The sequence below is a fragment of the Triticum aestivum genome, chromosome 2B (assembly GCF_018294505.1).
Source record: "Triticum aestivum cultivar Chinese Spring chromosome 2B, IWGSC CS RefSeq v2.1, whole genome shotgun sequence".
NCBI lineage: Eukaryota > Viridiplantae > Streptophyta > Magnoliopsida > Poales > Poaceae > Triticum > Triticum aestivum.
This window is the reverse complement of record NC_057798.1, coordinates 534765052-534835670: the sequence shown is the minus strand read 5'-3', so window position 1 is coordinate 534835670 and position 70619 is coordinate 534765052. Positions and strand designations below refer to the sequence as shown.

The 70619-nt window shown below is 44.8% G+C and overlaps 5 protein-coding genes across 7 annotated transcripts; 1 reads left to right on the top strand and 4 right to left on the bottom strand.

The window, feature by feature from the left end:
• Nucleotides 1-37449: 37449 nt before the first annotated feature.
• Nucleotides 37450-40485, top strand: LOC123045886 (haloacid dehalogenase-like hydrolase domain-containing protein At4g39970). Its single transcript, XM_044469116.1, has 11 exons — nt 37450-37901; nt 38251-38344; nt 38471-38515; nt 38586-38636; nt 38833-38907; nt 39008-39041; nt 39448-39503; nt 39595-39654; nt 39810-39869; nt 39943-39989; nt 40059-40485. Exons 1-11 carry the CDS (start codon nt 37519-37521, stop codon nt 40105-40107), a joined length of 954 nt encoding a protein of 317 aa, XP_044325051.1. The 5' UTR covers nt 37450-37518; the 3' UTR covers nt 40108-40485.
• Nucleotides 40433-42208, bottom strand: LOC123045885 (uncharacterized). Its single transcript, XM_044469115.1, has 3 exons — nt 42028-42208; nt 41335-41844; nt 40433-41238 (listed from the first exon to the last, which is right to left on the bottom strand). Exons 1-3 carry the CDS (start codon nt 42095-42097, stop codon nt 40685-40687), a joined length of 1134 nt encoding a protein of 377 aa, XP_044325050.1. The 5' UTR covers nt 42098-42208; the 3' UTR covers nt 40433-40684.
• A 3407-nt stretch (nt 42209-45615) lies between these two features.
• Nucleotides 45616-52230, bottom strand: LOC123045884 (F-box protein At1g78280). The gene is made up of 16 exons (XM_044469114.1): nt 51942-52230; nt 51122-51229; nt 50964-51019; nt 50749-50891; nt 50437-50634; nt 50160-50359; nt 49448-49547; nt 48790-49371; nt 48535-48657; nt 48133-48213; nt 47750-48057; nt 47446-47658; nt 46956-47040; nt 46697-46880; nt 46245-46419; nt 45616-46077 (listed from the first exon to the last, which is right to left on the bottom strand). Exons 1-16 carry the CDS (start codon nt 52070-52072, stop codon nt 45924-45926), a joined length of 2841 nt encoding a protein of 946 aa, XP_044325049.1. The 5' UTR covers nt 52073-52230; the 3' UTR covers nt 45616-45923.
• Nucleotides 52231-53326: 1096 nt separating this feature from the next.
• LOC123041579 (uncharacterized) lies at nt 53327-55552 on the bottom strand. Its single transcript, XM_044464174.1, has 3 exons — nt 55377-55552; nt 54224-54727; nt 53327-54132 (listed from the first exon to the last, which is right to left on the bottom strand). Exons 1-3 carry the CDS (start codon nt 55444-55446, stop codon nt 53567-53569), a joined length of 1140 nt encoding a protein of 379 aa, XP_044320109.1. The 5' UTR covers nt 55447-55552; the 3' UTR covers nt 53327-53566.
• Nucleotides 55553-60979: 5427 nt separating this feature from the next.
• LOC123045883 (COX assembly mitochondrial protein 2 homolog) lies at nt 60980-65492 on the bottom strand. Of its 3 annotated transcripts, none has more exons than XM_044469112.1 (4): nt 65142-65492; nt 62462-62530; nt 62252-62356; nt 60980-61379 (listed from the first exon to the last, which is right to left on the bottom strand). In XM_044469112.1, exons 2-4 carry the CDS (start codon nt 62504-62506, stop codon nt 61320-61322), a joined length of 210 nt encoding a protein of 69 aa, XP_044325047.1. In that variant the 5' UTR covers nt 62507-62530; nt 65142-65492; the 3' UTR covers nt 60980-61319. The 3 variants fall into 3 exon arrangements, with proteins under 3 accessions (XP_044325047.1, XP_044325048.1, XP_044325045.1); XM_044469113.1 differs by lacking the exon at nt 60980-61379 and adding an exon at nt 61786-62178; XM_044469110.1 differs by lacking the exon at nt 60980-61379 and adding an exon at nt 61786-62136.
• Between the last annotated feature and the right edge of the window lie 5127 nt (nt 65493-70619).

Genomic DNA, 70619 nt, shown 5'->3' with positions numbered 1-70619 from the left:
AGAATTTTTCTGCAAAGCATAAAGGAGTGTTTGAAAAGAGTTTTTCAAAGAAAGACCTCAGTAAAGCTACTTACATATTGAGCATCAAGATCTATTGGGATAGATCAAGATGCTTGATAAGATTTTCAATAAGTACATACCTTGATAAGATTTTGAAGTAGTTCAAAATGGAACAGTCAAAGAAAGAGTTCTTGCCTGTGTTGCAAAGGTGTGAAATTGAGTAAGACTCAAAACCCGACCACGGCAGAAGATAGAAAGAGAATGAAAAGTCATTCCCTATGCCTCAGTCATAGGTTCTATAAAGTATGCTATGCTATGAACCAGACCTATTGTATACCTTGCTCTGTGTTTGGCAAAGGAATACAATTTTGATCTAATAGTAGATCACTAGACAGCGGTCAAAATTATCCTTAGTAGAATAAGGATATGTTTCTCGATTATGGAGGTGATAAAAGAGTTCGTCATAAAGAGTTACATCGATGCACGCTTTTACACCGATCCAGATGACCCTAAGTCTTAATCTGGATACATATTGAAAGTGGGAGCAATTAGCTAGAGTAGCTCTGTGTAGCTCTGTGTAAAGCATTGTAGACATAGAATATTTGCCAAATACATACGACTCTGTAATATGACAGACCCGTTGACTAAACTTCTCTCACGAGCAAAACATGATCATACCTTAGTACTCTTTGGGTGTTAATCACATAGCAATGTGAACTAGATTATTGACTCTAGTAAACCCTTTGGGTGTTGATCACATGACGATGTGAACTATGGATACTAATCACATACAGATGTGAATATTGGTGTTGAATCACATGCTGATGTGAACTAGATTATTCACTCTAGTGCAAGTGGGAGACTGAAGGAAATATGCCCTAGAAGCAATAATAAAGTTATTATTTATTTCCTTATATCATGATAAATGTTTAGTATTCATGCTAGAATTGTATTAACCTGAAACATAATACATGTGTGAATACATAGACAAACATAGTGTCACTAGTATGCCTCTACTTGACTAGCTCGTTTATCAAAGATGGTTATGTTTCCTAGCCATGGACAAAAGAGTTGTCATTTGATTAATGGGATCACATCATTAGCAGAATGATGTGATTGACTTGACCCATTCCGTTAGCTTAGCACTTGATCGTTTAGTATGTTGCTATTGCTTTCTTCATGACTTATACATGTTCCTATGACTATGAGATTATGCAACTCCCGTTTACCGGAGGAACACTTTGTGTGCTACCAAACGTCACAACGTAACTGGGTGATTATAAAGGAGCTCTACAGGTGTCTCCAAAGGTACATGTTGGGTTGGCGTATTTCGAGATTAGGATTTGTCACTCCGATTGTTGGAGAGGTATCTCTGTGCCCTCTCGATAATGCACATCACTATAAGCCTTGCAAGGAATGTGACTAATGAGTTAGTTACGGGATGATGCATTACGTAACGAGTAAAGAGACTTGCCGGTAACGAGATTGAACTAGGTATTGGATGCCGACGATCGAATCTCGGGCAAGTAACATACCGATGACAAAGGGAACAGCGTATGTTGTTATGCGGTTTGACCGATAAAGATCTTCGTAGAATATGTGGCAGCCAATATGAGCATCCAGGTTCCGCTATTGGTTATTGACCGTAAACGTGTTTCGGTCATGTCTACATTGTTCTCGAACCCGTAGGGTCCGCACGCTTAAGGTTTCGATGACAGTTATATTATGAGTTTATGAGTTTTGATGTACCGAAGGAGTTCGGAGTCCCAGATGAGATCGGGGGCATGTTGAGGAGTCTCGAAATGGTCGAGACGTAAAGATCGATATATTGGACGACTATATTAGGACTTCGGAAAGGTTCCGAGTGATTCGGATATTTTTCGGAGAACCGGAGAGTTACGGGAATTCGTCGGGGAGTATATGGGCCTTATTGGGCCATACGGGAATAGAGGAGAGAGGCCAAAAGGAAGGAGGCCTGCGTCCCCCCTCTGGTCCGAATTGGACTAGAGGGGGCAGCCCCCTTTCCTTCTCCCTCTCCTCCTCTTTCCTTCTCCAACAAGGAAAGGAGGAGTCCTACTCCCGGTGGGAGTAGGACTCCCCCCTTGGCGCGCCTCCTCCCTAGGCCGGCCGCCTCCCCCCCCCCTTGCTCCTTTATATACGGGGGCAGGGGGGCACCCCATAGACACAACAACAATTGATCCTTGAGATCTATTAGCCGTGTGCGGTGCCCCCCTCCACCATAGTCCTGCTCGATAATATTGTAGCGGTGCTTAGGCGAAGCCCTGCGACGATAGAACATCAAGATTGTCACCACGCCGTCATGCTGACGGAACTCTCCCTCGACACTCGGCTGGATCGGACTTCGAGGGACGTCATCGAGATGAACGTGTGCTAGAACTCGGAGGTGCTATAGTTTCGGTGCTTGATCGGTCGGGCCGTGAAGACGTACGACTACATCAACCGCGTTGTGCTAACGCTTCCGCTTACGGTCTACAAGGGTATGTAGACAACACTCTTCCCTCCCGTTGCTATGCATCACCATGATCTTGCGTGTGCGTAGGATTTTTTTTGAAATTACTATGTTCCCCAACACTTTATGTGGTGTCACTCAGACACCCGACTGAGGCATTTTTATCACTACTACGTTATTGCATATCCATAAATAACTTGCTTGCATGCATCAGAGATTTTACTATTTTTGTGATTGACGTCATGATCATAAAATATTTCAGTACAGAATTATCATTGTTATATTATACCCGTGTTCATAATGTTTGCGAGTACATTCAAAAGTACTCACTGGCTTGTCCCTGGCTATTGTCTTGGCCAGATTTCTTGCGCGAGAGGAGCGACCGTGATGACAGCCCTGGAACCTAAGCAATGGTGATAGCAGCCTCGCGAAGATAGGAGTTATCCTGGTCAGTTGTTCCTGTGGGAAATGGAGTCCCCTAGACGTTGATGATCCACAAACCGCTTCCGCCATCAACCACTAGAAACCAAATTGTTGTACTCACAGGCCAGAATGGTCTTGTACTACATATTTCGCATTTTGCTTGAATTTTTGTATCAAGTTGGTGCCTCATCAGCTAACAGTAATCCTGGGGCTGGTGAGCACAAGGACCATTTTCTGGAAATTAATACCCGGAAAACAGGTCGCCACAAACTTGGTATCACAGCCAGGCTAACCATTGGCTAATCCTATCTTAGCCAGGTCAAAAAACCTAGGTAAACCAACCCATCAGACCTTAACCAAACCCCGACCAAACTTCCCGTGCAAGATAGCCACACAGTGAGCCTGACACCTTTTTACAATCGGTGCCCAACCTATCATCTTAGCCTGTCGATCACGCGCCAGTGACCGACGCCCAATATGTCCCATCCGCAAACGTGCGAAGGAAGACTCCGTCCCCTTTTCTATAAAAAGGGCACGCTAGCCTCAACCCAGCACAGCACAACCTCTTCCCCGAACCAAGCCATAATGCCTGGCCCCGTAGTGCACAATGAGACCACAGCAACCAACCTTGGAGGTTTTGTGACCATACTCGCAAACCTCACCCGTCGTGCCTATGCGTTAGAAGAGCCCCTAGAATATGTTGTGTACCAAGGGACCATGAGCGGTGAGAGCCGTCAATTCTGGGCCACTGTACACGTCTACGGTAGGGGTCTGTCGCCAGAACGCCCCTACAGGTTCACCAGAAGGACAACTTCCTTCGAGCCACAAGCCATCCAGCTAGCTGCCCGGAGGCTATAGTTCAACTCCGACAGTTGTCGCCCAGAGTTAAATGTCGCTCGTTCTACTACTACCCCAGGCGTGAAGGGTATGGTAGACCACCCCAAGTTGCCAACGGAGATCACGAGACGGATCCTGCATTATTGCACCTAGTGCGCTATGTAGGTGCACTAGAGGCACTGTTCGATCAAATCACCATTGATCTGATCGCAGCTCGTGGAGAGCTGGTTCGCCGAGCCCCGGCAAGCAGGGAAGACGAGCCCGACGCCGACAACCCAATCGTGCTGTTCGGACACCCGATCGAGACCCTGAGGTCAGCCCCAGCCTTCAACCAAGGTACTTTGATGACCCCAGAAGTGCTTCGTCGCCTTTTGGGAGCACACTCCAACGGGATTGTGGCCAACAATCCCCGCGATGGTCATCATCGCCACCCCGACCATGCAGCCCCTCCACCATCTCCGGCAAATTCCAACGGTGAGACCCGTGGAGAAACCTCAACATCCACAAGGCACGCCCGTTTGGATATAAACGAGGTAGACTAAGTCACCCGAGTGGTGCCAAGTCTCAGTGTATCCTCGCTTTGTAATTGTTTGACCTTGTAAATAAACGCAGTCTGTTGTTGTGCCTCTGTTTTAATAGTAGCCCTTGCATAATTGTGTCAGCCTGCAGTTGCATTTTTATTTCAGGCACAACTACCAAAACCAACCCCGACAACACCCACAGTAACACGTCCCTTTTTTGAGATATGTGTATATGTGGTTTTGACCCCGACCCTTGGAGATGATCTGGAAAATTTATTACCTTTCACCACGCTAAATAAACCAGCCTGGATGCTATATAAGAAGGCCACCTCGTGACCTTACCCAGCACCCCTCACCTCGTGCACCACCCTCACAACCATTTCTTGCCATGCCGAGCCCTAGTATTTATCTGAGAACCCCAGATGCAACCCCGGGTAGCTTTGTCAAAATATTGTGGGACTTTACCTGCAGTACCATGGGTTCTACCCAGCCACCCCAGTACGAGCTGTTCAAATCAAGAATCACCCCTTCCACCTCGAAATATTGGGCAGCAGTACACATCCCTCCCGTAGACTCCAACCAAGACCCAACGGAGGTCTCCTTCGCGGGGAGATCTATGCCAACACCACACATGGCCATAGAAGCTGTTGCGTACGAAGCGATTGCTCGTCTTCGATTCGCGGTACCCTATGCCAGCGAACAAGGGTATTATTACTTTCCGAGCCGTGCAGAACCCGGAGGAGTAACATCTTTTCCTGGTGGACGATTTGAGAGAGACCCAGTACTGGCCAACCTTGTCCAGTACATCATCGCTCAAGAACGTTTGAACCAACGAGTAATGGATTATCTCCAGAGTCTCGCTGATTTGAATCCTCAGATTGCCATCGGCAGACCATTGAGGCCCGACCAGGAGGGACACATACATCGACTGGTCAATCCACTTCCTCCGATAGAAGAGGAGTGTGTCCCAGTACCAGAGACGTTTTCTCGGGACCCCGTCCAGCTACCGTTTTCATTTTAGACGTCACTGCTATGTTTATTATTGCAACATTTATTATTGCATTGTAACTTATGCATGGTACCCTGAGGTGGTGCGGCGAATAAATTATTTTAGTTTCTATTTATTTGAGTAGTTTTGATGTGGTTTAACGCTAGATTTTTTTTTGATTTCTCTCGCGAAAAATCCTGGAGTGAGAATTCTTTTCCCTGAGTTGCTGCATCGTTTATCTTCTCACCACATGGATTATTTTTTATTCACGCAGCACCACAGCAGCAGACCCACAACCACTCGGACTCTTACTCTGCTTGCAAAGACACGTAACCGTGTTGCATCTCACCGATTCCCTCCCTAAGCGCACCACAGCCTCCAAAGGAGAGATTAGCGGATAATCATCCGGATACTAATCACCTCCGGCACATCGACAACAGTTAACACCCGGCATCACACCTAGTCCTCGTGATCACCGCCACCGCGGAGAGCCAGCACCCGAGCGGCAGCATCATGGGGATAATTGAGGATCATCGTGCACAGGAGCACGGAGATCCCCATCACTGCCGCCAGCCCTCCGCACACCAGGATCACGTACCAGTCCGGCACCGCCTCCGCCATTAGAGCCTCGCCTCGAGCCCTTGTAAGCAGTAATGGAGGAGGAGGAGAAGCGAGGCCAGGTACGAAGTAGAAGAAGGAGCACCGTGGTCGTTTTATAGCTCGAGATTGATGTACGGTGGGCGAGGTCCACCAGCACCGCTCGTCGCCCGATCGCCGGTGTTCGGAGGCGAATCCGCGAGCAGTGCCGACAGCGCACTGGCCCGCGAGGTGAGTGCACGCTGCACCGGCAACAAGCACGCCGCGCACTACCGCAGTACGGCCTAGATGCCCTACGCGCTAGACGTCGCCGGTGGAGAACACGCGGGAAAGCGCGCGGGAGAGAGGAAGAAGAGAGAGCTAGAGGAAGAAGGAGAGGCTGACAGTGGGCCCTGGGTCCACCTGTCAGCCAAAGGGGGCACTATGCTCTCAGGTACGACCAGCGTATTTTAGAATTTAGAATTTATTCTAAATTTACTACGTCCAACGTAGGAATCGCTCGTTTTTCCCAAAACGTGGATTTCTCCACACAACGCCAGTGTCCCACACTGTAGTTCCTCACCACTTATTGCCCTCTCACTGTAGCCGCATTTTACCGCTTAAGTAAGTAATCGTTTTGACCTGGTAATAGTATTTTTTTTGAAAAACAATCCTTAGCAAATCTCGAGGACGAGATTTTTCTTGAGGGGGGTAGTATTGTAACACCCCAAAATTTTATCCAGGTTTTAATTTTTAAAATTTTGCCAGGAGTTTAAAATTTTTGCTTTGTGGATTTTCTGTTGATTTCAGAACCTTTTAATATTGAGGAGTTTTACCCAAGTGGAAACTTTCCAAAAATGTATTGGATTTCTATGCTCTCTCAATATAACATTTTTTAATCAGTAGAATTTTATTTATTGAATTATATCTTCCTCAGCATTATTCCTTAAAATGACTTTCATCAGTTTTGGAGCTCTTTTTGAACTACCACCATTTGATAAATTTAACTAAAATTCCAACCAAAATTTGGAGATGTCATGTGATGTTTCTAAATCACTTTTATGCAAAAATATATTTCATTCATTGCATATTTTGAGTTCTACACCTATTTTCCAAATCTGGTCCAGTGGGCATTTTTGCACTACAGCCTATTTAAATATTTCTTTAAAGCCTCCACCAAAATTATGGGATGTCAGTGGTAGCATGCCATCCAACTTTATGCAAAAACCTAGTGATGTTCTTTGGAAAAATTGAGTGAATCAACCTCCTTTTCATTCTGGACCAGCCTTGTGTTTTCTCCTGCAACCCTATTCATTTTTGCTCTAGTGACCTTGTGCTTTCACCTGATTGTAGTCAACCCTACAAAACCCCTAAGTCCAGGAGCATGCACCCTTTGAGCCATTTTTGGTTCATGTAATGATGCCATTTACTCCCTGTCCAGAATTGAAGTTTTGCAAAACTTGCACTAGCAAGTTTCTTCATTTGTCAAACTAACCTCACCACCCTCTCTTTCATCTAAAGAGACCCCACACTAGGAGATTTGGCCACTCCAACAAATGCCTAGGTGCCCCTGGCATTTTGACAAACACCTTATGGGCATGATCTACTTTGACATGATCTTTGTTTTGCACTGAGGCCTTGCACCTCTGGGAAAAATAACTTGTCCACTAAGCCGCTAGATGACTTTGGCCAAGGTCTGTTAAACCCCAACCTCATCCGAGACCTATAGCATGCCCTAGCATTTTGTCGAGCACGTCTCGTGCGTGCTCTGGGCGCGCCCAGAGCGCGCGTTTTGCACGTGCCGCGACCGAGCCGCCGCGTCTCGCCCCGCACCCACTCTAGCCCTTGACCGACCGCAGCCAGCAGGCCACGTCCCCTTCTGCTCCCCACGAGCACCGCAGCCCTCGCCACGTCTTCGGCAAGCCAGCAGCTAGCCGCCACTACCGCCCGATAGCCCTTGCACTGGTCGGCGCCGCCCGAGCCACGCCCGCTCGCCAGCTCGCCCTTGGAGCAGTACCCGCTCGTCCGCTAGCTCCTGCCGCCATCCCCAGCCCCGCCATGATGCCCTGCAAGCTACAGACCGGCGGTCACCGATGAGCTCATCCACGGCTGCCGCGAACCGACTTGGGAGCGCTATAAAAGGAAGCCCCTCGAGCCCCTCCGAGCACACAAGCAGCCTCACACCGTCCCCCTAGTGCCCCGTTGCCATCAATTGAAGATGAGAAGGCCATCTTCAACCTCTCCGGCTAGTTCGGCCGCCGCCTTGTTCCAGTTCACCCCGGCACCAACAGGGCCTCCCCCACCCTTCCATCACCACCACTCGGCTCCACATCGTCTTGCGGAGCCGCCCAGACCCCAAACAACGATGGAGCATCACCCTAGCCCGAACCCCCAAATCCACCGAAGCTTTCCTCCGCCGCAGAGCTCACCGCCGGCTATTGCCTCCACCTCCGACGACCCTACGACCACCGGGAGGACCACCGCTGATCCATGGATCCATCCCCGTCCTCACCCCCCCGCGAGGAACCTCCGTTCGCCGGCGACAATCGCCTGAGTCCCGCCTCGGCTCGGGCAGAAGAAGCAGAGGGAAGGGAAGACCAGTCAAACATGACTAGTGGCCCCCCTGGACCCACTGTCAGCGACTCCCCGCGCAGTCCACGCAGGCATAAGTGGAAACGTAATTCCAAAGTACGTGTTCGACGTGTACATTTCGAAACGTTTTCTTTTTCTGTTTTATAAAAAAACAGAATATTGACTGGCTATAATTTTTTAAATATATCTCCAAATGAATTGATTCTTTCTCCTACCTCTCCAAAATTTAATCTAGTTTATTTTAAGATTTATTTGAAAAAAATTCAAAACAACTTTTTGTGCTGTTTTGAAATTGTGTGTTAATTCAAATATATTTTAAATAGGATTTTTGGAGAGAGGAGAAAGCTTTCAAGAGTTTTGGAATGCACCTTGCCTCCCCCACGACTTGAAGGCAAGCATTCTGAACCCTGGCATAATATTATGTGTGTTATTTGACACGGTGACAACACCACCCCGACACAGGCATACGTCATTTTATGTGATGATGTGTTCCTCCTCATGAGTGCATATTAATGATTTTCATGCTATTGGAGTTGATATGGTTGTGATGGAAGTCACCGTCATATGCCTTTCATGCATACCAAAAGGGAAGCCGGGAAGGCCTCTGTCTTGGGTAGACATGGTCTTGTTCCTAGTCCTCTGTCGAGACGGTCGTGTCCGGTATGGCATGAGGGGGTATGTCGCGTGGTGTTTCTATTTGTTGGTTGAAGTATATTTTGTTATGCTAATCATGCAGGGAATATTTAAACCTCCTGAGTCAACCATAGATCGAGTCTTGTTCTGGTAACCCCCATACTTGTTTCGTGCTGCCACTTGTCCCTACCATAGGTAGGGTACGGTTCAGTAAATTGTCAACCCCTTTTCCTAGCACACACCATACAGAGAGGCCATGGTGGAAGATACCGGAGGCATCCGATAGGCATGCCACCTGGTCCGGGAGCATGGGTGTTTCGGTTGTAGCCGAAGGGGTAGCTCCCCTAGTTTGCGCGCGGTATAAATTTTGTGATCCCATGTTACATCAAGGTTGTAGCCTCCCCACTTAGAGTTTCGCTTGACAAGTGTCGTGGGTGATTCCAGACATCTGTAAGTTAAGCTGGTGTGTGCAGGTCAGGTGTGTTTTCAATTAAAAGACCGTAGACGGAATTAGTCCCGATGGACTAAAGGAATCCATTATTCATGGGTAAAGAGTACACTCTCTACAGAGATTAAACCTATTCGAATAGCCATGTCCATGGTTAAGGATTACAGTCTGGGATGGGTCAAGTGTCGGTCTTAGTGTCGGTCTTCGAAGGAGAAACTGTTAAACCAGAACTGGGATCACAACTTGAGACTTGTGATGATTATGATTATTATTTTGTTGTGAACCAACCCGTTATATTATTGGCATTATCAAATATCCCTGGGATGGTTCTACCTCCTGGATATTCACTATGATTATTTATATGCCCTTTATGTGGTGTCGCTGAGACGCCCGACTGTGGCATGCTTGTTATTTACTTTATAAGCCCTTTATGTGGTGTCGCTGAGACGCCCGACTGTGGCATGCATGTTATTTACTTTATAAGCCCTTTATGTGGTGTCGCTGAGACGCCCAACTGTGGCATGCTTGTTATTTATTTTATAAGCCCTTTATGTGGTGTCACTGAGACGCCCGACTGTGGCATACTTGTTATTTATTTTATAAGCCCTTTATGTGGTGTCGCTGAGACGCCCGACTGTGGCATGCTTGTTATTTACTTTATAAGCCCTTTATGTGGTGTCGCTGAGACGCCCGACTGGGGCATGCTTGTTATTTATATTATTTTTAAGCTCTTTATGTGGTGTCGCTCAGACACCCGACTGAGGCATTTTTATCACTACTATGTTATTGCATATCCATAAATAACTTGCTTGCATGCATCAGAGATTTTACTATTTTTGTGACTGACGTCATGATCATAAAATATTTCAGTACAGAATTATCGTTGTTATATTATACTCGTGTTCATAATGTTTGCGAGTACATTCAAAAGTACTCACTGGCTTGTCCCTGGCTATTGTCTTGGCCAGATTTCTTGTGCGGAGAGGAGCGACCGTGATGACAGCCCCGGAACCTAAGCAATGGTGATAGCAGCCTCGCGAAGATAGGAGTTATCCTGGTCAGCTGTTCCTGTGGGAAATGGAGTCCCCTAGACGTTGACGATCCACAAACCGCTTCCGCCATCAACCACTAGAAACCAAATTGTTGTACTCACAGGCCAGAATGGACTTGTACTACATATTTCGCATTTTGCTTGGATTTTTGTATCAAGTTGGTGCCTCATCAGCTAACAGTAATCCTGGGGCTGGTGAGCACAAGGACCATTTTCTGGAAATTAATACCCGGAAAACCGGTCGCCACAGGTTGCCTAGTTCGACGTGTGATCACCTCCTTAATGGACCAAGACGTTGGATCAAGTGTGATTACACACATTTTTGCGAACACCCCCGCATTGTATGCATGGGGGCTGAAGCCAACGACTGCTAACTTTTAGGTTATATACACATCAAACGGCCGCACAGGAGGCACAATAACACTTTCGGGCGAAAGTATAAACCTAGCCTCTATAATTAAAATACAATTGTTTTTACAATGAAACAATTTTTCACTCGAACATGACATTCTTCGAGCACTGAGCCTCTCTATTAAACGAGCACCTTCTGTTACCTGCTCCAAGTAGCGCTCGGCCGGATCCTGGCTCCCCGCTGGATTCTGGGTTGCAATGATGGTGGCCTCCATATCTGCCCAATATATTTTAACATGGGAAAGAGCCATCCGCACACCCTCTATGCACGCCGACCTCTTCATGGCATCGATTCGTGATACGGCGCCAAGGAATTATTGCACTAAACCAAAGTAACTATCCGGCTTCGGCCCCTTCGGCCATAGATGGTCTATTATAGACCTCATTGCAAGACCGGACAACCTATGGAGCTCGGCCACAGTGGCCATTCTTTCACTCAATGGCAACGGGCGCGTTGGAGCATTGAATTGCGACCAGAATAGCCTTTCTACTTCACTATCTTTTTTATCCTCGAAAAACTTGGTCGCATCAGCCATACTTTTTGCCAGATCTGCATACACGTCTGTAGCACTCCAGCGCCGATCCAGAGGATCGTACTTTGGATCTAAGAACTTCATCCACAACAAAAAGGGGCTTCCAGCCACGATTTCTCCAGCCTGTCGAAGCTCCTCCCGCGCATCCCTAATTTCGGAACGCGTCTCCTTGGCCGCATCAAGGGCCTTCTTCAGGTCAGCCGACTTCGCCTGATTCTCCTTTTCAAGGAGCTCATATCGGCCGACGACGTTTTTCAGCTCCACAGCCATCTCGGCTATTTTATCTTCGCTTCGGCGATGGGCAGCCTGTTCGGCTCTCAAATCTTCGGTCGCCTTTAGGGCAGCTGCATTGCTAGCCCGGGCTTGTTCCTTGGCTAGGGCAAGCTTCGCCCTCAGGGCCACCACGGCAGCAGCTCCGCCTGCAGTCGAAGCATATAACATTAACATTATGCTCCTCTTAATATTTCCTATAAAAACAAGGAAAATAAAGCACATACTCTGTGACTCGTTAAGCCGCTCGTTCACAAGCGTGATGTTAGCATCCACAACTTCAATCTGTCGCCTCAGTTCGGCGACTTCAGCGGTCCGGTCGGCCGCCGGACCCTTAGCCACCTGCGCATGAATACAGTGCGATCATTACTTAAGAATGTGATCCTCCGTTTGCCGCCTAGGGCTGGTAACCAGAGTCTCAGGGGCTACTATCTATACGGAGCACACCTAGCGTGTGCGCCACAACCAAAAAATTACGTATTTCATTATATACCTCAAAGCCTTTGAGAAGGCTCGTAAAAGCTTCATTTAACCCGCTTGTGGCGGATGAAATCTTCTCAAGCACCGTGCTCATTAATGAACGGTGATCCTCCGAGAGAGCAGCTTGCTCCAGAAGGCCCTTCAGTGTGTCCGGCCGATCGCCGAACTGTGCCGGACCCTTCTTATTGCCCCCCGTGGGAGCCGAACGCTCTGGGCTCAGGGCGGCCGAAGTATTAGCTTCTAACCTCGGCAAATCTGGACTCCTCCGTGACAACACCTCGGGGTCGCCCGCCCCATAAGGCGGAGAGGCAGGTGGGGTTTCACTCTCCATCATCTCCAGAAGAAGATCCTCCGAAGACAAACTCTGTCGAGAAGAGCTGCTAGCCGGACAGCAAGGAATGGATCCTGGTTATTGTTCTCAGAGGAGGAAGCAGTAGCTTTGAATTTATGATTAACTTACAGCTCAGCTGAGGGCTGGCCCATTTGCAGGCATAGCACGATGAGGACGCCCTTCAGGGCAGGGCCCCCTGGTGAAGTTTTCTTCCCTTGTCTAGGCACCACCGTCTCCAAGTCTTCGGAGGCGTCCCTCTTCTTCTCGCGGGGGGAGGAGACCGTAGATTCCCCTCCTCGACTATCCTCCTCCGTGGAGATAGTAATTCCCCCGGTTTGGATGTGCAATGTGTGAAGCTCTGCTTCTCTGTTCTTCCCTTCGTCTTTCCCCGAGGGCACTTGTCTTAGCACACGACTAAGCATCATGGCTATGGCAGGACTAGGCGAGCCTTCAGGAAGCGGTGCCGGACACCTGATTCTCTCCGCCTTGCTGAGCCAATCCTGGCCGCGGATGGTTTTCAGAATAATGTTATGATAAATATAAACAAAGTGTTTGGTTTATGGGTTACTTACTTGGGTATCTGGGCGGTTGCAGCTCAGGCCCGCGTCCTGGGTGGTGTCTGGACACTTTACTTGTGGTCCGAAGAATAACTTACACATCCCTTCGAGCGTCATGTCGAAGAAGTGCTGAATAGTCCGCGGACCTTCTGGGTTGAACTCCCACATCTGGAGAGGCCGACGTTTGCACGGCAAGATCCGTCGGACTAGCATTACCTGAATTGCGCTGACAAGACTAATGTCCCTCTCAAGAAGCTCCTGAATGCGGCTCTGCAATGTTGGTACGTCATTAGCAGGCCCCCAATCCAGTCCCATGTTTGCCCATGACGCCAGTTGAGGCGGAGGGCCCGAGCGGAAGTCGGGGGAAGCTGCCCACTTCGTGCCTCTGGGAGCCGTGATGTAGAACCACCTTTGCTGCCAGAGATCGGACACCTCCAGGAAGAAGCCCTCTGGCCATGGGGCATTGGCGTTTCTGCTTATTGCAGCGCCTCCGCACTCCGCGTGTCGCCCCTCAAACACCTTCGGCTTTACATTGAAGGTCTTGAGCCATAAGCCGAAGTGTGGGGTGATGTGTAGGAAGGCTTTGCACACGACGATGAACGACGAGATGTGAAGGATGGAGTCCGAAGCTAGATCATGAAAATCTAGCCCGTAATAGAACATGAGCCCTCTCACAAAGGGATCAAGGGTGAAGCCTAAGCCACAGAGGAAGTGAGAAACAAATACGACGCTCTCGTTGGGCTCGGGAGTAGGGATGACCTGCCCTGGAGCAGGGAGCCTGTGCTTGATGTCGGCGGTCAGATATCTGACCTCCGTAAGCTTCGCAATGTCCTCCTCTGTGATAGAGGAGGCCATCCACCAACCTTGAAGGTTGGATCCGGACATGATTGAAGATCCGAAGTGCTTAAGCTTGGGCTTCGGGTGTTGGAACTCGAGATGCGGAAAGGCGCAAGCGTGGTAGGAAAGAGGGATAGGCCTTGGCCCCTCTATAAAGGGGGTGAATATCAAGCGTCCTCAGCGTAACCGCTTGGGACTTGCCTAAAAACACGGAGTCATACCAACAAGCATCATGGGGTTGCCCGCACCCGTATTGATGGAGGATCCCGCAATAAGGGGAACACGATCTCTGTTTCGACAAGGCGTGCCAATAAAACCGCCTCGCAACGCGTGGCAAGGCAGGCCGAGAAAAACCGGTTTGTATTGAGCCGGGCCGCGGCGTAAGGGCACACCGTAAAAAAATGTCAGTAGATTAGATTTGTAAAGTGTTATGCGCTCTACGGTGGTGTGTGGAAATTATCTCACAGAGTCGGACACAATCCTTAATCTACTTTGGAGTATTCGGAGATGGAACCCGCCTTGCAATGCCGAAGACAAACTGCACGCCGAACTCATCGTCATTGAAGCCAGGTTCAAGGGCTACTGAGGGAGTCCTGGATTAGGGGGTATCCGGACAGCCAGACTATATACTTTGGCCGGACTGTTGGACCATGAAGATACAAGACTCAAGACTTTGTCCCATGTCCGGATGGGACTCTCCTTTGCGTGGAAGACAAGCTTGGTGATCCAGATGTTAGATCTCCTTCTTTGTAACCGACTCTGTGTAACCCTAGCCTCCTATGGTGTCTATATAAACCGGAGGGTTTAGTCCGTAGGACAAGAACAATCATAATCATCATAGGCTAGCTTCTAGGGTTTAGCCTCTACGATCTCGTGGTATATCAACTCTTGTAATACTCATATCATCAAGATCAATCAAGCAGGAAGTAGGGTTTTACCTCCATCGAGAGGGCCGAACCTGGGTAAAGCATCGTGTCCCTTGCATCCTGTTACCATTAGCCTTAGACGCACAAATCGAGACTCCCTACCCGAGATCCACCGGTTTTGACACCGAGAGGGACGGCGCGGCGACGGCGTCAGAGGCAGGGTGGCAAGGGCGCCGGCGTGCAGGAGCGCTCCGCGGGCAAGGGCTCGGGCGCGGGGCAGAGGCAACGACGGCGACGGCGACGACGGCGTCGGGCGGCGGGGAAGACGAACTGAAAGAAAATTTTCACAAGTGTTTGTTTTATACCCAACCCTTTATTCCCGGTTGGTGGCACCAACCGGGACCAATGACCCCCCCTTTAGTCCCGGTTGGTGCCACCAACCGGGACTAAAGGCCTCTGCTTCCCTTTGGGCTGCTGAAGAGACCTTTGGTCCCGGTTGGTGGCACCAACCGGGACTAAAGGGGGGTCATTGGTCCCGGTTGGTGCCACCAACCGGTACCAATGCACCCCTTTAGTCCCGGTTGTTGCCACCAACCGGGACTAAAGGCCTTGCGCTGGCGCGGTGCAGTGGGATGTTTAGTCCCACCTTGCTAGCTGAGAGGGGCGCGCAGTGGTTTATAAGCCCCACTATCGCACCCCTCTCGAGCTCCTCTCCATTGCAGGCTTACGGGCCTAATTGTGACTGCTATGCCTGATGGACCTACTAGGCCTTCTGCGGGCCTGAATCCTGGCCCATGGATCGGTTTCTAGTCGTATTCACGCCGTGGTAGCCCAATAGGTTGCAAATTTTTTATTTTTTCCAAGTTTTTTTGTTTTCTGTTTTGCTTTATTTATTTTGTTTTGTTCCTACTTACAACAAAATACTTTTTTTTATTTTTTTTGTTTCTAATTACTTTTTTTATTTTATGATAATTCTTTTTGCTATTAAAGTTTCTAACAAAAAAAGTTATTTATGAAAATTGTTTTTGCTTTTAATGATTTTGAACAGAAAATACGTTGATAATTTTAGTTGCATCAATTTTATATAATTTTAGTTTCAATAATACTAGAGGTTGCTTATAATGTTTTGAACAGAAAATACTTTGATAATTTTAGTTTCATAAATTTTATTTATGTTATTAAAGTTTATTTTATTTTATTTCTACTTATATATTTTATTAAAGTTTATATTATTTTGTTTCAAATAACTTATTTATTTTATTTTATGATAATTTGTGTACAAAACTTATTTATTTTATGATAACTCGTCTCTTACAAAGAGATTTCATTTTTTGAACTTATTTGAACTCCATAGTTTTTCTGTGTTCAAAATGCACCATTCAAAGCCACATCATCAATTTACAACCCTTTCTGACTTCATTTGTTATTTTTCATGCATTTACTGAGTATTTTGAGCTATAAGACCATGAAATTGAAAAGCATTTGAAATGAACTCTGAAAAGGTTCCAAGTTGGCATGGTATCATCATTTCACCCACATAGCATGTGCGAGAAAGTAAAGAGGGTTACGGCAAAGATGCACTTCGTGTACAAAACGGACAATCTCTTTCGAAGTATCAGGGTTTCATATGGAAACTCGTGTGTTACAAAGGGATTTCATTTTTTTCGAACTTATTTGAACTCGATAGCTTTTATGTGTTCAAAATGCACCATTCAAAGCCACATCATCAATTTACAACCCTTTCTGACTTCATTTGTTATTTTTCATGCATTTACTGAGTATTTTGAGCTATAAGACCATGAAATTGAAAAGCATTTGAAATGAACTATGAAAAGGTTCCAAGTTGGCATGGTATCATCATTTCACCCACATAGCATGTGCGAGAAAGTAGAGAGGGTTACGGCAAAAACTGGATGCACTTCGTGTACAAAACAAACAATCTCTTTCGAAGTATAAGGGTTTCATACGGAAACTCGTGTGTTACAAAGGGATTTCATTTTTTTGAACTTATTTGAACTCCATAGTTTTTCTGTGTTCAAAATGCACCATTCAAAGCCACATCATCAATTTACAACCCTTTCTGACTACATTTGTTATTTTTCATGCATTTACTGATTATTCTGAGCTATAAGACCATGAAATTGAAAAGCATTTGAAATGAACTCTGAAAAGGTTCCAAGTTGGCATGGTATCATCATTTCACCCACATATCATCATTAATAGAAGTTCATCATCACATTAAAACCAAAGTACATACATTGTTCTCATTGAACAACATATAGCTCTCCAGAGCATCTAATTAAATCATACATTGAAATTATGTAAAACATTTCAATGCAACAACAAATGCGATCATAATCGCAACCAAGGTAACAACTGATCCAACTGCATAATGATACCAATCCTCGGTATGAATGGCATATTTTCTAATCTTTTTAATCTTCAACCGCATTGCATCCATCTTGATCTTGTGATCATCGACGACATCCGCAACATGCAACTCCAATATCATCTTCTCCTCCTCAATTTTTCTTATTTTTTCCTTCAAGTAATTGTTTTCTTCTTCAACTAAATTTATCCTCTCGACAATAGGGTCGGTTGGAATTTCAGGTTCAACAACTTCCTAGCTAAATAAAATCTATGTCACGTTGGTCGGCATAATTGTCATAAACAATAAATGAACCAAATAGTTATGAAAAGATAATACATACCACATCTGAATCATAGATAGGACGAGGGCCGACGGGGGCGGATACCAAAACCATCGCACTATATAATAACAAGGAATAATAAAAGTAAGAAAATTAGACAAGTATCTATCTGAAGTAAGAATTTTTTCTTTCAGAAAGAAGATAAGAACAAGAGGCTCACCACGGTGGTGCCGGCGACGAGATCGGCGCGGGCGATCGATGGCGGTGAAGACGGGGACTGGACGTGACGGACCGCTAAACCTAGACAAATCTCAGGGGAAATGGAGCTCGGAGGTTGAGTTTCGAGAGGAGAAAGATTAACTAGTGTGGCTCGGGCATTTCACCGAACACCTCATGTGCATAGGAGGTGAACTAGAGCACCCAAATGCCCTCCCCTCGCCGGCTTGAAAAAATAGAGCACTGTGGAGTGCTCTGCCGCGGCGATGGGTATATATAGGAAAATTATTTGTCCCGGTTCGTGGCACGAACCGGGACTAAAGCCCCCCTTCTACACCAGTTCAAGGCATGAACCGGTACCAATGGCTGTGGGCCAGGAGCACGGCCCATTGGTCCCGGTTCGTGCCTAAAACCGGGACAAATGGATCTAGACAAACTGGGACCAATGCCCATGAGGCCCCGGCCGGCCCCATGGGCTCATGAACCGGGACTAATCCCCCCCATGGGTCCCGGTTCGTGAAGAACCGGGACTAATGGGTTGGCCAAGCCCGAATGATAGCCCTATTTTCTACTAGTGTGGGGCTATGAAGACGGATCTATATGTATGTGATTGAATCATTACACACGGTAGAAAAATAGAACTGTTTGCCAGAAAGCAAAACGTGTGTGATGGCTTATCCATCGGGCAAGATTTCATAAGGTGAGTTGTGTGCGATAAAAATCTTGCCCGTGATCGTACTTTATATCTGAAGAATATATTTTACATGCCCCATCCGCATCTAAATATCTTGTCTCAGCCTCATGATAACCTGGCTTACCTTGAACTTTGGCATGCATTTTATCTCTGTTAAGGACTAGGTAACGGGGAAGGTGTTGCTACACGGCGAGAGTAGGGGTTGCTTTTATCCTGCATCATGCAAGGTGTCAGTTCATGGGCGGCAAGCTCTTTAAGCAAGGAAACTATCCTCCTCTCGGTGGCATAGACGTCTAAGACATTCTTCCTATGTGTTGGTCAACAAACTTCTAAAAGAAAATAATATTTTTCTCCAATAAAGTTAATGAGTCAGTTTGTGTTGCTTGTCAAAAAGCAAAGAGCCATCAACTCCCTTATCCTAGTTCAACTACTACTTCGAATGCTCATTTAGAGCTCGTTTTTTGAGATCTATGGGGTCCTGCCACACCTTCAATGGGCAGAAATCAATATATTATGTAAGCTTTATAGATAACTTCACTAAGCTTACGTGGATATATTTGCTCAAAAATATATTTGTTGTGTTTCAGAAGTTTAATGGATTTATGCATAATGTAGAGCGGTTATTTGATAAAAATATCCTTGCTATGCAAACCAATTGGGGAGGTGAATACCTTAAGTTAAATTTCTTTTAGTCACATTCGTATTTCTCACCATGTTTCATGCTCCTATGTCCATTAACAAAATGGGTCAGCTGAGTGCAAACATCATCATATAGTTGAAGTTGGTTTAGCACTTCTCACCCATGCACTATGCCAGTTAAATTCTTTTTTTAACACCACCTTATATTAATTAACCAACCACATCAATACACTCATTCGATACAATATTCACCACACAAGGCGGTACATCATTAACAAGAATACCATCTAATCTATTGTCAAAGCTATACTTAGCGATTAAATATGCCACCATATTGGCCGAACGACTAATCTTTGACAATTGAAAATTGCTGATCAACTTCGAGATGCTCAACGCTTTCATCTTCAGGTCACGCATAGCAGACCTGTCATAGACCCCTGATGCAAGAGACGCAACCACAAAAGCGCAATCAGTCTCTAAAATTATAGGATTATGAAGAGAACTACCTATGTAGAGACCGGCAATGCAAGCCCTAAGCTCCGCTTCCTCCACGCTTTGACAGGCATCAATGAAATCCCACGACGAGACAATAACTTCCCCCTCCTCGTCCCTGACCACCACCCCCACATTGGCTTCTCTAATGCTCTCCATGAAGCTAGCATCGACATTAATCTTGAACCAACCTGTTGGAGCGGAGACCAGCCCCTACTCACCTCCAGAGAATTAGGAACTCCGCTAACCCGAACCAACCGACCTTTTCCTTTATTTTTAAAATCCATTGGCATCGGAGAATGATATGCAACAAAGGTCACCCAATAAGTCTCCACAAAGCAAGCAGAAGCTGAAATAGATTCCTTTCCTTTACCAAAAACCAAATCATTTCTCAAGTGCCAGGCCCTCCAGAATAAGAAAATAATTTGGTCTCGCATTACGGGGTTTAATTTACCCAGGAGAACAATAAACGAATCATACCCCATAAATATGAAAACCTCCTCATCAGGTAGATCCCAAATGTTCCTCATGGCCACGTGAAGTGCTCGCGCCTTCGGGCACAAGACAAGCGCATGAAAGGTATTTTCATCCTCCATGCCATAAATAGAACACGTACTAACAGAGGCTTGATGATGCGCCACTCTATTAACCTGAAAAACCAAGCTATTGGAAGCAACTCTCAATGCAAAAATACGGATCTTCTGAGGAATGTTGGCCTTCGAAATAATATCCCAAATTTTCTTCTCCGTCCCCACCGCCTCACCGGATTGCCCATCATCCTCTTTTTTATCCTTAAGGGTGAACACTAACTTGTCTGCACTCTTAACTGAGAACATCCCTGACTTTTCAAGATGCCAAGCAACAAAATCCGCCTCCCCATACGATTGGATTCGCAACCTCAGAATCTCCTCCGCATCATAAGGGTAAAATATATGCCTAACCAGCTCCTCATCCCATCTCCTTTCTCCACTCATGAACAATTCCTCAACCCATTTGACTCTAGTTCTATTCTTCCTTGCAGAGATTTTAAGACCAGAAGCTCTAGGAAGCCAATTATCTCTCCAAATATGTATATTAGCCCCATCACCCACTCTCCAAATAACTCCGGATTTAAGCAGCTCCAACCCATGCAAAATACCCTGCCATGTGAGAGAAGCCGCCTAGGGGAAAGCTGTGTCTAAAATATGCCCATGTGGAAAATATTTTGCCTTGATCACTCTGGCACACAAATATTCCGGATTCACCACCAACCTCCATGCCTGCTTTACTAAAAGAGCCTGGTTAAATAATCTGAGATCCCAGAATCCCATACCACCCTCCACTTTAGGCTTTGCCATCTTATCCCAAGCCAACCAGTGAGTCTTCCTTCTGTTTTCCTCATCCCCCCACAAGAAATTCCTTATAATCTGAGATAATTCCTTGCACAGAGACGCCAGAAATTTAAAAATACCCATAGCATACACCAGAAGGGCTTGTAGAACAGATTTAATTAATGTTTCTTTCGCCCCACAAGAAGCATATTTCTCTATCCAGTCCGACAAAATTTTGAGGGCTTTGTCCTTAGTGGATTGAAATTTGCCCGCCTTCATTCGACCCTGAGGTACCGGTAAACCAAGATATTTGTCCTCAAATCCTTTCGTGGTAATGCGCAAAATTACCATAACATCAACTTGAGCTTCCATACTACATTTCTTACCAAACATGATAGAGCATTTATCTGGGCTCAACAATTAGCCAGCCCCTTTCTCATAAGTTGAAATAATATTTTAAATTGTCACCACTTGATCAATGGCTCCCTTGAAAAATAAAAGACAGTCATCTGCAAACAATAGATGTGAAATACCCAGCGCTTGCCTGTTCACCTTGAATTCCAGTAGAGCTCCTCTATTACACGCATCATGTAACAACACCGAGAGAGCCTCGGCCACGAACAAGAATAAATAAGGACATATAGGGTCTCCTTACCTGATACCACATGAAGGCGCAAATGTCTCCAAGAGTTGGCCGTTGAAGCAAACAAAAATTTCATAGAGGTAACACATGCCATAATCCACTTTATCCATCCACTCGCAAATCCCAGTGCACTCAACATAAACTTCAGAAAATTCCAATCCACTCTATCATAAGCTTTGCTACATCAAGTTTATACGCACAAAACTCACCCCACCCATCCTTAAGAGTGCTCATAGAGTGCATACACTCAAATGCAATAAGCGCATTATCAGATATTAGTCTCCCAGGAATAAAGGCACTTTGGGCTGGAGAGATCATATTATCGAGGAGTGGCCTCAATCTTTTCAGGAGGCACTTTGAGATAATTTTATAAATGACATTGCTGTTGGGGAATGCAGTAATGCAAGAAAACTCCTACGATCACGCAAGATCTATCTAGGAGATGCATAGCAATGAGACGGGAGAGTGTATCCACGTACCCTCGTAGACCAAAAGCGGAAGCATTTAGTAACGCGATTGATGTAGTCGAACATCTTCGTGATCCAACCGATCCAAGTACCGAACGTGCGACACCTCCGTGTTCAGCACACGTTCGCTTAATGACGTCCCTCGTGCTCTTGATCCAGTTGAGGACGAGGGTGAGTTCCATCAGCATGACGGCGTGGCGATGGTGATGATGATGTTACTGTCGTAGGGCTTTGCCTAAGCACTACGGGATATCGAGGCGTGTAACTATGGAGGGGGGCACCACACATGGCTAAGGCAAAACTTGGTGTGCCTTTGGGGTGCCCCTGCCCACATATATAAAGGAGGGATGGAAAGAGGCCGGCCCCCAGGGGTGCGCCAAGTGTATGGAGTCCTACTAGGACTTCCAAGTCCTAGTAGGAATCCCTTTCCTTTTCGGAGTAGGAGAGAAGGAAAGAGGGAAAGAAAGAGGGAGTAGGAAAAGGCAAGGGGAGTGCCGCCCCTTTCCCCTAGTCCAATTCGGACCCATGGGGGGGCGCCACCTCCCCTTGTCATGCCTCCTCTTTTCTCGTATGGTTCAATAAGGAACATTTACTTCTCCCAGTGAATTCCCGTAACTCCCCGGTACTACGAAAAATACCCGAATCACTTGGAACATTTCTGATGTCCGAATATAGCCTTCCAATATATGAATCTTTACCTCTCGACCATTTCGAGACTCTTTGTCATGTCCGTGATCTCATCCGGGACTCCAAACAAACTTCGGTCATCAAATCACATTACTCATAATACAAATCGTCATTGAACGTTAAGCGTGCGGACCCTATAGGTTCGAGAACAATGTAGACATTTCCGAGACACATCTCCGGTCAATAACCAATAGCGGAACCTAGATGCTCATATTGGCTCCTACATATTCTACGAAGATCATTATCGGTCAAACCACATAACAACATACATTGTTCCCTTTGTCATCGGTATGTTACTTGCCCGAGATTCGATCGTCGGTATCATCGTACCTAGTTCAATCTCGTTACTGGCAAGTCTCTTTACTCGTTCCGTAATGCATCATCCTGCAACTAACTCATTAGTCACATTGCTTGCAAGGCTTATAGTGATGTGCATTACCGAGAGGGCCCAAAGATACCTCTCCGAAACACGGAGTGACAAATCCTAATCCCGATCTATGCCAACCCAACAAATACCTTCGGAGACACCTGTAGAGCATATTTATAATCACCCAGTTATATTGTGACGTTTGATAGCACACAAGGTGTTCCTCCGGTATTCGGGAGTAGCATAATCTCATAGTTTGAGGAACATGTATAAGTCATGAAGAAAGCAGTAGCAATGAAACTGTAACGATCATAATGCTAAGCTAACGGATGGGTCTTGTCCATCACATCATTCTCCTAATGATGTGATTCCGTTCATCAAACGACAACACATGTCTTTGGTTAGGAAACATAATCATCTTTGATTAACGAGCTAGTCTAGTAGAGGCATACTAGGGACAATATGTATTGTCTATGTATCCACACATGCACTAAGTTTCCAGTTAATGTAATTATAGCATGAATAATAAACATTTATCATGATATAAGGAAATATAAATAACAACTTTATTATTGCCTCTAGGGCATATTTCCTTCAGTCCCCCACTTGCACTAGAGTTAATAATCTAGTTCACTTCGCCATGTGATTTAACACCAATAGTTCACATATGTATGTGATTAACACCCATAGTTCACATCGCCATGTGACCAACAACCAAAGGGTTTACTAGAATCAATAATCTAGTTCACATCGCTATGTGATTAACACCCAAAGAGTACTAAGGTGTGATCATGTTTTGCTTGTGAGAGAAGTTTAGTCAACGGGTCTGACACATTCAGATCCATATGTACTTTGCAAATATTTTATGTCTACAATGCTCTGCATGGAGCTACTCTAGCTAATTTCTCCCACTTTCAATATGTATCTAGATTCAGACTTAGAGTCATCTGGATCGGTGTAAAAGCTTACATCGACGTAACTCTTTACGACCAACTCTTTATCACCTCCATAACCGAGAAATACTTCCTTAGTCCTCTTAGGTAACTAAGGATAACTTTGACCGCTATATAGTGATCCACTCCTGCATCACTATCGTACCCCCTTGCCAAACTCATAGCAAGGCACACAACTGGTCTGGTACATAGCATGGCATACTTTATAGAACCTATGGCTGAGGCATAGGGAATGTCATTCATTCTCTTTCTATCTTCTGTCGTGGTCGGGCTTTGAGTCTTACTCAACTTTACACCTTGTAATACATGCAAGAACTCCTTCTTTGACTAATCCATTTTGAACTCTTTCAAAAATCTTATCAAGGTATGTACTCATTGAAAAATCTTATCAAGCGTCTTGATATATCTTTATAGATCTTGATGCCCAATATGTAAGCATCTTCACCGAGGTCTTTCTTTGAAAATCTCCTTTCAAACTTTCCTTTATGCTTTCCAGAAAATTCTACATCATTTCCAATCAATAATATGTCATTCACATATACTTATCAGAAAGGTTGTAGTTCTCCCACTCACTTGCTTGTAAATACAGGCTTCACCGCAACTCTGTATAAAACTATATGCTTTGATCAACTCATCAAAGTGTATATTCCAACTCCGAGATGCTTGCACTAGTCCATAGATGGACCGTTGGAGCTTGCACACCTTGTTAGTACCTTTAGGATCGACAAAACCTTCTGGTTGCATCATATACAACTCTTCTTTAAAAAATATCCATTTAACGAATGCAGTTTTGACATCCATTTGCCAGATTTCATAAAATATGGCAACTGCTAACATGATTCGGACGGATTTAAGCATCGCTACAGTTGAGAAAATCACATTGTAGTCAACACTTTGAACTTGTCGAAAACCTTTTGCGACAGGTCGAGCTTTGTAGATAGTAACACTATTATCAGCGTCCGTCTTCCTCTTGACGATCCATTTATTTTCTATGGCTTGCCGATCATCGAGCAAGTCCACCAAAGTCCACATGTTGTTCTCATACATGGATCCCATCTTAGATTTCATGGCCTCAAGCCATTTCGCAGAATCTGGGCTCATAATCGCTTCCTCATAGTTCGTAGGTTCATCATGGTCTAGTAACATGACTTCCAGAATATGATTACCATACCACTCTGGCGTGGACCGTACTCTGGTTAACCTACTAGGTTCGGTAGTAACTTGATCTGAAGTTTCATGATCATCATCATTAGCTTCTTCACTAATTGGTGTAGGAATCACTAGAACTGATTTCTGTGATGAACTACTTTCCAATTCGGGAGAAGGTACAATTACCTCATCAAGTTCTACTTTCCTCCCACTCACTTCTTTCGAGAGAAACTCCTTCTCTAGAAAGGATCCATTCTTAGCAACGAATATCTTGCCTTCAGATCTTGTGGTAGAAGGTGTACCCAACAGTTTCCTTTGGGTATCCTATGAATACGCACTTCTCCGATTTGGGTTCGAGCTTATCAGGTTGAAGCTTTTTCAAATAAGCATCGCCAGCCACAAACTTTAAGAAACGAAAGCTTAGGTTTGTTGCCAAACCACAGTTCATGCAGTGTCGTCTCAACGGATTTCAATGGTACCCTGTTTAACGTGAATGCAATTGTCTCTAATGCATAATCCCAAAATGATAGTGGTAAAATGGTAAGAGACATCATAGATCGCACCATATCTAATAAAGTGCGGTTACGACATTCGGACACAACATTACGCTGTGGTGTTCCAGGTGGCGTGAGCTATGAAACTATTCCACATTGTTTTAAATGAAGGCCAAATTCGTAACTCAAATATTCATCTCCATGATCAGATCGTAGAAACTTTATTTTCTTGTTACGATGATTCTCCACTTCACTCTGAAACTATTTGAACTTTCAAATGTTTCAGACTCGTGTTTCATTAAGTAGATATACCCATATCTGCTCAAATTATCTGTGAAGGTTAGAAAATAACGATACCCTCCACGAGCCTCAACATTCATCGGATTGCATACATCGGTATGTATTATTTCCAATAAGTCATTAGCTCATTCCATTGTTCTGGAGAACAGAGTTTTAGTCATCTTGCCCATAAGGCACGGTTCGCAAGTATCAAATGATTCATAATCAAGTGATTCCAAAAGTCCATATTTATGGAGTTTCTTCATGCGCTTTACACCGATATGACCCAAACGGCAGTGCCACAAATAAGTTGCACTATCATTATCAACTTTGCATCTTTTGGCATCAATATTATGAATATTGTGTATCATTACGATCAAGATTCAATAAACGATCAACATTGGGTGTAGGACCATAGAAGGTTTTATTCATGTAAACAGAATAACAATTATCCTTTGTCTTAAATGAATAACTGTATTGCAATAAACATGATCTAATCATATTCCTGCTCAATGCAAACACCAAATAACATTTATTTAGGTTCAACACTAATCCCGAAAGTATAAGGAGTGTGCGATGATGATCATATATCAATCTTGGAACCACTTCCAACACACATCGTCACTTCACCGTCAACTAGTGTATGTTTATTCTGTAACTCCTGTTTCGAGTTACTAATCTTAGCAACCGAACAAGTATCAAATACCCAGGGGCTACTATGAATACTAGTAAGGTACACATCAATAACCTATATATCAAATATACATTTGTTCACTTTGCCATCCTTCTTATCCGCCAAATGTTTGGGGCAGTTTCGCTTCTAGTGATCATTTCCTTTGCAGTAGAAGCACTCAGTTTCAGGCTTGGGTCTAGATTTGGGCTTCTTCCTGGGAGTGACAACTTTCTTGCCATTCTACTCGAAGTTCCCTTTCTTTCCCTTTGCCCTTTTGTTGAAACTAGTGATCTTGTTTAATCATCAACACTTGATGCTCTTTCTTGATTTCTACCTTCGTCGATTTCAGCATCACGAATAGCTCAGGAATCGTTTTCGTCATCCCTTGCATACTATAGTTCATCACAAAGTTCCAGTAACTTGGTGATGGTGACTTAGAGAACTCTGTCAATCACTTATCTTATCTGGAAGATTAACTCCCATTTGATTCAAGTGATTATATTACCCAAACATTCTGATCACATGCTCACTAGCTGAGCAATTCTCCTCCATCTTTTAGGCAAAGTACTTGTCAGAGGTCTCATACCTCTTGACACGGGCATTAATTTGAAATACCAATTTCAGATCTTGGAACATCTCATATGTTCTGTGGCGTTCAAAACATTTTTGAAGTCCCGGTTCTAAGCCGTAAAGCATGGTGCACTAAACTATCAAGTAGTCATCATATTGAGCTAGCCAAACGTTCATAACGTCTGCATCTGCTCCTGCAATAGGTCTGTCACCTAGTAGTGCATCAAGGACATAATTCTTCTGTGCAGCAGCAGAATTATGTCCTTGATGCACCGCTAGGTGACTGACCTATTGTAGGAGCAGATGCAGACGTTATGAATGTTTGGTTAGCTCAATATGATGCACAGAAGAATTATGTCCTTGATGCACCGCTAGGTGACAGACGTATTGCAGGAGCAGATGCACACGTTATGAACGTTTGGCTAGCTCAATATGATGACTACTTGATAGTTTAGTGCACCATGCTTTACGGCTTAGAACCGGGACTTCAAAAACATTTTGAACGCCACGGAGCATATAAGATGTTCCAAGAGATGAAATTGGTATTTCAGACTCATGCCCGTGTCGAGAGGTATGAGACCTCTAACAAGTACTTCGCCTAAAAGATGGAGGAGAATTGCTCAGCTAGTACGCATGTGCTCAAAATGTCTGGGTACTACAATCGCTTGAATCAAGTGGGAGTTAATCTTCCAGATAAGATAAGTGATTGACAGAGTTCTCTAGTCACCATCACCAAGTTACTGGAACTTTGTGATGAACTTTACTATCCAGGCATGACGAAAACGGTTCCCAAGCTCTTCGTGATGCTGAAATCAACGAAGGTAGAAATCAAGAAAGAGCATCAAGTGTTGATGATTGACAAGACCACTAGTTTCAAGAAAAGGGCAAAGGGAAAGAAAGGGAACTTCAAGTAGAATGGCCAGCAAGTTGTCACTCCCGAGAAGAATACCAAAGCTGGACCCAAGCCTGAAATTGAGTGCTTCTACTGCAAAAGGAAATGGTCACTAGAAGCGGAACGACCCCAAAACATTTGGCGGATAAGAAGGATGGCAAAGTGAACAAAGGTATATTTGATATATAGGTTATTGATGTGTACCTTACTAGTGCTCTGATACGTCTCCAATGTATCTATAAGTTTTGATTGTTTCATGCTATTATATTACCCATTTTGGATGTTTATGGGCTTTATTTTATACATTTATATCATTTTTGGGACTAACCTACTAACCGGAGGCCCAACCCGTATTGCTGTTTTTTTGCCTATTTCAGTATTTCGAAGAAAAAAAATATCAAACGGAGTCCAAATGGAATGAAACCTTTGAGAGCGTGATTTTTGGAACGAACGTGATCCAGAGGACTTGGAGTGCAAGTCAAGAAGCAGCCGATGCGGCCACGAGAGGGTAGGGCGCGCCCCCCTGTCTTGTGGGCCCCTCGGACAGCCACCGACGTACTTATTCCTCCTATATAAGCCTACGTACCCCGAAAACATCCAGGGAGCCAACGAAACACAATTTCCACCACCGTAACCTTCTGTATCCGCGAGATCCCATCTTGGAGCCTTCGCCGGCGCTCCGCCGGAGGGGGAATCGACCATGGAGGGCTTCTACATCAACACCATAGCCCCTCCGATGAGTTGTGAGTAGTTTACCACAGACCTTCGGGTACATAGTTATTAGCTAGATGGCTTCTTCTCTCTTTTTGGATCTCAATACAATGTTCTCGCCCTCTCTTGTGGAGATCTATTCGATGTAAACTCTTTTTGCGGTGTGTTTGTCGAGATCCGATGAATTGTGGGTTTATGATCAAGTTTATCTATGAGAAATATTCGAATCTCCTCTGAATTGTTTTATGTATGATTGAGTTATCTTTGCAAGTCTCTTCGAATTATCAGTTTGGTTGGCCTACTAGATTGATCTTTCTTGCCATGGGAGAAGTGCTTAGCTTTGGGTTCAATCTTGCGGTGTCCTTACCCAGTGACAGAAAGGGTTGCAAGGCACGTATTGTATTGTTGCGATCGAGGATAAAAAGATGGGGTTTATATCATATTGCATGAGTTTATCCCTCTACATCATGTCATCTTGCTTAAGGCGTTACTCTATTCTTATGAACTTAATACTCTAGATGCAGGCAGGAGTCGGTCGATGTGTGGAGTAATAGTAGTAGATGCAGGCAGGAGTCGGTCTACTTGTCACGGACGTGATGCCTATATACATGATCATGCCTAGATAATCTCATAATTATTCACTTTTCTATCAATTGCTCGACAGTAATTTGTTCACCCACCATAATACTTATGCTATCTTGAGAGAAGCCTGTAGTGAAACCTATGGCCCCCGGGTCTATCTCTTATCATATTTGCTTTCAATCTACTTTTATTTGCATCTTTACTTTTTGCATCTATATTACAAAATACCAAAAATATATTTATCTTATCATATTATCTCTATCAGATCTCACTTTCGCAAGTGGCCGTGAAGGGATTGACAACCCCTTTATTGCGTTGGCTGCGAGTTCTTTGTTTGTTTGTGTAGGTGCGTGGGACTTTTGAGGAGCCTTCTACTGGATTGATACCTTGGTTCTCAAAAACTGAGGGAAATACTTACGCTACTATTGCTGCATCACCCTTTCCTCTTCAAGGAAAACCAACGCAAGCACAAGACGTAGCATGCTCCTAGTAACCCCTGGGTATTTGATACTTGTTCGGTTGCTAAGATTAGTAACTCGAAACAGGAGTTGCAGAATAAACAGAGACTAGTTGAGGATGAAGTGATGATGTGTGTTGGAAGTGGTTCCAAGATTGATATGATCATCATCTCACACTCCCTATACTTTCGGGATTAGTGTTGAACCTAAATAAATGTTATTTGGTGTTTGCGCTGAGCATGAATATGATTAGATCATGTTTATTGCAATACGGCTATTCATTTAAGACAGAGAATCATTGTTATTCTCTTTACATGAATAAAACCTTCTATGGGCATACACCCAATGCTGATGGTTTATTGAATCTTGGTCATAGTGATACATATTCATAATATTGATGCCAAAAGATGCAAAGTTGATAAGCATAGTGCAACATATTTGTGGCACTACCGTTTAGGTCATATTGGTGTAAAGCGCATGAAGAAACTCCATGCTGATGGACTTTTGGAATCACTTGATTATGAATCATTTGATACTTGCGAACCGTGCCTTATGGGCAAGATGACTAAAACTCCGTTCTCCGAAACAATGGAACGAGCTACTGACTTATTGGGAATAATACATACTGATGTGTGTGGTCCAATGAGTGTTGATGCTCATGGTGGGTATCGTTATTTTCTAACCTTCATAGATGATTTGAGAAGATATGGGTATATCTACTTAATGAAACACAAGTCTGAAACATTTCAAAAGTTCAAAGAATTTCAGAGTGAAGTGGAGAATCATCATAACAAGAAAATAAAGTTTCTACAATCTGGTCGTGGAGGAGAATATTTGAGTTACGAGTTTGGCCTTCATTTAAAACAATGTGGAATAGTTTCACAGCTCACGCCACCTGAAACACCATAGCGTAATGGTGTGTCCGAACGTCGTAACCGCACTTTATTGGATATGGTGCGATCTACGATGTCTCTTACCGATTTACCAATATCGTTATCCACGTCTTTCTTCTTTTTCATATCACACAAATCAACGAAGTTGTTTAGATGAGTAGCGACATCTTCACTAGGAAGGCCAGAGAATTGATCTTTCATGACAAGATTTAACAAAGCAACATTAATTGCACAAGATTCAGCATCGGTAAGAGGAGCAATCGGAGTGCTAAGAAAATCATTGTTGTTGGTATTGGGAAAATCACACAATTTAGTATTATCTTGAGCCATCGTGACAAACAATCCAACACACAAGCACACAAGAGGCAAGCGAAAAAGAGGCGAACGGGAAAGAGAGGGCGAATAAAACGGCAAGGGTGAAGTGGGGGAGAGGAATACGAGAGGCAAATGACAAATAATGTAATGCGAGGGATAAGAGTTTGTGATGGGTACTTGGTATGTCTTGACTTGTGCGTAGACTCCCCGGCAACGGCGCCAGAAATGAGCTTGATGTCTACTACGCAACCTTCTCCTTGTAGACGTTGTTGGGCCTCCAAGTGCAGAGGTTTGTAGGACAGCAGCAATTTTCCCTCAAGTGGATGACCTAAGGTTTATCAATCCGTGGGAGGTGTAGGATGAAGATGGTATCTCTCAAATAACCATGCAACCAAATAACAAAGAGTCTCTTGTGTCCCCAACACACCCAATACAATGGTAAATTGTATAGGTGCACTAGTTCGGCGAAGAGATGGTGATACAAGTGCAGTATGGATGGTAGATATGAGTATTTGTAATCTGAAAATATAAAAACAGCAAGGTAACAAGTGGTAAAAGTGAGCACAAACAGTATTGCAATGCTTCGAAACAAGGCCTGGGGTTCATACTTTCACTAGTGCAAGGTCTCTCAACAATAATAACATAACTGGATCATATAACTATCCCTCAACATGCAACAAAGAGTCATTCCAAAGTCACTAATAGCGGAGAACAAACGAAGAGTAGGGTACGAAACCACCTAAAAGTTATCCTTTCTGATCGATCTATTCAAGAGTCCATAGTAAAATAACACGAAGCTATTCTTTTCGTTTGATCTATCATAGAGTTCGTACCAGAATAACACCTTAAGACACAAATCAACCAAAACCCTAATGACACCTAGATACTCCAATGTCACCTCAAGTATCTGTGGGTATGATTATACGATATGCATCACACAACCTCAGATTCATCTATTCAACCAACACAAAGAACTTCAAAGAGTGCCCCAAAGTTTCTACTGGAGAGTCAAGACGAAAACGTGTGCCAACCCCTATTCATAAGTTCACAAGGTTACTAAACCCGCAAGTTGATCACCAAAACATACATCAAGTAGATCACGTGAATATCTCATTGTCACCACAGATAAGCACATGCAAGACATACATCAAGTGTTCTCAAATCCTTCAAGACCCAATCCGATAAGATAACTTCAAAGGGAAAACTCAATCCATTACAAGAGATAGAGGGGGAGAAACATCATATGATCCAACTATAATAGCAAACCTCGCGATACATCAAGATCGTGCCAAATCAAGAACACGAGAGAGAGAGATCAAACACATAGCTACTTGTACATACCCTTAGCCCCGAGGGTGAACTACTCCCTCCTTGTCATGGAGAGCGCCAGGATGATGAAGATGGCCACCGGTGATTGATCCCCCCTCCGGTAGGGTGCCGGAATAGGGTCCCGATTGGTTTTTGGTGGCTACAGAGGCTTGCGGCGGCGGAACTCCCGATCTATTGTGCTCCTGGATGTTTTCGAAGCATATGGGTATATATAGGAGGAAGAAGTAGGTCAGTGGAGCTGCGAGGGGCCCACGAGGGTGGGGGGCACGTCCAGGGGGAGCAGGCGCACCTCCCTGCCTCGTGGCCTCCTTGCTTCTTTCTTGACGTCCACTCCAAGTCCTCTAGATCACGTTTGTTCCAAAAATAACTCTCCCGAAGGTTTCATTCCGTTTGGACTCCGTTTGATATTCATTTTCTGCGAAACACTGAAATAGGCAAAAAAAAACAGCAATTTGCACTGGGCCTCCGGTTAATAGGTTAGTCCCAAAAATAATATAAAAATGCATAGTAAAGCCCATTAAACATCCAAAACAGATAATATAATAGCATGGAACAATCAAAAATTATAGATACGTTGGAGGCGTATCAGAGCTCCAGCGATCCATCTGTGGACTGGTGCAAGCATCTCGGAGTTGGAATATACGCTTTGATGAGTTGACCAAAGCATATAGTTTTATACAAACTTGCGGTGAAGCCTGTATTGACAAGAAAGTGAGTCGGAACACTACAACCTTTCTGATAAGTATATGTGAATGACATATTGTTGATCAGAAATAATGTAGAATTGTTTGGAAAGCATAAAGGAGAGTTTGAAAGGAGATTTTCAAAGAAAGACCTCGGTGAAGCTGCTTACATATTGGGCATCAAGATCTATAGAGATAGATCAAGACGCTTAATAAGATTTTTCAATCAGTACATACCTTGACAAGATTTTGAAAGAGTTCAAAATGGATCAGTCAAATAAGGAGTTCTTGCCTGTATTACAAGGTGTAAAGTTGAGTAAGACTCAACGCCGGACCATGGCAGAAGATAGAAAGAGAATGAAAGTCATTCCCTATGCCTCAGTCATAGGTTCTATAAAGTATGACATGCTATGTACCAGACCAGTTGTGTGCCTTACTATGAGTTTGGCAAGGGGGTACGATAGTGATCCAGGAGTGGATCACTGTATAGCGGTCAAAGTTATCCTTAGTTACCTAAGAAGAATAAGGAAGTATTTCTCGGTTATGGAGGTGATGAAGAGTTCGTCGTAAAGAGTTACGTTGATGTAAGCTTTGCACTAATCCAGATGACTCTGAGTCTCAATCTGGATACATATTGAAAGTGGGAGCAATTATCTAGAGTAGCTCCATGCAGAGCATTGTAGACATAGAAAGTTTGCAAAATACATACGACTCTGAATTTAGCAGACCCGTTGACTAAACTTCTCTCACAAGAAAAACATGATCACACCTTAGTACTCTTTGGGTGTTAATCACATAGCGATGTGAACTAGAGTATTGACTCTAATAAACCCTTTGGTTGTTGGTCACATGGCGATGTGAACTATTGGTGTTAAATCACATGGCGATGTGAACTAGATTATTGACTCTAGTGCAAGTAGGAGACTGAAGGAAATATGCCCTAGAGGCTATAATAAAGTTGTTATTTATATTTCCTTATATCATGATAAATGTTTATTATTCATGCTAGAATTGTATTAACCGGAAATAAGTACATGTGTGAATACATAGACAAAACAAAGTGTCCCTAGTATGCCTCTACTTGACTAGCTCGGTAATCAAAGATGGTTATGTTTCCTGACCATAGACATGTGTTGTCATTTGATGAACGGGATCAAATCATTAGAGAATGATGTGATGGACAAGACCCATCCGTTAGCTTAGCATAATGATCGATAAGTTTTATTGCTATTGCTTTCTTCATGACTTATACATGTTCCTCTGACTATGAGATTATGCAACTCCCTAATACCGGAGGAACACCTTGTGTGTTATCAAACGTCACAACGTAACTGGGTGATTATAAAGATGCTCTACAAGTGTCTCTGAAGGTGTTTGTTGGGTTGGCATATATCGAGATTAGAATTTGTCACTCCGTGTATCGGAGAGGTATCTCTGGGCCCTCTCGGTAATGCTCATCACTATAAGCCTTGCAAGCAATGTGACTAATGAGTTAGTTGCGGGATGAAGCATTATGAAACGAGTAAAGAGACTTGCCGATAACGAGATTGAACTAGGTATGATGATACCGATGATCGAATCTCAGGCAAGTAACATACCGATGACAAAGGGAACAATGTATGTTGTTATGCGGTTTGACCGATAAAGATCTTCGTAGAATATGTAGGAGCCAATATGAGCATCCAGGTTCCGCTATTGGTTATTGATCGGAGATGTGTCTCGATCATGTCTACATAGTTATCGAACCCGTAGGGTCCGCACGCTTAACGTTCGATGACGATTTGTATTATGAGTTATGTGTAAGTTTGTTTGGAGTCCCTTATGAGATCGCAGACATGGCGAGGAGTCTCGAAATGGTCGAGACATAAAGATTGATATATTGGAAGGCTATGTTTGGACACCGGAAAGGTTTCAGAAAGGTTCGGGCATTTTTCAGAGTACTGGGAGGTTACCGGAACCCCCCGGAGAAAGTAGTGGGCCTTAATGGGCTTTAGTGCAAAGGAGAGGAGGGCCGCAGGGTGGCCATGCGCCCCCCATGGCAGGTCCGAGTTGGACTAGGGAGGGGGCGGCGCCCCCCTCTTTCCTTCTCCTTGTCCTACTCCTTCCCTCTCTCCCCCTCTTGGAAAAGGAAGGGGACTCCAACTAGGATTGGGAATCCTAGTTGGACTCCCCCTATAGGCGCGTCCCTCCTAGGCCGGCCTCCTCCTCCTCCCTCCTTTATATATGGGGGCAAGGGGGAACCCCAAAGCACATCAGTTGTTCTCTTAGCCGTGTGCGGTGCCCCCCTCCACAGTTCAACACATCGGTCATATCATCGTAGTGCTTGGGCGAAGCCCTGCGCCGGTAACATCATCAACACCGTCGCCACGCCGTCGTGTTGACGGAACTCTCCCTTGTCCTCAACTGGATCAAGAGCTCGAGGGACGTCATCGGGCTGAATGTGTGCTGAACGCGGAGGTGCCGTACGTTCGGTACTTGTATTGGTTGGATCGTGAAGACGTTCGACTACACAACCACGTTAACTAAATGTTCCGCTTTCGTTCTACGAGGATACGTGGACACACTCCCGTCTCATTGCTATGCATATCCTAGATAGATCTTGCGTGATCGTAGGAATTTTTTTGAATTACTACGTTCCCCAACAAAACCCATCTCTTGAAAGTGCATTTTCTGGTGCTGATTGGGCAGGCTGTCCCGATGATAGAAAGTCCACTCGAGGTTTTGCCACATTATTTTGGTGTAATCTTGTCTTATGGAGTTCAAGAAAATAACTTATAGTATCAATGTCCATCACTGAGATAGAGTACAAGTCTCTTGCAAATGCAACAACAGAAATAATTTGCATACAATCTCTGTTACATGAACTTGGTATTGATCAATCACAGACAATAGCTTTATGGGGTGATAATCGTGGTGCCACTTATCTGCCAGCAAATCTGTGCTTCATGTCGAAGCAAACATATTGAAGTTGATTATCATTTTGTCCAAGAAAGAGTAGCAAATAATTTACCTAATATTTGGTTTATACCGACAAAAGATCAAGTTGCGGATGGGTTTACATACCCCTGACACTACGGCAACAAGAAGCTCTTCAGCACAATCTTAGCTTAGACGAGTTGTGATTGAGAGGGGGTGTTGAAATAACTATGTATTTCATGTCTGTACCACGTTGTAGTTTGTTCAGATAGTTGTAGTAATCTAGTCGGGATGTTATACATATTTGATCCTATCTCTTATATAGTTGTCTATCTCTTGTATAGCTGTGGTAGAGATCAAGTACTTGTACACAACTCGAACCGACCCTTGTAACCCCTTCTATTATATAGACACGCACGAGTCCCACCACGTGACACATGTGGTAAACAATCCAACCTATATAAAAAAAAGAAAAATACACGCACGAGACCCTGCTACAAGAATAGCAAAAGTTTCCGGCATCGTATCTTTTACAACCAGGAGCAGCCTCTTCTTAGGAACATCAGCCGACCATCCAACTGGATGGCCATTGACCGCCGACAACACAAACTCGAACTTGAAGACCCGGAATGCAGTCCTCCGTTCATCGATGTGGATATTCCTCACGATGACGCCGTGGAAGCCGGGATAGTGTCGGCCACGCGGCCTCACTGGAGCTCTTCGGGCGGGCTTCGTCAGCCTAATTGGAGAGGGCTCAAGGTCAGCAGACATTTGGGGTGCTCTGTGATGGAAGAAAGAGGAAAGCAGAGGCTCTGGTTGCTCGACATGGACAAGCGCGATGGTGGCACAAAATGGAATGCTTCAACCCTGACACCGTGCCTTGTCGTTCTAGTTGCAACGCCGCTTCCTCTTCAAGGGTGCCTAACACTAGATCCGGAGTCCAGTGCTTGTTGCAACATGTGAGGCGGCGCCCCGACAAAAAGGTTGGGCAGGGGAGCAAAGGCCAGCACGCATGAAGGCGGTGTGGAGGCGCCGTAGGTTCCCGGTCGCCGGTGTCGCACAGGGAGGGAGAGGGGTTGGTTGGAGGGCTAGGTGTAGATGCCAGGATGATGTGGCGGCCGAGTTGGCTGCTGGCTAGCTATAGACGGTCAACTCTCCAAAACCGATCAAAACAACCCACTGCCCAGAAAACTGGCTCAAGGAGAGGAAATTGATATATGTCTGGTTTTGTGAGTTTGGGTTTGTAAAATAGAAGGTTTTGAACTTTGGGGCTTGTTTCTTAGACTTGAGTGACAATTCAAGGTTGAAATATGAACTTCTCTCAAAACCTAAAGTTACAAGATTAAACTGAATCACTGCCAAATCTAAGATACACCTGACATGTGATATGAACAGTGATTCTTTTTTTTAGAAGGATATGAACAGTGATTCTGCGTTGTCTGCTTGCTGCTTGAGATCGGGCGGCAACTGTCTACAGGCTCAAGTGAAGGGAACCGTTTGGGAATTGTTTCCCTCCTCTCATACGCGATAAGAAAGACACCACGGCTTAAAAGTGGCGGGTAGATAAGCAGCCATTCTCGAACCATTCGCGCCTATTCCGTTCCATCCGCTGATCTCTGTTCGCATCACCGATGCCTCCCATGGGCATGGCTTCCACTTCCCTTCTCGTCCCCACCTCCTTCACCCCGGCCGCCGTCGCCGCCACGGCTCGCCGCAGCTTCTTCAGCCACCGCCCCCCTTCCAGCCTCCCCGCGGTCCGCCTCCGCCTCCCCCGTACGTCCTCGCTCGTCGTCTCCGCCTCGGCTTCCCCGCCGCGGTCGCTCGACGCCCTCATCTTCGACTGCGACGGCGTCATACTGGAGTCGGAGCACCTCCACCGGCAGGCCTACAACGACGCCTTCGCGCACTTCGGGGTCCGCTGCCCGCCCGCGGCCGACGCGCCGCTGTACTGGGACGAGGCCTTCTATGACGACCTCCAGAACCGCATCGGCGGCGGGAAGCCCAAGATGCGATGGTACGTCACGCCCGCAAGCTTGACGATTCCTTCGCGTGTGGCATTCCGCGTGTGATATTTTGCCTCAGCAATTGCGCTGTGATTGATTTTGCGATCAGCCTCCCACCATTTGTTGCTGGCATTTCGATTTCACAATCTGAATTCTTGCTTACCTGCTTTATATGCAGGATGCAGTTCGTCATTAGAATGGTGTGCAAAGTTTAATGTTTCGAGAAAAAAAATGTGGCAAATAGTTTGAATGGGAATAAGTGATGTTGCAGGGCAGGGCATGCTAGGGTCCACATGCTGTTTAAGTAGTTGATGATTAGCATGTGGATATTGGTTCTGAATCGGTTTCAATCTGTTACAGGTACTTTGGAGAAAATGGGTGGCCTTCTTCAAAGATATTGGAGACAGCACCTTCAAGCGACGAAGACAGGGAGAAGTTAGTTGACGTTATTCAGGTCAGATTTTTTATGTCCTTGGTTCTAAATCAAATGCATTAGCTCCTTATTATCCTTTTCAAGAAGTACAAATGCTTCGAACCATGTCTAAGAATCCATGAATTTTACAGAAGTACATTTTTGCAGGACTGGAAAACAGAGAGGTACAAAGCAATAATCAAATCTGGAACTGTAAGTGAAATGAATACATTGGGAAATTCTTACTCATCATCTCAGACTGATTTTCAGCTCTGTATGCTAGGTGGAGCCTAGACCTGGTGTTTTGCGGCTGATGGATGAAGTTAAGGGTGCGGTAATACTTATTGCAAGATTTATTCTACTTTCTACTAGTGTTTTCCTCATACTGTAAACTGCTTTGCAACATAATATATTTCATTTAATCCTTTTTGTAATGTACACTAGGTGAATTCTTATTTAATGTTCCCATTAAATTACAATAGTATGGGCTATTTTGGAAAAAATGAGGTGATTTTGGTATAATGGTGTAGGGCATCAAGCTTGCTGTTTGCTCTGCGGCAACTAAAAGTTCAGTGGTGTTGTGTCTTGAAAATCTTCTTGGACTTGTAAGTTGCATTTGACTTATGCTGTGTTTCTTATATTTCTGACATGAATTTTACTTTCTCGGTTGAGATTCCATTTCTTTACAATTGTATGGTTTTATAGGAAAGATTCAATGGTCTGGACTGCTTCCTCGCCGGTATAGTTCTGGTTGTTTTTGCTTCTTTCTGATCATGTTTACCATGGTTGTTTTGAGATTAACTGGCAACGATCACAAAAATGTGAATGAGCGTGCAGGATTGTCTTTACAAAGTTTTCGTACCAGTCATCCTAGTTGTTTTCTTGTTTTACAATTTTGTATTAGTTCAAATAAAATATTACAATGGCCAGTGACACGGTCAAGAAAAAGAAGAAATCAGTGAAATGAGTAATATAAAGTCTAGTAAAGATTGAGATGTGTTTTAGCTTACATTTTTCACCCGGCTAAGACCAGATCCTATTTAAATGCACTTGCAATTATTTGTTGTTTGGTAGGTGGTTATATTCTGAAAGCTATGATAAGTCATTCCACGGCATTCAAAATTCTTGATTGTTTCATGTTGCAGGCGATGATGTTAAAGTGAAAAAACCCGATCCATCGATATATATTACAGCAGCAAAGGTAGTGAGCACAATTGAAGCATATCATGTCAAACTTTACTTGAGTTTTTTTTTAAAATTGGTTGTGTTAAAGACTTAATTGTTCGATGCAGAAATTAGGATTAGAAAGCAAGAACTGCCTTGTGGTAGAAGACAGTGTCATTGGACTACAAGTAGGTCTTCCAAGTTCTTATTTATCAAATAAACTTATACTCCCTCCGTACCAAAATATAAGACGTTTTTGTAGTTCAATTTTGTTACAGAAACGTCTTATATTTTGGTACAGAGGTCGTACTTTTGAACACAAGAGATGACTTTCTTTTGACAGGCAGCAAAAGGAGCAGGGATGTCATGTATAATAACATACACACCTTCAACTTCTAACCAAGTAAGATAGAGCTTAGCTACAAAATATTGTTCAGTCTAACGGTCCACATTCTGATCTCCTGAATTTTCTGTAGGATTTCAAGGATGCAATTGCAACCTATCCTGATCTCAGTAATGTGAGGTATGTAATGACTTATCCATTTTACTAGTTTGTTTCATCAGGTAAACAACACCTGTTAATTCTTTACAGGCTTGAGGACCTGAAGCTACTGCTCCAAGAATCTCTCGTCACTGGATAGTGGAATTTCCTGCTTTCGGCAGGCCTTATTCGGTTGGTGGCGATCCAATCCACAGAGGGGTTGGGTGATCCCGCCCCTCACCCAATCCCCGCTAATTCCTCCACACACACAATCCCTCTACTAAATCACTGCTCGGTTAAACCTCTTGCCCCTCGGGGAGATTTGAATTGTGCATAGCTGTTACAATGCAGCGGCAACAGTAAAATATTTGGAGTCACAGCTTACAACAGCGACATGCCAAACTGAATTTACAGTAGAACACATGTACTGACAGGGGCACATACCCAGCATTTCATACGCAGAGAAAGTGATTTGAAAAGGAAAGTGAAAAAAAAAAAACTTAACATTGCAGCTGTTGCTGATGTTTCCAGCTGATTACGGTGATACTGTTTGCAGTGAATCATGATCAATCTGTTGAGGCAATGTTAAGTCTGTTGTCACGCAACCACTATCATCTCATTCTCAGCAGTCAATTTTCCACTTCCGAGCCGCTCTCTCCCGAGAAACTCACATTCTAGCAGCACGGGCTCCCAACTCATCAAGAAAAAAAAAAAAGCACTGGCTCCTGCGAGGCGCATCAGCGGAGCAACCGGCGAGCATGCGGGTGCGAGACGCTGACGAGCGACACGTCGTCGACGACGGGTCCGCAGAGCGTGCCGCTGCGGTCGGACGTGGTGTGGTAGCCCGTGCTGTAGAACACCACCCGGGTGCTGTTCCCCTCCGCCTTGAAGTCGAGCTTGTCGCGCACGTAGCCGCCCGTGCCGCGGGACTCGTACGACACGCGCTTGCCCCCGTACGCCGTGGCCACCTGCACGCTCATCGGCGACGCCGCGCACTTGTTGCCGGCGTCGCCCACGGAGAACTGCAGCCTGTAGGACCTGCCGGGCACGGTGGCCACCTCCTGGACCAGCGCCACCTCCACGCCGGCCACCAGCTCCACGGCGCGGGAGCCGTGCGGCACCCGGAAGTGCCCCGCGTCGATGTACTTGACCACCTTGGAGTGGGACATGATCGTCCACCCCGGCAGCGGCGACGTGGCGTCCTCGTCCATGGGCGGCACCAGCACCCCCGACGGCGACCCCGGGGTCATGTACGGCCCCTCCTCGAAGTCCCCGTTGATCAGCATGTTCTCTGTACATGTCATGCAGGCGTAGACTAGAGTGAGAATTCCGTAACGTGATGAGATTTCGTGGGTGCGGTTAACGACGAGATCGTGGTATGTCTTACGGTGGGTGGCGTGAGGAGGGCTGAGCGTTCTGATGGCGACGGCGTCGACGATGGGGCCGCACGCGGGGTCGTCCACCTGGTCGTCGCCGTGGTGGATGATGAGCGACACCACGCCCTGCTTGGCCTTGAAGGCCCAGGCGTACGAGTCCCAGCCGCTGCTGGTGTACACCGTCTGGACGGGGAGCTCGCCGCCGGACGCGTCGCCGGGGACGATCGACACGCTCAGCTTCTCGGACTGGGCGCAGGTGCGCGCCGCGCTGAAGGTGATGGAATAGTACTTGCCCCGCGTCACGCTGAGCTGCTGCTGGATCGAGGATTCCGTGCCCAGCCGCACGGCGTGCCTGCCTTCCGGCACTATGAGGACCATATGGTCCTGCTTCGCCCCGGACTCGATGTACTCCACGAAGCCGGCCACCTTCCAGTACGGGATCGCGTACTTCCCCATCACCCTCGAGCCGTTCATCTGGGACCTGTTCGGCGCGTACTCGAAGTTACCGTTCAGCAGCGGGCCTGCAGTTTGCATGAGCATGACAGCACGTGTCAGATTAAACGACAATGTAGTAGTACTCCTCCATAAAACGAAGTGATCCTCTTGTCCTTGATGAATGCTAAGTTGCTAACACAATCGGAGCAGTATGATCTGTGCGGTTAGTAAGAAGATCAAGGAGTAACAGTAGCCTTGGAGGCCCTCACCGTCTCCGCCGGAAGCAGCAGCTCGAGCAGCCGCGCAGACGAGCAAGAACAGTGCGCCGTTGAGCACCATCTCTCCAGCTATGAGCCTACCGGCCAGCGTACAGCTCTCTCCTCTGCTTCGGGGCTGGATGGAATAGAGCTCTCGATCACGGAGTTGCTTAACCGGGAAGGTGCCATCTGGCTCCACTTATAGGCCGACCGTTGAGGCGTCTGGCAGTGGCAAGTTTGGCGCCGCGAAATGCGCCGGAGCACGAGCGGAGGGGGCTTCGCCTCGCCTCGCTGGTCCGTCGGCGACGCGCGTGGTGAAATCTGAAATGTGTTAGTGCAGGTGCGGCGGCATTCCCCCTACGTGCGACCACGTGGACTTGAGTGGTACTAATATCTGTGATGTTCTGGTTGCCGCGATCACTGCCGCATATGGACGTCGGAGCGGAAGGTTCCGTTTATTCGCTTGGTCGGCCGGTGCACGCTGGCTCACCCATGCGCAGGATCGAGGAGGCTGTCAGTGGTGCTGCGGCGGGCATCTTGCCAGAGGCGAAATGGGGCGACCGATGCAGTTCATGCTGGGTAGGGTCTCAGCTGGGAACCATGGTGACTAGGGAGGGCACACCTGCGTGGACTCTGCTCACATGGCCATTCTGTTTCTTTGTCAACGCTCCTCCCTGCGGCGGCCCTGCCGCGTGTCAGGGGATGGCTATGTCAATTGCAGACGGTGCAACTTGCTGGAGGCTACAATAGTTATATGCAAGTATTTATATCACTCCCTCTATTCACTATAAGGCCTTGAAGACGGTGGAAAGTAGCTCATTTTCAGTTGTCTGAAACGACTTATAAAAATAAATGAAGGAAGTACAAACAACATGAACCATGTGCAAGATTACAATAGCTATAGATAAGTTGGCCGAATTTACAATTTGGGTAAGCCGATATTGTGGGAGGAGCAGCGGTTGGAGGAAGAAGAAAGAATGATGATTGTTGAATCTTAATCCAACGGCCCAGAAAATTGACTTACCCAAAATAAATATTCAGGCGACTTACGTATAGCCTCGGTCCCAAACAACACACGCTTTACATTGTGGTGATAGTCGCCAACCGCTTTTTGACTAATGTCTTCTTTTACCCTTGAAAGCAACATTCAAATGATCCACATTAAGATCCGGGGATCAACCTTATCTGACCCTGGAAAGATTTTTTAAACGGATGCAATATATTTTCTTGTTCGTTAATTTAGAAAAATGAACTGTCTACTTTATTAGCAAAAAATCAAACAAAAACGTTAGCAATTTGCCTTAGGAAGAAGAACAAGCTACATCCCTACAAGGCATGTAGACCACTCACAAACCAAGAAGCCCCATGGTCACAAATACAAAGGCGGAGTTTTTTGCGTGGATTATGATGCAGGGGAAATGTCTGACGGCAGATAACCTTGCTCGCCGGAAAATCCCCCATGATCTGATCTGATCGCTTTGTCGTGCTGCTCCGGAGGCAACACACCACATCATTGAAACATGCCCCTTCTCGGTGCAGCTGTGTAACAAGACAACGCAATCACTGGGACAACTATTCAACCTGAACATGACAATTGACAACCGCATGAAGTCATGATTTCAGAGTGCAGATTAGGTTGTTGCCGGTCTCATAGGGCAACGTGGAAGTCCACCTGCCTTCTAGTCTCATGTTGCATTTGGAAGGAGCGCAACGAGAGGATCTTCAACGCTAGGGCTGGCTCGGTCTCCTAGGCAGGGGCAGATCTAGTGGCACCCCCTCCGAAATTGTAAAATAAATTTTATCCATACTTAACACTAAATATCCATCAAGTTGTTTTGTTTCCAGACTATTTGTTGAGATTATGATGATGTTTGGTGTAATTTTTGAATCATGGCACCCCCAAAGCCTGCCATTCTAGGTCTACCACTGCTCTCGATCCACGATAGAATTGTCGACCAGGCAATGACTGGCTACTCACGGGGCTGGCGCCAATGGCCAGCTTCTTCGAGCCGCCATGCGATGTGGATGGTGGCCGATGTGCAAAGACGGGACAATTGGCTCCATGCCTGTAGCTTTTTTTTTCTTTTTTTTCTCTTCTTTCAATTTTCAGTTCCTTGTAATTGGTTTCTTCCTCTTCATCAATGAGAATCAGCCTAAGGCTGTTTTTTTCGTTGAAAACCCGACGAAAGCTCCCAATAAAGATCGATGAAAGACTTAGGGATGGCAATGGGTACCCATTACCCGCGTATCCCGCGGGTAAAAACCCTATTAGGGTAAGGGATGGGACAAAAATTTATCCATGGATACTTAAATTGGAAAATATCATACCCATCGGGTAGGGAGGGTACGGGTATGGGATCATATAACCCATGCCCGCATACCCATGTACCCATCTAAAATACTGACAAGTGGGTTCCGTTTAATATCCTTATGTATTAATTTTCCCCTCCTAATCGCGCTAGGTAAAAACTCTTATGTGTAGTGAAATTATCTCTATAATTTATCATGATTTTGTGAACTTAAAGTGCAATCCTATGTGTTGTTATTTATGATTATGTGTTGTTGTTTAACATTTTTATGCGTCACTTTATAGGCAAGTATTTTTGTTTATGAGAATGTGTTGTTGTTACAATATGTTGTTGTACATTGTTGTTTAAAATGTGTTTCTATTAAGAATTTATGATTATATGTTGCTTGTTACAACTATTTTCTACTCAATTGATATGTTGTAAACACAGATATTTTTACCCGCGGATACCCAGATACCCTGTCGGGTGACAGGTATGGAAAAAAGTTACACCCTTAATGAATATGGGTGATAGGTAAGTTCAGAATGGACGGGTAAGGATATGGGATGGATTCAGCCATACCCATACCCTACGGGTGCCAGAAAGCTTCCAATACGTTACTCATGGAAACCCTTCACCATGACATCAACAAAGATAACGGGTACAACCAAACTCATGTAAGCCGCACAGGAACCAGAAGGCATCCATCATGTAACTGCGAACACCTTCCCTTTAGTGCCACCCTTCATGCTTTTGCTCATGCTTGATTTCTCCTTTAGAATGGCGGGCCGGTGGTTAATGCCACCATTCTTGCTTCTATCCTTGATTGCTTTCTCCTTTTGGAGGCAGCCATTCGTCTTTGACGGATTCAGGATTAGCAACATCCAAACTACTCCTTCCATTCCTAAATACTCTCTCCGTTCTCAAATACAAGTCATTTTAGAGAGTTCAACAAGGGACTACATACGGAGTAAAATGTAGTCCATTTGAAACCTCTAAAAAGACTTATACAGAGATTCCACAATAGACTACATACAGAACAAAATGAGTGAATTTATACTTTAAAATACATCTACATACATCCGTATGTGGTCCATAGTGAAATCTCTACGAAGACATATACTCTCTCTGTCCCAAAATTCTTGTCTTAGATTTGTCATACATCCATATTTAGATAAACCTAAGACAAGAATTTTGGCACGGAGGTAGTATTTAGGAACGGAGGGAGTAGTAAGGAAATTGCAAACCTTGGGGGTGAAGTGGACACCCTGCATGATTTCAGCCTTTCTAGGCGTTCGTTTCACAAGATATGTATAGAATTCCTTTCTGGTCCACAATATTGGTATAGAACAAAATAGTACAAGTTTACATGCTATCTTGAATCTTACATGATTAAAAAGGAGTTAAATGCAAGTGAGGTCCTAATTCTTTTGCCGAAATGTTGAGTGAGTTTCATACTATGAAAGTGCACATTCCAATCTAAAAGTACTCTCTCCGTCCCAGAGTAAACAAAATGTTTTGCCCCTTATTACTTTTTATTTTTTTGCTCTTATGAAGCTGGGCAATATGCCAAAGGGACCATTTCTTTTGAGCGTATGTATTGGTAGTCGTGACAAGTAGCTAGCTAGAGAGTGTAGGCGACGATTGCTGGTATCGGTTCAGGTCATCCCAGACCAAGTGCTCGACATCCTCCCACGACGTTGCATCCCTCAGCTCCTTCCACAGGCCAAATATAGCCGCCAAGACGTTGTCGTCGTGCAGTATGCAGTAGCACCTGTAAGCAAGCAGCGCACATCAGAACTAACACATGTTTGCGCAAACACACACAGGCGCGCGCGCACACATGTTTCTCCCTTGGACACTGACAACCCAACAAGGATCGATCACAATTCACAAGTGCACAAGCACCGCTTATCATTGTTTGTTTATGTATGTACTTACATCGCGCGATATGATGCGGTGCTGAACTTCGAATTTTGCACCGACTTGTAGATGTCGTTGTTTGATTTCCCTCTGAGGAAAGGAAGCTGATAGCTTCTAAGGTACTCCCTCAGAAGATCAATATCACCACGGAAAACATCCAAGTGCAGCGGAATTAAGTCGCATAGAGGATCCCCTGTTACGACAAACAATATTGGATCACAATCAAATAAATAAATATAAACTCTTTCTAACAACCTTACATAGCTTCTTTTTTCGAAACGGCCTTACATAGCTTCTAAGACTGCAAACTGGTAGATATGAGCAGCTCAACTTAAGCATTTTTACAGATAGTTATAGCATCTTCGATTCAGATGTCAGTGATACATTACAAAATTGGTATTTCGTTAAATACATGACAATAACTTGAACAATGTCAGATTTCCAGGAAACAAAGTAAACTGGCTGCTTACCAATGTACAGATCACTGAAGTCAATGATATGGATTTCATTCAGTTTCTCCAGATCTCCGTCACCAGTGCTTTTGGTATCAGTGAGGGAACCCATTTCGGGAGCCCTCTGAGTAAGAATGTTATCGTCCATAATATCTGAATGTATCCAAGAAGGGAATGTGTACACCGAGTCACCGTCGCCATCCTAATTGTTCAATCATACCATTAAACACAATGCTCGACCAAGATGCATACAAAGAAGACGAGATTGAAAAATTACCTTAACAAACTTGATTAGAGAATTCATATCAGGAGGGAGATATTCTTCAGCCTTCTCAATTAAAACTGTTGGTACGGTGCCCCCCCTTCACAAATATGTAAGCAATGTTGAGGTATCAGGCAGTGTATGGAATTTTGTATCAATATAATATAGAACAGGTCAATACCAAATCAATGCATCGTCATTGCAATTTATATTTTGATTATGTTGAAATGTTAGAATGTTAAAGAATGTAATGGTTACTTATTGAATGCCTGCCTCTACAATGTTTTTGGAACTCAAGTACACTTTCGTAGAGGATTTTAAGTTGCAACTGAAGCATTCTATAAGACAATATTCTTCTTAACCACTTCACATGATCGCGGACACAAAATTGACTTGCAAACTCACAATGTTTCTGGATAAAATAAACTGAGCAACAATGTCCTGTTTTACTAAAACTTATAAAATCTATGCCGAACAAACCTGCTTTAGAAAAAAGTTCACTTACCAGGTAGCTAGGTGCTTCTTTATATTATTCTTTCTTCTGTTTAGAGTAGAAATTACTTGTTTCCATTCAGGTGGATCACTGTCTTTCACATTATTGTCCTCAGGTTCGGGTAATGATTCCCCATGTGGAAGGGGTAATAAATGGATATTTCGCATTTGAACTCCCAAGGATGATGCAAGATTCAATAGGTCAGCCTTGGACAATGTATCACGGCTAAGAAAAATGAAGAGTAGAGTAAGCACGTATTTACATAATTAATCAAGTGATCATTCCCATTTTCACTTGAGAAATGAATAAAACTTACACATGAGCAAAGATATCCCCTTTGCATTTTCTGGTAACCATGTAAGGCCAAATAGGTCTGTTCGAAGATTCAGCGGAACCATCCATTCCAAACTGTTGTTTGCTCCATAACCCAAGAGGAAAACAGCTGTTTGCATAAGAAAGCTCCAGAGGATAGTATTTAGCCAAAACATCTGGCATTCCTTTTCCATTCCATGGGACTGTTCTGTAGACGCCATCTTCGTACACAAGAAAGCCACTTGCAATGATCTCAGGGATGTGGTTGACCAAAGGCGAGCCTACTTTTCGCAGAAGATCATAGAACTCAAGCTGCATCAAGAAAGGGATCAAAATCGTGAGTGTTGCATTCAATTTTATTAAGTTGCAGAACCAATGCAACAATACCTCTGTGCCTAAACCATGGGCAGAATAACCCAAGCCTCCTTCAGCATTGATTTTAATCACATTGTCAGAGACAATGAAGACCTGAAAATTGTGGTACATGTTATATTCACATACCATGCAGCGATGAGTGTATATGAACTGCAATTTGATACTAAGTGGCATCATAGAATACATCTTAGAATCTCAGATATGTTTAATGTCTTGGGGATCGGCGCATAGCAGTGAGCAATTATGTATACAGTAACAAGTAAACCAAGATATTCTGTATGAATCAGTTTCTGTGAGTGATATTTATGGAGTAAGTATTTCGAACCAACACGAATTACATGATACTAACATGCCAGAATTGTTTATCGACAGTTCTAAATCTGAGACAGCTAGTAAAAGTAAGTGTATACTTACTGGGTTGCTACCTGTCCCAACAGGAAGCTTCTCATCCTCTGACGGTGCCGGTAAACTATGGCATGCCCTTATTTCCTCTAAGCATGCATACCATTTGTCCACATTTATTGCTAGGCATGCACCCTACACAAATAAACATATATATTGGCAGAAGGAACAGACCATTATCAAGAAATAGATACATAAACCACATGGTAATTTCATAAAAAAGATTGACATAGTAAAATTTTATGTAAATGATGGAACAAAGCTCACCTTCCATATTAGTCCTCTCAGTTCAGGTTTAAGAACCCATAACCTTCGCAGCCATTCTCTTGCTTCTCTCTGGCCAATTGGATTAGTAGGACTCCAGACAGAAGTATAGTGATCTTTTTCTTTCTCAAGGAATTGAGATAAGAAACCTATATCATACGAGAAAACTTGGTTCTCCAAACTTTTGTCGACGTCTGAGAACTCAAATGAAGAATACTGGCTTTCACTGTTTGAAGCTCTTACGGACCCTGAACCTTTCAGTCTTTCTTCTGTACGGGTCATGTCATTGTGGTTCAATGTAATTGTTCCAGGTGGATGATTTTCCATATCTCTAACAGATTTTCCTGGAACAGCAAGTAAGCCAGCACGACAAACTCCTTTGTGACAGTGACCAGGTGCCATGTCTAGACATACATGCTCAAAATTTGATTGATTGACAAAATTTTGTGTAACTGCAACTGTTGTCTCAAGGTTTAAAACACAATGCCACCATCCACTAGGAACAAATATAGTCTCTCCTGGCAATTGTGTGCATTCCAGTGGCTTCTCGTGTTCGGCAAGATGAGGATAGATATCAAGCCACCACTGCAAACGGTCAAATAATGTGAAATGATATGGGGTAAAGTTTGGAGAAAAGCAAAAACAGTAATAAGTTCATTACCTGCAAAGATGTTGGAGTATCAATGTCAACATCACCATCTTCAGCACTTACATGCACTGTGACACCACCAGGCACTCTTCCTGGAGGGTACAGTGCCCATCTATGAAATAAGGTGGAAATCATTAGTGCAAACACAAATTCTTGCTCCTTCCAAATTTTCAGCATTGTACAACATAGGACAATCAGCTTTAACAAGTCAAGAGGAGTACAAGTTGAGGTTGTATAGCATATCCTCGCACAGTTCACAGTATAGGTCTATGGTTTTAAAGTTTCAATTCAAAATACAAAGCATGCACCCAAGTTGAATCACATCTCTCTATTGCCCTTGGTTATCTTCCGTCTCTGTTCAACATACTATATGACATGATTCTCTCCCACTCCCAAGACATTAACTATGGGTATCCTCACTAAATTTATCAATCGTTAATTCAACTCGCCCAGTTGGCTGATTATTTCTGCACGACTGTTTTTTCACATCTGACTTTAAAATAAGCAACATACAGAGCAGCACCCAGTCACCCACAAGCTGCACCAAAATAGAAGCACTGCAATGACCTTAAGAATCCAATAGGCCAGAAATGTTGCACAAGATCCATGCACATTTATTTAACTGCTACTAGATTTCAAATATACAACGACGTGGTGAGTACCACAGCTTGAGTGCACTATCGAGTAACACCTACGCACACGTACATAAAAAAAATGATCCAACCTTTTTCGGCCACAAAGAAGAGTATTCCACGCACTGGTTAATCCTGGATCAACATGCCAAGAGGCACCTGATCTTTCTGGTCCAATAATGAACCATCTGAAAGCTGGTCTTTGTTCATAATCCAAGACATCAAAAAGATCTTCTTGAAATAAATGAGGGACTCTGTAATCTTCCAATAGTGCTGGTGCTGATTCTCCAAACTGTAACAATTTTCTGAACTAAGTTTCTTTTTTCATTTTCATAACTTCAGTAGTAAATGAAATGAAGTGATGATTACCTTATCATCAAATATGTAAAGAGGATCTTCATCATGCTGGAGTTCCATGTAAGAAACATAGTCTTTCAGTTTCATTATTATCTTCTTAGGGCTTCTTTGTGATATCCTAAATGTAACTTCACCATAATCATGTACCAGCTGCTGCATTGACCATTTCGTCCTCGCTGGCCAGGATTCAGCCAGCTTACCAAGCAAAACCTAGTTGTGCAATACCACCAATATGATTTCAGATAAAAATCATTGCAAAACAATAACGTAGAAAATCCACATGTTATAAATCTGAATTAAAAGCAAAAGTAACTCAATTCTTACTGGGCCTTTTCCATCATACTGAGAACGGAAATGATCCAAAGAAAGATCATCCTTTCTTTCCACATGGCCATTGTCAAAGGAATAACTACTCAAAGTAGTAAAACATCTATACCATCTCCTGTATAAGTACAATGAGTTGAATCCTGCATGAAAATAAGTATGAATAGGGAAATAAAAAAGGCAAACACAACAAACATAAAGTAGATGTACCATACCATCAAAATGACGAGCCTTCTGCTCAAGCTCACTTTTTTCGGAGCAAAGATTAAGCCTGAAAATGAAGCAATCCAACCTTTTCAGTGGTAATCATTGGTCAACTTAGGATTGTTTTCAAAATACAGAAGGTTACACGACAGATAGAATGGTCATATACCTAGACAACGTTGTTTTCTTCCAAGAACCTTTGTACTCAAAATGACCACCAACAAAAAGATATTTACTCATCCAGAGAGGTTCCTCGTTGCAAAGTATGTACATGACACTGCAAAGTGCAAAATCATTTCAGATACTGCATCATCCTACCACCGTTTCATTGTAGAAACACAAACATGACGTCTTAGCTCATGATCTCTAGATAATGACAATGTCAAACATCAGGAACTACCCTCTGGTCCCCTAAAATCTGTTGTTTCGGACACGGACATGGTCTTCAAAATACAGTTTTGACCTTTAGTGTCTTTAAAGTACATCCATAAATCCAAAAGAATCATATAGTATTATGGGAATACTTCTCAAGACTAATTCAGTGATTTTCAGGTATCTAATGTAAATATTTGTAAAGATATTGGTAGCCAAAATTTCCGAAAAGTTGGCTCTATCTTTGTCTAAAACGACCGCTTTTACAGGACCAGGGGAGTATGATTCTGTACTAGTCCAGTCTAAAATAGGTGACTGTTTAGTGTCGTGCACACAGAACATGAAAGAAATTAGTACTTCATGATTTTTGTCTATCTAGCTGTATAGTTATGTTTTAACTGCTACTAGCAGTCTAGTACTAATACCAATAAACATTTAGCATAAACATGTGGTGGATTGTTGCATATGAAAAGGAAGCATTTGAGAAACAAAATAACTTGCTAACATCTACTTCGTCCCAGAGAGAATACTCTGGTAGTAGCTTCAGTTTTCACTCCCAATCTGATGCCCCTAGAGGAGAAATGAACAGAGACAGAGAGAGAGAGAGACGCGGCGACCTGCTCACGCATGCGAGGCGGCCGATGTCGGTGGGCTGGAGGAGGTCGACGATGGCGCAGAGCAGCTCGTCGGGGAGCACCGCCAGGCCCCCCAGTGCCGCGCCCCTCCGGTCGTTCCCCGCCGATTCCATCGCCTCGCCGGCGACCGAGCCGGATCGGCGGGCTTGCTTTGCTGGGTATGGGTGCGTGCGGCGGGGTCAGAATAGTATCGGTGGGATGCAGTGGGCTGGAGGAATTCGTTTATTTATTAGTGGCGAGCTTTTTTTGAAAAGCGTGGACGCGTATTGGATTCGCCGATGCGGCCTGTCGACCTCATCATTTCGGCCGCGTAACACAGAAATCCTGTCAACTGGACGAAAAAGCATGGCTCATTTATTTATTTTTTGAGGGGAAAAAAAACATGGTTCATTTGAGGCGTGCGCCAGCACCGTACGCGTGTCCCAGGTGACATGCAATTGATGCTCCGATTCTATTCCGTTTTATTCAGTTTATTTTATTTTGGTTAGTGGCAGCCGAATCTTGCATCACTTTGCATTCTGTTCTCTTTTTTTCGAGTGTGCATTCTATTCCTTTCACACACTAAAAATGTCCTATGCAGCTACGGACGAAGGCATTGGGCAGAAGAACTTTTTTTTCTGGTACAGTACAATATACCATTCCATGATTAAACTAGAGAGCAGAGTCGTTTCCAGTAGCCTCCACGGCCACGGCCATGACGGCGGGGATGTTCAAAATCCTAAATAAAGTTCAGGTGCCAGAAAATTTGTAAGTCCGCATGAGGAAAAAGAAAAGGGTGAATTCCATATATGCCACTCAAAACTTGCCCGTATTCCTATCTGCCATTGGAAATTTCTCTCTTCCAGATATGCCATTGAAAATTTGCACCGCGTACAGATATGCCACTATGGCCAGTTTAACCGTTAGTTGACTGTCAAGCGGCACTTGCAAAGACGATTTTCCCCTTGGTACTGTAGCGGTGATACACTGTAGCATTCCGGACAAATTTGGTTACTTTCGAAATTGCGGGGCAAACATACTGTAGTGTCCACTTTTACAAAAAAAATCCAGTTTTTTTTAAATTGCGAACAAATTTTGACTTCCGAACAAATTTGGGCAATTGCGAACAATTTTTTCAAAAAAAGTGTTAGGAATTAAGAATTTGAAATTACGGAGATTTATTTTGAAATTCAGAAAAATTGTTCGAATTTCAAATCTGTTCGGACGCTACAGTACGGACGTCCGCAATTCGAAATTGGCCAAATTTGTTCAGAACGCTACAGTATATCACCGCTACAGTACAGGGGCAAAATCGTCTTTCCACATGCCACTTGACAGTCAACTAACGGTCAAACTGGCCATGGTGGCATATCTGTACACGGTGCAAATTTCCAGTGGCATATTTGGAAAAGGGAAATTTCCAATGGCACATGAAGGTACGGACAAGTTTTGAGTGGCATATATGGAATTCACCCAAAAGAAAAACTCGTAGTAGCCATTCCTAGATGAATAAGTAACGAATAAAATGTGTAGTGGTACAATCGCCAAGCCAGCACGGCCACGGATACCCTGTGTTTCAGAGGCAAATGTACCAGCCGTCAACTTCGGGAACGAACGAACGCATCAGTTCAGCGAAGCAACCGGCGGGCAGGCGTCGGCGGAACGCAGACGAGCGAGGCGTCGTCGACGACGGGCCCGCAGCGGGTGCCGCTGCTGTCGGACTTGGTGTGGTAGCTGGAGCCGGAGAACACCACCTTGGTCCGGCTATGGATCGCCGTGAACTCCAGCGAGGCGCGCGTGGTGCCCCCGCCGTTGCCGTCGGAGCGGTGCACCACGGTCTTGCTCCCGCCCGCCGTGGAGACCAGCACGCGCATGGGCTGTTCGTCGCTCGACTCGCACCGGTTGCCGGAGTTCCCGACCGAGAACTCCAGCTTGCACGCGCTCCCCGGCACGGTCTCCACCTCCTGCACCAGCGCGGCCTCCCCTCCGGAAACCAGCTCCACGGCGTAGGAGCCGTGCGGCACCGCGTAGTGCGGCGAGTCCACGTACTTGACGACCTTGGAGTAGGACATGATCATCCACCCCGAGATCGGCGAGATGTGGTTTTCGTCCCTCTGCGGCACCAGCACACCAAATGGTGATCCCGGCGCGATGTACGGCCCCTGCTCGAAGTCCCCGTTCCTCAGCAGGTTATCTGGACAGACACAGAATCGCACAGAGAGAGTCAGGTAAAGGGCTGATCTGACGTACTCGAAAGTTCATGCATATGAGATTGTGTGTCTTACCGCCGGTGGCCTGAGGAGGGTAGAGCGTCTTGATGGCGACGGAGTCGATCATGGGGCCGCAGGCGGGGTCGTCCTCGTGGACGGGGTTATGGATGGTGAGCGTCATGACGTCGTTCGTGGCCTGGAAAGCCCAGCAGTAGGAGTCCCAGCCGCTGCTGGTGTACACCGTCTGGATGGAGATCTCGTCGGACGCGTCGCCGGGGACGACCGACACGGTCAGCTTCTCGTACTGGGCGCATGTGCGCGCCGCGCTGAAGGTGACGGAGTACTGCATGCCCGGCGCCACGCTGAGCTGCTGGTGGATGGAGCCATCCTCGCCCAGCCGCACGGCGTGCGAGCCCTCCGGCACCGTCAGGATCATGTCGCCCTCCTTCTGCCCGGACTCGATGTACTCCACGTGCCCGGTGATCTTCCACTGTGGGATGGCGTTCGCCCCCGTCACCCTCGAGCCGTCCATTTGGAACCTGTCCGGCGAGTCCTCGAAGTTGCCGTTCGGCAGCGGGCCTGTAGCGTAACATGACGTGTTAGAGACAGAAAACTTGTGCTGCATGTAAGGAAACTAGTATAACACAAACAGTCAACGCCGGCATTTTGGGAGAAGCCACGCTCTGTCTTCTAGCATAGCTGATGCTTAAAAAGTAGGGAGTATCTAGAACTCATCTAGATGAGATATAATTTAGTCTCATTCACTTTGAAAACAAGAACAAATACAACCCACGTCAGCACACACGCATCTTATAGCATCACATCCAATGCCTATAAAAGGTAAATGAGACCAAATTATATCTCATCTAGATGAGTTCTAGCAAAACTGTAAAAAGTTCGCTAATCTTAGTAGCCTCTCTAAATCTAAGCTGAGCTATTACAGATTTTTACGCGCTCGTAACAAATTATGCTGACACCAGTCCCGTGCAATCGCGTGACAATGAACACTAAACCAACTTTCTTAGTACATGGAATTAATTAACCCGACACTAGCTAGCAGGCTGGCATGGTCACTAAGAACATCGAGAAGACGGGAACAAGTTTGCAAATTAGTCTCGCGATACGAATCTGACAGTCACTCATTCCACTCCACCAAATTACATAGCGAACCAAGCATGCATGCAAGGGTTAAGCAACAATTTGTGTGTGGTGAGTTCTCAGTTCTCACCATCGCCGGCTGAAGCAGCTCGAGCAGCCGCGCAGACGACCAAGAACAACAGCGCGCCCTTGAACACCATCTCCTCCCGCTCTTCACCTCCTCGGCTAGTGTACCTCACAATCTTTCTCACACTTTGGAATAGTTCTCTCGAGCTTCTACGTATCGGGGACAGACAGAGCTTATCTGGGAAGTCGCCGTTGCACTTGCGGTCCACTTATAACGGGTCGACGGATCGGCCAGGAGGTCGGTGTACGCGCGCGGAGCGGGGCGATTGGGCGCCGCGGAACGCGCCGGGGTCGTCGCGCAAGGCACGAGGCCACGAGAAGGGCACCGTCCTCCTCTCCACCTGCAGGTCCCTGATTCGATCGGTCGATCCATCGGATGCGGCCACGGCCGGTGCAAAATGGCCGTCGTGCGTGGACTCGATCGCCGGCCAGCGCTCATTATCAGTTTGTAGTACGACGTAGTACGTGTGGTTGCAGGCGCAACGGCGTGCGTTCACGTGGACTTGTGCGGCATCTGCAGGCCGATGGAATGGAAGGATTCCGCTGTCTCCTGGATCGATCGATTGGCTGGGCGCCAGGTATCCAGGTGATCACCTAGTGTTCATGTGGATTTTCATTTGCAGCAGTGGCATCATTTACGAGTCGTCGCAGCTTAAGCTGCCTCCAAGGACAGCTTAAGATGCTAGGCGCTGGAGTCAACTTTGGGCCCTGTCAGAAGGGCGCGTGCATATCTGAATCCAAACAGTACGCACTGATGGTCCACTAGTATCATTTTAAAAACAGGAACCATAATGTTACCTCCGTTCCAAAATTAGAGGACTTAGATTTGCCTAAATATGAATGCACCTTCCTTTTTTTCAACGAAATTGGAAGCTTTATTAATGAAGTATTAATCGTAAGGTTACAATCTGCCGGTAGGCTAGACAAAAGAAAATTTAGGCTTGCATCACGCCAGCTTTCGGTGCCATCAAGTGAACAAGCAAAGCCAGCACACCGATGGAAAGGAACATTTGAATCCCAACCAACATGAGTAACCATGAGAGAAGCAAAACTAGCACCGATCTCCTCTAATCCAGCGGCAGAGGTACGTGCACTGCTGCAGGTGCCGTGCCCCCCCCCCCCCCTCCCCCAGCCTTAGCAAAAAGTAGGAAGAAATTTTTTAGAGACTGGTTAGATTAGAAAAATTGTACGCTTTGCCCCCCTCAAACATCCATGTTTTACGTTTGGCCCCCCCTCAGTATCTTGTCTAGCTCCGCCAGTGCTCTAATCCCTTCAAGACAGGCGCCACAATTCACCGTGAATTGTTGTGCGGTTTTCATAGATTGATTAACTCCAACGAGTGAATCTTGAAGATCACATGTGAGAAGCCACGAAGTTGAGCAAAGATCATTCCTCCCCGGAGGGCAAGAAGTTCAGCAGTAAAAAAATAAGTAACACCCTCCAATGGTTTACTCATCCTAGGAACGCCAACTGTGAGCGAGCCACACATCCTGCTCCTCCTTTCACACCTTCGACACTCACAGCCCCATCAATGTTTATAATTACCTCGCCTGCTTCGGGTGGTCGCCAACACTGAGCAGCCGCTGCTATCTTGCGCGATGGAGGAAGATCCAGAATCGCCAATGTCTGATGAACCCATTTTATAGCTTGTGTTGGGTAATAAGCTACACGATCGTGAGTCCAACAATTACGTGATGTCCAAATGTTGTGCATGAGCGTGATAACTTTGCAGCGCTCAACTTCTGTAAACAGAGAGTCCAGCAAGATGTCTCGCGCCCATGTATCTGGATGCAGACGAGGCAAGGGGAGCTGAAATCTGTCTCTTGCTGCTATCTAAAACTTTTTTGTATGAGTGCAATGTATCATCGCATGTTGCATGTTATTGTCCATAGCCTTGTAGATCTCACACCGACCGAGAGGTTTAATGTGTCGACGATGCAAGTTGATAGAGACGGGAAGGATCTCTTGAAGAACACTCGAACCTTTGGAACAACGGGTGTATAACAAATGGCAAGTTTTACAACAAATTTGATTTAAGAAAACACATGGCAAACATAAGCTAACAACATCTCTGATAAAATGCTCACATAGAAATTCCCTAGAATTGCCATATCAAAAAAATTGCATTGCGAAATTGACATGGCAAAAATTAGCGAAAAATTGCAATGGAAAAATTAGCAAAAGAAATCCATGGAATTTTGATTAAATTCCATGTTCTTGTTAGCGAAAATTGGCGTGCATGCAAAAAACACGAAATTAATGAAATGAAATTGTCATGAAAAATGCATATTAAAAAAATTCATGGTGTTTTCAATAAAATTGCCATTCTTTATATGGAAATTGTCGTGGAAAAAAAGGATGAACAATTGAGCCAAAAATTATGAACACAAATTGACATGGCAGATTCATATTGCAAATTGCCATCGAATTTGTATTAAAATTGCCATGTTATTATGGTAAATTTTCTATGTATGTAAAAACCCGAAAATGGAGAAAAAAATCCATGGCACATGAATGTTAAAAAATGCCATGGAAGTTATGATATCCATGCTTTGTATAAAGAAAATTGCCATGAATGTATTCATATATTCAAAGTAAATGCCATGACCACAAACTACATTTGCCATGCTCCATGCAAATAAAGTTGCCATGGTCCCATAAAAAATAAAGTGATTTGCTACCATTTTTTATAAAAAAGAAAAGAATTGTCCATGCCCTTTAAAGTGCATTTGCCATGCTTCGTGAACTTAAGTTGCAATATCCCTTTTTTTTAACATCAGTACAGACACAAGCGCTCATATACACGCGCATACACTTACCCCTATGAACGCACACACGCACACCCTACCCCTACGAGCACCTCCGGAAGACTGAGTCGACATATCATCTTGAGATTTACGAAGTCACCGTAGGCACCTCGTCGTCGACGCGAACGTCTCCTTCCACTGAATGCGCATCGCCAGAAATCCTGAAATAAATCCAGGAATAAATGTGAGCATCAGGATTTGAACCCTGATGGGTTGGGGATACCACAGTCCCTCTAACCATCCAACCACAGATTGGTTCGCGTTGCAATATCTCATTGAAAAGTAATCTTCTGCGAAATGTTATGAAAGAAACATAATGTGCCATTATACATAAGCTACAAAATGCCATGCTCAATGACCTTACAATTGCCATGGTCTCATAAAAAGTTCTTTTTGCCATGTTGCAAAAGAAGAATTATTTGCCATGATCTACAGTAAGAAGATTGGCCAATGTATGTTATACACAATTTAGAGAGCATGGTGCATTAGCATGGCAAAATGATCTCTGGAAAACAAATAGCAGTTTGCCATGGTCTATGAAAATTCATGGCAAATTCATATCAAAAATTGCCTTGACAGCTATTTATTAAAAGAAAAGATGGTAGCTATAAAGGATAGTAAATTTGTCATGTCAATTAGTGATAATTTTCCATGGCAAACGGTCTCTAAATTCGTAGTGATTTGCCATGGTATATGAAACCAAATGATGACTAATTCATGAGAAATGGAGGGGGGGAAATGGTATGAATTATACATTATTTGTCATGACAAATTTACATATCTCTAATACATGGAAAAATTAGGCAATCATAGTGGATTGACAAAGGCTGAGATGATTTGTGAAAGATTGAATAGCAATTTGCCATGGCAAAAAATATACTAGAAGAAAAGCTACCATGGCAACTTTTTGACGTCAGGTATTTATCATTTCCGAAAAGCAAACTAACCAATAACCAAAACTGTAAATAATAGGATCTCTCATGGCCGGAGAATTATGAAATACGCAGGGAATTCAAAGCCGACCTGAGCCAGCTCGGCTTGAGTCGGTAGAGCTTTTTTCAATTTTCCAAGTAGAAATCTTCTGTTAGTGGATGCGATGAAGGCAATACTTGTATGCCCTTTTTTCAATTAGTATATATGCATTATTTGCGAGGGAAATAGTATATATATACTTTTTGTAAAAAGGATCACCCAGACTACGTTGAATACACAATAATATACAGCGAACTGGATTGTTAAATTACTTGATACAATGGGATAATCAAATCCCTCAAGTGCCCTGAACAAACTCAATCGTTTTCCTCCTGGCCCTGGCGGCTGGAACCCTAGCCGTCGCTAGGGAGCCCAATCTTCCAGCGCTGTCCTCCGGTGGCTCCCCTCCGTCGGTGACCTCGGTTGTCGGTGGTGAGGGGGATCGCCGGATCCACGCGTGTGGATCGTTTTTACTCTTTTGTAGTTTAGGTTTTTAGGTTGTTCATCGTCTTTGCTTCAGCGGCAAGGATGATAGCGCTGAATAAAGATTCTTCGGATCCTTCCTTGACAAGGCCATCGGTCCTATGGCCGGGGATGGATTTGGAGACCAATCTGTTCAAGCAAGGATGTCATGGCGGCGGCGGCATCCTTGTGGTGGACCTGTGTCATCGGGCTCCGCCGTTGCGACGGCGTTTGTTCCAGCGTCGGCACGGAGCTCGGGAGGTAGTCCAGGAGCGGATGCAGATTGTGGTCTGCATCGACGACATCTGGAAGACGGAACATGTGTTGGGGTTCGTGGTTCGTGGATGGCAGGTATGCTTTCCTTCTGCGGCGTCTTAGTTGCGGTGGGGTGCCAGATCTGGAGTTCGATTGCGTGTCCGGGGTGTTGCCCCGGTCTGATTCGTTAAACGATAAGGGCTTCACTTTTGATGAGCCACCTTGGAGGTCCATAAAGCTGCGTATTAGTGATGGAGCCGCGTCGAGCTCGGGCGAGGAGGTGATCCATCCGTCTTTTCTTCGATGGTTGCTGTCGTGGTGCCGGAGGCAGGTGATGAGCGTTGGTGTCAAGCTCAGAGATGTTCTGCTATCTTTTCAGTTTTGTCATGTCGGTCCTTACGTGACTTGCACTTTAATCTTTATGATATGAATGAGACACGTATTACCATGCAAAAAAAATTACTTGATAGAACAAAGTGAAAAAGCTTTATTTTGCTTCCTTGGGCGTAGGGCTTGAGAACTTCTCCACTTAAGAAGACATTCAGGCCCCGTTCGATGCAAAGGTTTGTAAAACCATAGAACACTATAAAATGGAGGAATGGCATGGGGATGGAGTGGTAAAACTCTGGAGCTAGAATCCATAGCAGAACTGAAAGAGACGCGTTCGGTGAGAGCATGTGAAGGCACAGGAAAGGTAGGACCCAGTAGCACCTCTTTGCCAGATTTTTTCCTTATCAAATGTGTTTTTCCGTGTGTGGTGCCTCCACGTGGCAGCTGTGGGGTCCTATTTTAGCAAGACAACAAAGTCACATCAACTTTCCTTCACTTCCCCTCGTGCTTCCGCCCAGAAAATGCGTTCATACTGGATGTTTTTCTTCCTGTAAAAATGGAGGCAGCCACAACTTTCCTTTGGAACCTGAAGAGTCGAATCCTGTGGACCGAACGCAGATTTGGGAAACTTTCCGGTGGTTTCTTATTCCTGCACATATCCTGTAAAATTCCTATGTACCGAACGCACCGCAATGCTTGATCATGCTGGTTCATTTTCCATGCACATGCAAGTACAAAAAAAAACTGACACAGATCACAATGAAACAAAATAATCAGAGTATTGAACAGAAAATCTGGTAACACCCGACGGGATGGATCTCAATAATTTCACCAAGGTCAAATCCACAATTCACGAGGTACTTTGCAGACCCACAACCAATTCGTTTCTAAACATGTTTAGGACGAGAGACCATGGTCCCAACCATACAATTGCACCGATCACACATCTCTGCTCCAAGAAACTGAACAACTCATTTGGGTCTGAAAGGAGAAACACGGAACTTACAGAGGGATGAGCGTGGTTGGGAATGGCTCGAGGTAGTTGGCGTCAGAACTGCTGGGAATGAGTAGCTCGCCATCAGCAGAAATCCACCGCGCCTGCAACGCCTAGGCGGCCAGGCCTACTCATGCGGTCCTATTGCTGGTAGCTTCCATGGGTAGCACAGAGTTGAGAAGGGAACCTAAGTCGGGCACAACAGGGAATCAACCCCAACAGCCACAAAGAGAAAAACGAAGTAACTTGCTGTAGAAAACAAATTTGGACATGGCAGCAACCGCCGCTCCGACGGCCTGCACGCCAGATCTAGGAGAGAAACTGGGGGAGGCTCGAAGCTAAATCCGATCTATTGACACCCTAATTACAGTAGGAGATACACAAGGGGAGGGACCCTACGCCTAACTCAACTGCGGCGGTCGCAGGGGGAGGGAGAGGAGGGGCTGACCGCAAGGAATTTGGGAGAGGATTCTCGAAGGCTCGGTACCTTTCCTGAAAGGAGGAGAAAGGAGAACCTTCAGACTGTGGCGTTATCTTTCAGGGAAGTTGGGACAGCCAGTCTCAGCCTTACATTCCAGATCGAACGGCACAAATGACGCCAAGGCAGACACACCATCATCACTAACTTGCTCTTTTACAGGAGTACAGACATGGAAATAGACTAACCATGTATAGCATGAGCCACAGAAGGAAATTTGAACTTCTAAATAGATTATATGACCTCAGATGTAATCTTATAACAGTAGATATGTGATGTAAACACAAAGCAAAGACAAGCCTGTAACTTTGTTTCACAAAGTTGAAGCCACAGGATTGCAGCAAAAAAGCATTCAGTGAAGGTCATTGTCCTCCATTTGAAGCTATGATTCATTTTCTTTCTCAGCCATTTCCTTTTTATAAGCCTGCAACCTTTCTTTAAATTTCTTGCTCTCTTCAAAGTTTGCCTTTCACAAGGAGAGTAGAACATTTAGGGAGACAAAGAACTCCTACAAATTATGATACAGAACAAAATACATAAATTTTAGGTCCGACTCTAACTTAGGGCAAAAGGTTGCTTACCTCCTGCCGGAAGCATCGATCAAGCTTAATCTTAAGATCCGTGCATTCACCAAAGAATTTTTTGATGGGGTGATCCACATGGCACTTCTGGAATTCTTCAATAATCTGGGCAGCAAAGGACAGTGAATTTTATAGTCTGGGAACTTCTGTGAAAATATACACTTAAAATGACAAAGCATCAGATAGAGCCAAAGGTCAGTACAAAGATACCTCAGCACACATAGGATGCCTGTGTAGGGTTAGATGGGGATGCATTTCCAAAGATGTAGGAATGTGAGCCTGCATGAAAGTTGCCCAAATTAGCAAGATCTGATCCTCGAAGTAGATTCTTCTACAAATGACAGACTGTGACACTACAAACTAGAAGTGGCGCCTAACATCGATACATACCAGCAAACACAACCTTATATTTCTGTTGTAACAGTACCTCTACTATAGATCCTGTCATAAAACAAGATCTATACCTTGCACAGGCAGACTTGCAAAATAATGGACAAGTGACACAGAGGAGCAAATGTTTGTAATATGTGTAGGGCACAACGACAGTAAACTACAGAAGAGATTTGGCTGAGCTGGGGCTTGGGCAGAATCGAGCTGGTGGTCAGCTAGCATAGCCCATGAGGTGCATCTTTCTATGGAAGCAAATCATGCCGTTTGGGATGGCTGCTGGGTACTGAGCTGCGTGACTGAACTCACAAGTAAATGTCTAGAATATCGAGTCTTTGCTGTTTATAATAATTAATATCACCGATTGCGACTGATTTTGATATTACTTGCCACAGAACACATACTTAACATAGACTGAAAGCACCAAATTGGACTCAATTGACAGGTTTTGTATTTTATTAAAAAATGAAGAAGTCCGATGTAACAGCTACCCAGGCCATCACATTTTCTTGGGCTGTAACTTAATTAAAAAAATGAAAAAGTCCCATGCTTAAGTTACAGCCCAAGAACGAGCCCGTCGCCTGTGTGCTGTTGCTACTTGCTCGTGTTGTCCTCTTCCAGTCGAGGCAAACGCCGCAGCCGCCGCCTCGTCGCACCCCCCCCCCCCCAAACACCCGACCTCCCATTGCTTCTGCTACCCGGTCCCACCCTCCCTTCCTCACACTTGCACGGCAGCGGCCCCTGGCGCGGTGGCGACTAACTCCAAACTTGGCGCAGCGGTGTCTTCCTGAAGACCTAAACGGCTTAATCAGGTTGATCCATCAAGCTTGAGGTAACTAGTGTACTGAGAGTTGCGAACCTTGACTAGTGTCACTGTGGTTGTAGAAAATACTCTTTGAGTACTACTCCCTCCGTCCCAAAATTCTTGTCTTAAGTTTGTCTACATACGGATGTATCTATTCACGTTTTAGTGGTAGATACATCCGTATCTAGATAAATTTAAGACAAGAATTTTGGGACGGAGGGAGTACTTGAGTCTTCAGACCTACGGTGAAATCAAAATATGGCTAGTTGGTAGCATTGTTTTTAAGGCGTGGCTTAGGCGACGCCTAGGCGTCAGGGCGCCCCCAGGAGCCAAGGCGTCGGCCTTGCCTTACCTGTGTCTCTAAGGCGTCCGCCTAGGCGCCACTCTGCCTGCCTTAGGCAAATGAGGACGCCTTAGACAGGGCTGGGAGGTTCAGGCGGGAAACAGAGATCTGGGAGGGAAGAAAAGGGCGGGAAAGTCTGTTTTGGTGCCAACAGTTACTAGCAGGGAGAGAGAGAGAGAGAGCTGTAACCAGTTTCAGTTTCCCCCCCCCCCCACCTCAGGCTGGATCTGAGCTTCTCCCCTCCTCTACAGTAGCTTCCCCCCTCCTCTCCGGCAGCTTCCCCCCTCCTCTCCGGCAGATCCCCATCCCCCTCCTCTCCTGCAGTTCTCCCTCCTCCAGGACAGCAAGCAAGCAGCACCTCTCCAAGGCAGCAGGCAGCAGCAAGCTGTGTATGGCTGTATGCCTAGTTGCCTAATGCCTACCAAATTCTACTTAATTCTGTTGCATAGAAGATAGAACTCTCTAAGGCGTCGCCTCGCCTTATGCCTTAGCGCTTAGGCAGTGAGGCGCCCCCCCCAGCGCCTCGCCTCGCCTTACCGCCTTAAAAACAATGGTTGGTAGTTGCAAACTTATAGTCATGGCTAGTTGTTTACTTGATTTGTATTGTTTTGAGTTGTGATTCTATAATCAAATTTGTTACAGCCCAAGAAAGTTTTGTATTCTGTCTTTGCTTTACGTAGGCATGTAAACTTGTCAATTGAGTCCAATTTGGTGTCTACAGTTTATGTTAATTATGTTTCTGTGGCAAGTAATATCAAAATCAGTCGCAGTCGATGATATTAATTATTATAAGCAGCAAACACTCGGTTATCCTCAATGGAAGCAATGCAATTCATTTTCATGAAAAAATGTGATATCAATAGTACAATGATTTTCATGAAGCAATGCAATTCATTTTCAATTGAGGATAATCTGAAAAAAACTTAACATCATGAAGCAATACAATTCATTTTCATGAAAAATATGTTTTGACATTACTAATCATACTAACTGAAGCAATTAGCTTACCAAGCTGGATAAATAATGGAAGCAAGGTAAACTTGGTTATCCTCAATCCTCATCACCACTAGAGATTTGCTTCCTTGACAATTTCGAGTAATTATAATTGACAATACAACAGCAACACTTTGTAAGAACACTAGATCAGACATGCAGTGCAGGTTATGCCATCCTAAATTTGTGATACACACACATACACTGACATGGAACCTACAATTTTTCTTGTTCTATCTTCGTGTTTGATTTGCAAAATGTAGCACCATCACATCATGAGAACTACAGCTACAGGAGAAGCTTCAAAAAACAGTTCTTGAATACAACCTTGCAGAAAAGGAGTGGAGGGGAAAAGTGCTCACTGTTGAACTCCACCTCAGTTGGTGGTGCTGCAGAGGGAGAGAGGGCCGGCGACAGCAGGTAGATCACGGGGGTGGGCTGGTGGAGTGATGGTGCTGCAGATCTAGCCGGTGGCCGGAGCGGCCGCTCGTTCTCTTTAGGCGGCTCCGCAGATGAGAATTGGTGAGCAAGGAGGGGCGAGGCGTCGACGGCAGAGAGAGGCCGGTGAAGGAGGACGCTCGCTGGGTGGAACTGTGGACGGCGACCAGCGAAGTACGGACGTAGCAGGCGTGCCCCGCCGCGCCGTCGTGTGTCGTGTGCTCGTGTGTGTGTGTGGGAGATTAGATCGGCGAGACCTCGTTCGGTGTTTTTCTTTTTTATCAGCTCGTTGATGCGTGGGCAGTAGTGGGCTTTTCCGAGACAAAGCTGCATGGGGGGCATTGGACTGAAAATGGATTTTTACGAATTGGTCGGATCGGACAATCTGATCTTAAAAAAATCCCTATTTGACGCACTTTGCGTCATGTTTCGCATTGGTCGTTAGGATTGGGCCGGCCCGTTTAGGCATTTCAGCGTTCCCGGTTTTGGGAACCTTTTCAGAGGTTTCCAGCCGGTTTTCTATGGTTTTTGAAACTTCTAGGAAGTTCTTGAACTGGCTTTTTTCTATTCTGTTTTTTTTTGTTTTCATTTTACTTTTCTCTTCTTTTTATGATTTTCTTTTAATTTATTAACTGTTTTTTCTTTCCGGTTTTATTGTCTTTGTTTCCAATTTGCTTTTTATTTTTACTTTTTATAAAATATATAGGAAATTAAAAAATGTTGAAATTTCAAAAATATTATTCGAAATTAAAAAAAAAACCTTTTTTAAAAATTTTGTTCAGAAATTTGGAAAAGTGTTCAGAAGTTTTGTTTGCTTCTTTCCAAAAAATAACCGAATGTTCATAAAACATATAGAATTTTCAAATTTTTTAAACAGTTTCCATTTTTATATGTATTAAAAAATTATTCGTGTTCCCAAAATTTGTCTGGGATTTTCAAATTGTTCCTTTACTTCAAATTTTGTTCTCCAAATTCAAAATATATTTGGGATTTTCGATTTTTGTTCCCATGTTAAACTTTTGGTCTCGAATTTAAAGAAAAGTGTCTAAATTAAAAAATGTTCGGCATTTTTATTTTTTTGTCCCCATGGTCAAATTTTGTTCTCTAAATTCAGAAAATATTTGGGATTTTAATAAAAATCCCATGTTGAAATTTTGTTCTTGATTTCAAAAAATGTTCGGGATTTCCAATTTTTTGTTCAAAATCAAAATGTATTCATAATTTTGAACATTTGGTTGTGTTTGTCAAGATTGTTTGGAAGTACAATTTTTTGCTCCATTTTTTGGAAATCTGCTCGTGACTGTTTTCAAGTGCTATGTTTTGCGGCTGGATTTAGGTCTTCTAGTATCGTGTTGTACTTCCGTCAGTAGAACTCGAAAGGCGCTTTGGCTAGCAGCACTCGCACAAATGAGTGTGCGGTCGCAGGTTCGAATCTCAACAACTCTTCTTTTTTCGCATTCATCATTTCCCACCTCGCACCGTGTGGGCCGGCCCAGTTAGTGCACCCGCTTTGCGTCGGATTCCTATGTGACGCAAAATGCGTCGTATAGGAGGTCCCTGATCTTAATGCGAACCAACATGTGTTTGGATGATTAGGATAGTGGTATCCCAAACCCATCAGGTATTAAGTCTTAGGCTTGACATTGGTGTTCGAATTTTTCTGGATTTATTTCAAGCCTTTGGACGATGTGCGTTCAGTGAGAGCAGACTAGGATGTGTGTGTGCACGTTCATAGAGATGAGTGTATGTGCGTATGTATGAGCATATGCGTATTTCTATGTTAAAAAAATCTGATCTTAAAAATGAATATCCGGCATCTGCGGGATAATGTGTGTACCATATCCTACTCCGAATCCAATTTCAATATCTGATATCCGGTTCTGTATCTAGCCTGATAGGTAAAGGGAGACAATTAAACCCGGACGATCGGCCGGAACTTAAGCCGGCCTCACACACTTCGCTTGATCCAAGTGAATCGTGCGGCCCGCATACCTGCCACGCATGCATCTTATTCCTCACGCCCACCGCTATGTCCCTCTTTCTTTATCCACTCACGCAGAGTCGGTCACCATTTATTCCCCCATGTCTCTGCCTCCCACCGCGGCCTACCATCAATCACCTTCTAGCCGGCCATGAAAGTGGGGTGTGGTGCTCGAGCTGGCGACGGATCTGTGCGGGGGATGACTTTCGGCGATCAGAGGTGCGGTGCTCGAGCTGCCGCCGCCAGCTAATTTTTCTGGATTTATTTCAAGCCTTTGGACGATGTGCGTTCAGTGAGAGCAGACTAGGATGTGTGTGTGCACGTTCATAGAGATTTCGCATTCATCATTTCCCACCTCGCACCGTGTGGGCCGGCCCAGTTAGCACACCCGCTTTGCGTCGGATTCCTATGTGACGCAAAATGCGTCGTATAGGAGGTCCCTGATCTTAATGCGAACCAACATGTGCTTGGATGATTAGGATAGTGGTATCCCAAACCCATCAGGTCTTAAGTCTTAGGCTTGACATTGGTGTTCGAATTTTTCTGGATTTATTTCAGGCCTTTGGACGATGCGCGTTCAGTGAGAGCAGACTAGGATGTGTGTGTGCACGTTCATAGAGATGAGTGTATGTGCGTATGTATGAGCATATGCGTATTTCTATGTTAAAAAAATCTGATCTTAAAAATGAATATCCGGCATCTGCGGGATAATGTGTGTACCATATCCTACTCCGAATCCAATTTCAATATCTGATATCCGGTTCTGTATCTAGCCTGATAGGTAAAGGGAGACAATTAAACCCGGACGATCGGCCGGAACTTAAGCCGGCCTCACACACTTCGCTTGATCCAAGTGAATCGTGCGGCCCGCATACCTGCCACGCATGCATCTTATTCCTCACGCCCACCGCTATGTCCCTCTTTCTTTATCCACTCACGCAGAGTCGGTCACCATTTATTCCCCCATGTCTCTGCCTCCCACCGCGGCCTACCATCAATCACCTTCTAGCCGGCCATGAAAGTGGGGTGTGGTGCTCGAGCTGGCGACGGATCTGTGCGGGGGATGACTTTCGGTGATCAGAGGTGCGGTGCTCGAGCTGCCGCCGCCAGCTAGTTTTTGCAACCTGCTACAACGGCGATGGGATGCGCTGCAGAACCCATGGTCGCAATGACGGCCTCTTTGTTGCAACCGAGCATCCCAGAGCTAGAACCGGTGGCCCCCGCTGCTTCAAACGGCGAAAGGTCTTCACCCCGTGGAAACAGACCGTGGGTTGCGATGATCTGTGTTGGACTCGACGGCAACCTTTGCTGCAACCGGCATCGGTTTTTGTTGCCATCGGCCACACAATTTGCTGGAGCCAAACGCGCCCTCGCCGCCAACGTGGATTTCTGGTGGAACCAGTGTATGTTTTTGCTGGAACTACCTTATTGTTTTGCTACATTTGCCCGCTGGGAGTTCTTCCTATTTAGTTTGTTTTGCTGGAACCAACTTCAGTTTTTGCTCGAACCTAGTAATTTTTTGCTTCAACTACAAATGGAGGATTTGTTGCTTTGGTATTTTCTTCCCTGAACACGACAGTGTAAGTCGATGAGCCGCAGCGAGACGGAGACGGGGATCCCGGTGATGTTGCAACCATGGTCACCACGCGCTGGAACCGCCCGGTGTCAGAAATACAACCATGGCGACCGTGTGCTGGACCCACCGCCGTCCGTGCTTTAATCCCGGCAGCAACGCAACAAGGATGGCAAGATGGCAGTGCGGCGGGAGATGCAACCGTGCTGCAATTGTGCAAACTGCTACTGCCGGCGCGCATCGAGTTGGGGGAAAGCCCGAGCGGGGGAAAAGGGGGGGCTGCATTGATTGCTCGATACGGTGTGAGGGGGTGGGGAGAACGAAGCAGAATCAGATCAAACGCGCCCGGGAGACACCAATCGAGTGGCTGCGCGGCGCCCGGTCCAAATTTTGGTCGGTCAACCGGCGCCTAACAGTCGCCATAGGCAAAACCTTCTCCAATCATGTAAATCCTGATTCGGAATCGGATCAGGACAGAAATTATCCGATTAGGTTTCACCCTTAAAAAGATTAGCAGAGTTTCAATTTGATCAAGATTAAAAGCCATGCAAACATGGTGATGCATGAGATAAATATAGTTTTTGTATTCGTGCTATGGTTTACTTGTAATTCGTGTTCCACCCTGTGTGGTGAGTGTTGTAAGCCTGTAACAAACAATTATAAAACTATTATTCTTAATTAATATAAGGATTACTTTAAAAAAATACACCACTCCTGTTTATGATAGCAACCTCAGAAACATGTCTTTTCCTAGTTAGAGCATCTACATTTGGACCCCCATATCTGACACAAACGTCCCGACCGGTGATACGTCCATTTTGCATCATGCTTTTATATCAATATTTATTGCATTATGGGCTATTATTACACATTATATCTCAATACTTATGGCTATTCTCCCTTATTTTACAAGGTTTACCATGAAGAGGGGGAATGCCGGCAGCTGGAATTCTGGCTGGAAAAGGAGCAAACATTGGAAACCTATTCTACACTGCTCCAAAAGTCCTGAAACTCCACAAAACATGTTTTCGGAATTAATAAGAATTATTGAGCGGAAGAAATACATCAGGGGGCCCACACCCTGGCCAGGAGTGTGGGGGACGCGCCCACCCCTACTGGGCGCGCCCCCTATCTCCTGGGCCCCCTGGTGGCCCCCCGGTGCCCATCTTCTGCTATATGAGGGCTTTTATCCTGGAAAAAATCGTGGACAAGCTTACGGGACAAAACTCCGCCGCCACGAGGCGGAACCTTGGCGGAATCAATCCAGGGCTCCTGCGGAGCTGTTCTGCCGGGGACACTTCCCTTCGGGAGGGGGAAATCATCACCATCATCATCACCAACGATCCTCTCATCGAGAGGGGGTCAATCTCCATCAACATCTTCACCAGCACCATCTACTCTCAAAACCCTAGTTCATCTCTTGTATCCAATCTTGTATCAAAACCACAAATTGGTACATGTGGGTTGCTAGTAGTGTTGATTACTCCTTGTAGTTGATGCTAATTGGTTTACTTGGTGGAAGATCATATGTTCAGATCCTTAATACATATTATTACTCCTTTGATTATGAACATGAATGTGCTTTGTGAGTAGTTACGTTTGTTCCTGAGGACATGGGTGAAGTCTTGCTATTAGTAGTCATGTGAATTTGGTATTCGTTTGATATTTTGATGAGATGTATGTTGTCTTTTCCTCCAGTGGTGTTATGTGAACGTCGACTACATGACACTTCACCATTATTTGGGCCTAGAGGAAGGCATTGGGAAGTAATAAGTAGATGATGGGTTGCTAGAGTGACAGAAGCTTAAACCCTAGTTTATGTGTTGCTTCATTAGGGGCTGATTTGGA

What these genes read in the sequence shown, in the direction of transcription:
- LOC123045886 (XM_044469116.1), top strand. Translation starts at nt 37,519, where the DNA reads ATGCCTCCCATGGGCATGGCTTCCACTTCCCTTCTCGTCCCCACCTCC. An exon ending in GGGAAGCCCAAGATGCGATG is followed by an intron (nt 37,902 to 38,250) that starts GTACGTCACGCC and finishes AATCTGTTACAG; the next exon opens with GTACTTTGGAGAAAATGGGT. An exon ending in CAATAATCAAATCTGGAACT is followed by an intron (nt 38,516 to 38,585) that starts GTAAGTGAAATG and finishes TCTGTATGCTAG; the next exon opens with GTGGAGCCTAGACCTGGTGT.
- LOC123045885 (XM_044469115.1), bottom strand. Translation starts at nt 42,097, where the DNA reads ATGGTGCTCAACGGCGCACTGTTCTTGCTCGTCTGCGCGGCTGCTCGA. An exon ending in TGCTGCTTCCGGCGGAGACG is followed by an intron (nt 41,845 to 42,027) that starts GTGAGGGCCTCC and finishes TGCAAACTGCAG; the next exon opens with GCCCGCTGCTGAACGGTAAC. An exon ending in CCCTCCTCACGCCACCCACC is followed by an intron (nt 41,239 to 41,334) that starts GTAAGACATACC and finishes TGACATGTACAG; the next exon opens with AGAACATGCTGATCAACGGG.
- LOC123045884 (XM_044469114.1), bottom strand. Translation starts at nt 52,072, where the DNA reads ATGGAATCGGCGGGGAACGACCGGAGGGGCGCGGCACTGGGGGGCCTG. An exon ending in GGGGATATCTTTGCTCATGT is followed by an intron (nt 47,659 to 47,749) that starts GTAAGTTTTATT and finishes CATTTTTCTTAG; the next exon opens with CCGTGATACATTGTCCAAGG. An exon ending in CTTCAGTGATCTGTACATTG is followed by an intron (nt 46,420 to 46,696) that starts GTAAGCAGCCAG and finishes TTGTCGTAACAG; the next exon opens with GGGATCCTCTATGCGACTTA.
- LOC123041579 (XM_044464174.1), bottom strand. Translation starts at nt 55,446, where the DNA reads ATGGTGTTCAAGGGCGCGCTGTTGTTCTTGGTCGTCTGCGCGGCTGCT. An exon ending in AGCTGCTTCAGCCGGCGATG is followed by an intron (nt 54,728 to 55,376) that starts GTGAGAACTGAG and finishes GTTACGCTACAG; the next exon opens with GCCCGCTGCCGAACGGCAAC. An exon ending in CCCTCCTCAGGCCACCGGCG is followed by an intron (nt 54,133 to 54,223) that starts GTAAGACACACA and finishes GTGTCTGTCCAG; the next exon opens with ATAACCTGCTGAGGAACGGG.
- LOC123045883 (XM_044469110.1), bottom strand. Translation starts at nt 62,506, where the DNA reads ATGCATCCCCATCTAACCCTACACAGGCATCCTATGTGTGCTGAG. An exon ending in GGCATCCTATGTGTGCTGAG is followed by an intron (nt 62,357 to 62,461) that starts GTATCTTTGTAC and finishes TTTGCTGCCCAG; the next exon opens with ATTATTGAAGAATTCCAGAA. An exon ending in ATCGATGCTTCCGGCAGGAG is followed by an intron (nt 62,137 to 62,251) that starts GTAAGCAACCTT and finishes TCCTTGTGAAAG; the next exon opens with GCAAACTTTGAAGAGAGCAA.